This window comes from Pelodiscus sinensis, chromosome 30 (assembly GCF_049634645.1).
Source record: "Pelodiscus sinensis isolate JC-2024 chromosome 30, ASM4963464v1, whole genome shotgun sequence".
Lineage (NCBI taxonomy): Eukaryota > Metazoa > Chordata > Testudines > Trionychidae > Pelodiscus > Pelodiscus sinensis.
Genome location: NC_134740.1, coordinates 1,975,237 through 2,042,856, shown reverse-complemented (window position 1 = coordinate 2,042,856; position 67,620 = coordinate 1,975,237). Strand labels below are relative to the sequence as shown.

The window sequence follows — 67,620 nt, the reverse complement described above, 5'->3', positions numbered from 1 at the left end:
AGGATTTTCAAACAAAGGAATTTGGGTTTTTCCCTCCTCTGTCTCTGAGCCTTGTTCCTCTGCAGCTACAGAGAGAGAAAGCCATGTCTCCCTCTCCAAGAAACAATTCTTCACTTTCTGTAAGTGGGGTAACGTTTAGATCAATCCGTTCGGTTTTCTTGTTTTATGGTTTGGGTTCTGCTGTCTGTGCACTGTTGAAAAAATATTTTGGCTTCCCTTTGTCACTAAGTTCTAGGCCCATGGAGTTTGCCCATGAGTGTATCTTGTTTCTTTTCTATCTAGTCATTATGCTTGCAATGGGAATATTGTGGTGATAATAAAAAATTTCTCTTTTCTTTTTATTAACCTGGAATTGGTTAATGGTTGTGTCCTGGTTTGTACTTTAGGGGTGAGATTTCGTAAGTGATCTCCCCCTAATTTCCTTTATTAATACTTGGGTGGTGGCTGTGGCGTTTTTATCCCCAAAATCTAGGGTTATTTTAGATTTGGGGGGGTGTTTTATACCAAAGCCTGGTAGATAACTCTTTGGGGTACGTTTGCTGGCCCCCACTTCTGCATTTATCATGCCCAAGTGGGGAGAGAGCCATGCCAAGCAGTTGGAAGCCGAGGAGAAGCAAAAGCAAGTGGAAGTGAAAATGAGGCAGGTAGAAGTTGAACTTGAGAAAGCAAAGCAGCTAAGTCCTCCAGCGATACTGACTAAGCACCCCGATGCCAAGAATGCTTCCTAGCCCAGGAAATACCCAATGTACCTGGGAGGAGATGATGCCGATGCTTCCTTAGAAACTTTAAAAGAGCCTCAGGGACACTGTCCCCCAAGGCCAGGACACGGCAGAGCTGAGATCACAGCTCCGTGGACCCCTCCTGGAAATGATAGGTGAAATGCCCAGGGAAACACGAATGACTATGAACTTTTTGAAATAAAGGGTGTAACATCGGCTACCTGAGTTTAACCCTTTAGTCACTGAGTGCTGGCCAGCCCTCCTCCTATCCATCACAGAACACATCTGAGTAACCCTGCCTTAGAATCTTATAACTTGCCATGCCACACATATTGTATCTGGACAATAATGATCAGCAGATTATGAGTTTTCCGGTGATCTTAGGCACACCGGCCTTAAAATATATCAGAATCCTCTCCAACGGGTGAAAATGGGGACAGCCTGTCCCAGATCCCTGGATACAACCCCCAGAGTTGCCAAGCCTGAGTCCTTCCTAACGTCCCAGTGGGCCCTGATCCCAGCCGTACTCACCAGACCGAGCCCCAGGGGGCAGGAGAAAGGCGATGGGGAGCAGGAGCAAGATCTGGACCTGCATCTTCAGAGGCAGGGCAGGGACAGTGCATCTGCCTCAGGTGTGTGGGCTTTGTAGACTCAGTCTGGCGGAAATCGGGTGGCAGGAAACTTGAGTGTCTCCCACACACTTGTCTGCCTGCCTACTCAGGCCTCACAGTTTCCAACCACACAGGCTGGGGGGAAGGGCAGACCCTGCATCAGCCCAGCAGCTGGCATCTAGCACAGCTGGATGACTACTGCCTGGCTAGATCCCTGCACAGCTGGAAGGAGAAAACCCTAATGGGGCCGTGTCCAGCAGGATCCTGGGCTGCTCTGGGTGCTGCTGGCTCACAGCTGGGCACATCTGGGGCTACTAGTAACCAGATCCAAACCTCACTCATCTCCCTGCTGGTGTCTCTTTCAAAGAGCAGCGGGCTTATTTCAAATTTGGCAAACCTCATTCCACGAGGAATAATGCCAATTTCAAATTGCTATTTTGAATTAAGAGCAGAATAGATGCTTATTTTGAAATAGGGAGCCTCCAACCCTTCCCAGGGTGCCCTGCTGGCCGCTGTGGCCACATGGTAACTTCTGACCTGATGCCCTCCTACACCCAGTTCCGGCTGGCCTTAAATGCAACTCAGCGTCCAATCAGTGTGGGCATGCTATTTCAAAATAGCCAAGTGCTATTTCAAAATGCATTGTGTGTGTAGATGCATTATTTCGAAATATCTTATTTTGAACTAACTATTTCAAAATTAGATATTTCGAAATAACGCTGTAGTGTAGACGTACCGTGAGAATTATTCGCCAGCCAGTTATGCACCTACCTTACAGTAACCCCATCTAGGTTGTATTTCCCTAGTTTATTGATAAGAAGATCTTGCGAATAGTAATAGAGATGTCGCCGTGTTAGTCTAGTCTAGCTGAAACAAAAAACAGGATTATGTAGCACTTGTTAGTCTTTTTTTTGTTTCAAGATCATACAAGACAGTGTCAAATGCCTCACTAAAGTCTAGGTATACCACATCTACCACTTCTCCCTCATCCACAGAACGCTTTATCGTACCAAAATCACCAGGGTTTGGCCCATGTCTCTCGCCACAAGAGAAGTAAACCAGCTGTTTCCACAGAGAGGAGGCTTCTAAGGGCCTGGATGGTGATTTCCCAGGAAACCACCAACGGCTGGCTTTGAATCTGGCTCCTAACTCCCATAGGCTTCCTGCCTTGAGGCTGATGGGCCGGGCACTTCCTGAGAGGAGTGATGAGTGTGTGTGTGTGGGCTGATTCTGTCTGGGGGGTTGTGACCCATTGCAAAGCCGGCCCTACAAGTTTGCCTCTCCAAAAGAGCGAAGGGGTACTGCTCCATTCTGCGCTGTGCTTCCCGGCGAGGCTGAGGGATACAGACGCGTCGTCGTCTCCTGGATCCAGGGGATCAAGGTGGTGACTCTTGTGTACACTGGAGGGTGGGTCTCATTTTGGAATCTGAAAGAGGTGATGCCACACAGGCACAACCAATTTTTTTTTTTGCTTCTTTTTAAAGGCAGCCACATGCTAAGAAAGCCACCGGGACTGGAGTTTTACTCCAAGTGAGGAAGTCGATCCATTGGTATGTAACATTGCTATGGAAATGCCTTAACTGTGCCAACGAAAAAACCAGGGAGACGTTTTTCTAACGTTGTCCAATCTGGGCACACAGCCAAGGCAGAGATAAGAGCCGTCTGCTCCTTCCTGTTCTACGCCACAGACCAGGGCTTTCAGTTTTGTTTAGCTGCAGAGGAAGCGGAGGGAGGGGGGTGAGATGGGGTGCCGACCAGCTTGGTTGGCATCCAAACGGCTCCACTGTGGTTTCCTGTATGTTTGGACCCAGGGAAGAGGCGCAGGCCCTGGGCAGCAATTCTGGGCCCCAGGGCTTAATGGTCAGTGGGAGTGTAGATGGACGGGGGTGGAATCCCCAACAGCTGGGTCCAGGGAAAACGGTTTCTTCCCAGAATCCTGCAGTTTGGGATTCCGTGGGACACTTTCTCCTGCAAACTTTTACCAGCCCTGCCCCCTGGCTTCCACCCAATTGTCTCCTTCCCCCCTTCGGGGCCAGCTCCATAACTGCTTCAGAATTAGTTCCCCAGACGCCACCCAGCTCCTCTCCCAAACCACAGGAGTTTCTCCCCCTCAGCATTTGGGAGGGTGGGGCAGAATAAACAGCAGGTTCTGTAGCTGGGTCCGGACCCTGACGGGCAATGTCTCAGCACTGAGGAAGTCCCTCTCCCCCCACCAGGGATAACTGGGAACCACCCAGGATCCGCTGAACATTTCTTTTAAAAAAGGCATTTCCAGACAACCAGCCGGGAAACTAGGCCTGGACACAAAGGTCCGTGAGTCTGCAAAGTCTGTAACTCAGGGCCCAGTGGGCAGAGCTGCCGACAGGGAGGTAAAACTAGAACCTGCACCATTGATTCCCACCTCTCCCCAAATCCACCATGGGAACAGCCGTGTCCTGCACACAAAGCTGTCCCTAGCAGAGTGCAGAACCCGGGACAATTCTTCTCCACTCCACATCCAGCCCCTGCTCCAAGCCCCATTCCCCAAGGGATGCTGTTGGAGAATGGAGATGTGGAGTGAACTGAGGCCGGTGAGTGAGGGTCCAAGTTGAAACCCAACAGCCACAAGCATTGCTCTGGGCTCCTCGGTGTCACAAGAGGGCGCTGTGATCTGGTTAATTGAGCCGTAGCACAATGCGCATGTACCTCAGCGTTCACAGAAAAAAGATACAGGACTATGCAGCACTTTAAAGACTAACAAGATGGTTTATTAGGTGATGAGCTTTCGTGGGCCAGACCCACTTCCTCAGATCAAATAGTGGAAGAAAATAGTCACAACCATATATACCAAAGGATACAATTAAAAAAAATGATGAACACATATGACAAGAACAAATCACATTTCAGAACAGAAGGGGCATGCGGGGGGGGAGGGGGGTATATATGGTTGTGACAATTTTCTTCCACTATTTGATCTGAGGAAGTGGGTCTGGCCCACGAAAGCTCATCACCTAATAAACCGTCTTGTTAGTCTTTAAAGTGCTACATAGTCCTGTATTTTGCTTCAGCTACACCAGACTAACACGGCTACATCTCTATCACTATTCTACAGAAAAAAGGAGACTTCCACAGTATGTTCAACATTCCTCTCACAGGTTTTATTGCACGCAATTCAGGAGCAGTTTTAAAAGCACTAGATTAGATAGATAGATAGATAGATAGATAGATAGATAGATAGATGGGGTGGAGATAGATAGATAGATAGATAGATAGATAGATAGATAGATAGATAGATAGATAGATAGATAGATAGATAGATAGATAGATAGATAGATAGATAGATAGATAGATAGAGGGGGTGTGTGGGGATAGATAGATAGATAGATAGATAGATAGATAGATAGATAGATAGATAGATAGATAGATAGATAGATAGAGGGTGTGTGTGGGGATAGATAGATAGATAGATAGATAGATAGATAGATAGATAGATAGATAGATAGATAGATAGATAGATAGATAGATAGATAGATAGAGGGGGTGTGTGGGGATAGATAGATAGATAGATAGATAGATAGATAGATAGATAGATAGATAGATAGATAGAGTACTAACAATTAAAATGGCATTAAAAGACATTAAAAGCAATATTTGAATGGAATAATTGACAATTTACCTCTAACCCTTAACTGAATTTAGCAGCCTAATTCTTAATTCAGTTTAACACACACACACACATTCATACATTCATCCCACTCACCTTCCAGGGCTGGCCAGGCCCAAGGTAACATTGGTTAATTTGGTGAAGTCCAACGTGCACATCACCCCAATATGAAGAATCGATGGACTCCAACTCGTTGGGCAAACTGGTGAGGTATATAACCCCGCGGGGGAGGGGAAATCAGCACATGTGGAGTGATATCCATTGGTTACACAAAGTCCGGGTCTGGGTGGGGTGATGTCCGTAGGTTGCATCCCCCCTCCCTCCTTCTGCTGGGCTACGTCTACACTGGCATGATTTTCCGGAAAAGCGTCCTTGGCCAATGTAGATGCGTTTTTCCGGAAAAAAGCCACGATCGTCATTTTCGCAATCGGGGCTTTTTTGCGGAAAAGACTACTGTGCTCTCTACACTGGCCCCTTTCCGGAACAGTTTTCCAGAAAAAGGACTTTTGCCCGAGCAGGAGCAGCATAGTTTTTCCAGAAAAGCAGCTGATTTCTTACAGTAGAGCGTCGTTGCTTTTCTGGAAATTCAAGGGGCCAGTGTAGACACAGCCCTTGTGATTGATACGAGGAGGGCTGGCCAACACTTGGTGATGAAAGGGTTCATCTTGTTATTTGGATAAACTTCTCAGTGTGAAATCCATGTGCTTCCCTCTCCTATTCACTGCATCTAAGCTGCACACAGAGATACTCTTTCCTTCTGTGTTTTAATCTGGTCTCTCTCAGTTGCTCTTTTACCAAGTGTATCTTTTTGTTTTGTTCATAAACACACCCTTTTTAAGGCCATGATTGGGTGCTTGTGTCCTAGCTGGTCCCAGGAGGTCTGTGTGAGCCTGTCTAAGGCAGAGAGGTGAGCTACAGAGATTGCCCGTTGTTTTCTCTTTGTATTCCCAACTCTTTTGTGGAAAAAGCTTGGGGCAAGTATTGCCTTCTTCCAACTATTGCCTTCCGCAGTTCAAGAAGAAAGAGTGGGGTTGGTTTTTTTTACTTGCTGGTGGCAGCAATCTCGCAAGGCCAGGGGATCTGTGACATTGCAGAGATTTAAGCAGACGCCTACAGAGACAAGGGATTGTAAGTTCTCTTTTGGCCACCACCTTCTGCACTCAGAGGGTACGTCTAGACTACAGGGTTTTGTCAACAGAAGTTTTGAGGATCAGAACTGATGTTTGATCTGCAGCAGATCAGCACACTCATCCTGGAGTTCCCCTCCTGCTGGGCTGGCCGCCTCTGGGACCGGGTGTGTTTCGTATGGGTGGTGGATACTCCAAGGGGCCAGCGCGTGGGGAAGGCCCACAGAGGGCAGGGCCAGGGGAGATTCCAGCAGGGACATGCAGGTGGATGTTACAGGGAGGATCTCCCATAAGCTGGCCCTCACCCGGCTCACACCAGGAAGAGCAACAACCCAGCGATTCCCTAACCAAGGGCCGGCCCTGTACCCGGATCTTATGTCACCTTCCTCAGTGCTGATGGGTTGGGTGCGATCAGACCAGAAGAGTGGCTGGGGGAGGGGACTGCAGCTTGCCGGGGAGAGGAAACTGAGTCTGGGCTGTGGGGCATTCAGCCCCTTTGCCAAACAGGCCTGACGTCCGAGCCTCTCCAACGCACAGGAGCAAGGCAGAGCAGGGCTAGGCAGTGGTCCTTGGTGGAGCTCAGGCTGTGGTCGACTCATTTCATTCTGGATCCAACCGATGAAAGCGGAGACTCTCATGTATGTGCCAGGGATCTTCCCAGGTAGGGACCCCCGGGAGGCGATGCCCTGGACTATTCCATCACACATCAGAGGGCCACCGGAGTCGCCCTGAAGAACAAACCAGACCACAGATGGAAAACGGCTCAGTGACACCCTGATACCACCCAGCCCCTCTTTAGCCCTCCCAAGCCCAGTCCAGCCTGATCACCGACCCACTTCCTCGGAGCGGCAGTGCACCAAGAGCTTCAAGCCAGGGGCAGATTTACCGGTACAATATCTCCGCACTTCTGGGGATGCTCCGCACACAGCATGGTCGCCCGATCGTAGTAATCGTATTTCAAGCACTTGTCATCCTCCACCACCTCCACGTCCACCTCCTGCAGCACGTTGGCAGGAGATGAATTGTCTTGAGTGACGATGCGGCCCCAGCCAGCCACACTGCACACCATCCCGACCTCTGCCCATTCACCGGTCTGAGGCAGGGTGATGGTTTTCACAAATCTATTCAGCTTTGCACGCTTCTCCAGCTGTCACATGCGAAGGATAAACATGAATATCAGGGTTGCACTAAAAGGAAGAGGGATGAACATCATCCCTAGGAAAATCTCCCAAAGACATTTGCTTCTAGATGGGAGAAAGAACACACTGGGGAGGGGGAAGGGGGGAGGTGGTACCTGCAGCAGTGTGAGGTCATGGGGGGTGGGGGATGGGATGGGGGCGGTACCTGCAGCAGTGTGAGGTCACTGGGGGTGGGGGATGGGATGGGGGTGGTACCTGCAGCAGTGTGAGGTCACTGGGGGTGGGGGATGGGATGGGGGTGGTACCTGCAGCAGTGTGAGGTCACTGGGGGTGGGGGATGGGATGGGGGTGGTACCTGCAGCAGTGTGAGGTCACTGGGAGTGGGGGATGGGATGGGGGTGGTACCTGCAGCAGTGTGAGGTCACTGGGGGTGGGGGATGGGATGGGGGTGGTACCTGCAGCAGTGTGAGGTCACTGGGGGTGGGGGATGGGATGGGGGTAGTACCTGCAGCAGCATGATGTCATTTTTAAAGGTCTTCCTATCGTACTGCGGGTGGGGGATCTGCCGGCGCACGCGGATGCGTTGTTGACTCTTTTCCTGTTTCGTGACGTTGTGAGCTCCAAGGATGACGGTGATCTCGCTGTAAAGGCCAAGAGCTACGCATGGGCCGTTGGGGGCAGGATGGGACGTGCGGTGGGGGATGAGCACACGAGGTCCCCACTCTTGCACAGCGACATGGGGGGCACAGGGCAGCCTGGGGTTCTCAGGGTGAGTTCTCAAACTCAACCTCTGACTTTATGGAAGATCTGTGCCTCTTGGGGGCTGTGTGAGCTGTGGTCTGGGCAGGGCCTGGGTCTGGCTGGCTCAGGAGGGGGGAGGGGGCACCAGGAGTGTTTCTCTTCGGGGGGCAGCAGAAGCACAAAGCCCCTGCCCAGTGGGGTTGGGATCCCAACTTCTCTCAGCACCAGCCCCTTGTGCTGCTGCCCTGAGCTTCTCTCCCCGCTGGCCCCATGGCCCCTGGGTCTCAGTCCCCCTGTGACCCTGTCTCACTCCCAGCTGGATCCACACATGGGTCCATGCCCAGCCCCCCAGCCCACCGCACTGCAGAGCTGCCCTGGGGCTGTGACCCCTCCTTGCTGCATGCTGGGCATTGGACCAGACCCCAGCTGGGCTCCCTGGCAACATCACCATGCATGTACCCAATGCTGGGGCTGGGCTGTGGGTTTAGAAGCCCCTAGAGACTCACTGACACCCGCAGAGCAGATCAGACCCCTGGGCTCTGCACTCCCAGCCTGGCCACCCCATGCCCTCCCCTGCCCCCCATGCTGGCACCAGAGCTCCCAGATCCCCCTCACACACTGACCCCATCCGTCCCCACATCCCAGCCCAAGGCACTTACTCTCCCTGGCAGTGAGCAGCCGTCAGCACAAAGTTCTCTGCCACCAGGAACCCACTGGCGTTGTAATTCTTGCCTTCATGTCGTTTTATCAGATTGGCCATGTAGGGTCGGGAGTGGGGCCGGGCTTCACATCTCCTAGTGATCCCATATTCAGGGGGAGACCAGGTTCATACACAAGCCCCTTCCCTACGGGACCTCCACAGCTTCATCTCACCCTCCCTCGCCCACCAAGATTCTCTCCCATAACTGGGGGATCCCTTGGCCTGGATCCCAGCGCCTTGCTCCTCTGTGCCCCACACCTGGCCCCCCATGGGACTGAGGACTGAAGCTACAGCTGTGATCTTGCAGGGGGGGGAAGTGATGTCAAAAGCTAAACATTGTCCTGATCCGTGGCCAACCTCCACACCATCCCCTAGCTGCGTCCTGGGAACCAGCCATCATTCCAGCCGAAACCTCTGACTCTGGGGAGGAGCCGGGATTTGCAGCCAGCCCAGAGAGCTCCCCTCTCTACCAGTTCGAACTAGGGTGGCTCTTTTCCCCATGGGACCCCATCCCTGCATACTCACCCGCTCCGGTGGTTATCAGCATCAGGACCAAGATCAGCATCAGCATTAGCATCGGGATCTAGGGAAATAAGCAGGCCTTGTGTCTCAAACCTGGGGGTTTATAGCGCCAGCAGCAAGCTCTCCGGTTGTGGGCCAATCGGACCTAGCAGAGACCCTCAGAAACCTCTTCATCAGGCTGCTGACAGGTGGGGGGCAGGGTTTAGACAGAAGAAAACCTGGGAGCGCAAAGGCCCCCCTCCTAGCACCCAGACCCACCCCAATGAGACCAGAGGTACCTTTTCTGATGGTCTTTGGTGCCACTGGGTCCTTCTTTGCTGGGCTCTGCTGCTGTGTCTCTGCTGTCCCTCCTCCCTGACTCTCCTCCGGACAGCGGGCTGCCTCTCCATTGGGGTGCCTCCTCTTTGCTAGGCATGTCCGGAGAGTCAGGACAATCGATCAGCAGCACGGCCAGGAAATGTTTAAAAAGGACCTGGCTGAATCTCCCCCCAAAATGCCCCTAACACCACAACCCACAGAGGTGCCAGCAGGACAGAGGTGTGGTCGGCTGGATGGTGGGGTCACTAACAGTCCATTGACCCAGACCTGCCAGCACCCAGGAAGGAGTTGAGGGCTCTGGCTGGGGGTGCAAACTGGGAAGGAGGAATTTGGGGTGTAGCAAGGTGCACTAGGCTGGGATTGAGGGGTTCAGAAGGTAGGAAGAAAAATGAAGGCAGGAGGCCTGCTGTTTGTGGAGGGGGGAACTAGGTGCTAAATAGGGCGAGGCTGGGGATTAGGAATTTGGAGTGTAGGACACGTATCAGGACTGGGACCCAGGGGATCAGAAGGCAGAAGGGGAACCAGGGTTGCGGCAGAAGGTTAGGGCTGAGGATGGGATCCGGGTGTGGGCACCTGACAGGTTGTACCTCAGTCCCCCTCTAGCTCCACCCCTGCAGCTCCCTTTGGTCGTGGTTCCCAGCCAATGGGAGCAGTTCCCCTGGCTGCTCTGACATGTACAAGCCACTTGTTTTGGTTGAAACTGGAGACCTGCTCACTCTGGAGGGGAGGGTGGAGATCGAGTCCCAGTAGGGCCCCCCTCAGCTCATGGGTGCTCCCCTGGCCTGTATGGATTCATCTTCTGCTGCCTGCTGAGCCCTAAGGGGGGGAGGTGGAGGCCAGGATGAGGGATCCTGTCTGCCCCCTCCCCTAAGACACCTCATCATTAACCAACAACCCAAATGTCCACTCCCAGCTCTCCCGCTGCATGGTTGGCTACTGCCTGGCTGGTGGAGCGGGGGGCTGGGAGACAATATCTCCTTGGAGGAAAGAGCCCTATGGGCTAGGCACTCTGGGATGGGGCAACCTCACCTGAGCAAGAGCCCGGCACACCTGGCACCAGGCGCATCTTCACCTCCAGCATCTTATTGGTGGAGAACGCGGGCACTGGCTTGGCTCAGGTCCCCCCTTCCTAACCAGGTTGTGACTTACAGCACTGAGGAGGAGGTTTGGGGTTCCTGGTGCCAGACCACGAATCTCAGGGCAGACACTCCCCCAGAGGGTGGGGAACCGGAGCCGCCCAGCTGGTGGAGCCATAGGCGGTGCAGATACCAGACATGAAAAGGGAGCATCACTCACCTGGCTTCCTCATCAGGTACCAGCTCAATGCCTTGACTCCCAGGTCAGTGAAGCAGCCCACTGCTATCACCGTGGTAACAGCCTGGCCCGTGGGTTGGGAATCTGGAAATACCCCAAGACAGACTGAGCTATGGACCTGCCCCCGCAAAACTTTGTGTCTCTCCCTGACCAAGGGACTATTCCTCCTTTGCACCCCCCACATGCTCCCTGGGCTAGCGTCCCCCTCCCTCGCCTGTCTGCTCCATCCAGTAACTCATGTGGCTGTCCCACAACTCTACCCCCTACTCTTTGCCCCCCCAACCTGCTCTCTGCTTCCTCCCCCTCTAAGCCAAGCAAAACCCCTCACCACTTCCCGTTCCCCCAAATGGTAGATGGTCCACTGGGGCAGCGGCACCCTATTCCCAGCAGCACCTGGTAATTGGGGCTCCCCTGTGCCCCAACCCACTCCAGCCACCCAGTCTCCTGCTTGGGAGCAAGTTGAGGGTGTGTGGAGCTCACCCAGATCTCCATCTGAGTCCCAGAGGCACCCAGCAGAGAGGGGCCAGCCCCTGTGCCCTGACCCCTCTCCCTGGCAGGAGTTCTGGGGACTCCAGGCAGAAGGGAAGGTGAGGTGACCCCACTTGCTCCAGCCCAGGGTCCTCACCACACTGCAATCCACCTACACCTCCCTCTAGTGCCACTCTGTCCACCCGTCCTAGTGCCCCCCGACACTCCCTCTCTGCATTTCCAGACTCTCATCCCCCCACCCCTTGTGTCCTCTCTTTTCCCATGAGTAGGTGCCCCATTCATGGCCTCTCCCCACTGCTGCCCCGGCCCTCCCGCAGTACTCACCCCTGGTCACCCTCAGGTGGTTCTCCCCAGGCTGCTGTGTCTCACCACACACAAAGTTCAGTAAAGGAAAATCCCTTCTTCCGTGGGGCACAATCAGGCCATTAAAGTTTCAATAAACTCTTGCTCCTTGTTCCCAGCTGTCTCTGTTACAAGATGAGTTCCCTTTAAGGGAGGTTTTCAGCGCACCCAGCAGAAAAGCCCCAACCACTTATTCCACAGCTGTGATGTTTGGGAGGGACTAGACGGAGACACAGGACTTTGTACCGGGTGGGAACGGGAGACATAGCGATGGTCGGTCTAAACGACACCCCTTTTCTGAGAAAGGGATGTAGACTAGGCATATCGATACTGAAAATGAAGCTGGGATTGATATGTGCCACGCTTCATTTGCATAATGGCGGCTGCCGCTTTTTTCTAAAACGGGGCTTTTTTGTGAAGAAACGGACGACAAAGTTAATGCTTTGTGTAACTTCTTAATTTTAACTGTATGAGTAATAGAAGAGCAGGGAGGGAGTTTTTGGATCTTTAGCCATGCTGGGCATACAGCCAAGGCCATGATAAATGCTGGATTTTCTAACTATCTTACAGCCACTTAACAGGAGTGAGTTTCAGTTTTGATTTAGCATAAAGGAAGGTAGCTGTAACTTTCCTCATCTTCCTTATTGTGTGAAAGGATCATGGAAATCAGACATAGACATTAGATTAGTCTAATCTAAAAAAAGACTTTGATATAATCTAAGGACCAGGCTGAAATCATGCTTGTTAAAACCAGGTGACATGGAGCTGGGAGTTTGTGAGTCAAAATGGTACGCTGGAGGTTGGACCTAATTTGTGGACGAAATAGGAAGTTTTGCTATAAATAAAAGTTGGCTCCTTCTATCCTATGTTGCCAGCCAAGAAAGGGATTTTGTGAGAAAATGCTAAAGAAGAAATCCAGGGGAGGGTGTTCAAACAGCTGCTGTCAAGTTCACTGTCCAATACCGGAATTGACCGAGTTGTTATCAGTATGTTAGGCGTTAGGTACGTTGGACAAGGTCAACTCCTGAGGTGACTGTGGGTAAAACCGGGACTCAGCACCGGCCTGTAGGGACCTCCAGGGGGAGAGAGTTTCTGAGGGCAGGTGGCTCTTCACCCTCATGGGCTAAGGCAGGATGAGACCCAACAGCCAGAAGCTAAAATCAGCAACAGCCCATCTGGGACTAAGTTGAAGAGATGGAACATGGAGCCAGGGAACTAGGTGACCGGGGGCCATGGTGGAGGCAGGAGTCACTGGGGGGTTGTGACTTTGTGGTGTCCAGGAAGACAGGGTCAGACTGGCCCCTCTCAGGGGGCTTCTGACATAAGAACTTCAGCGCAGCCAGACTGGGTCAGACCAGTGGTCCACCCAGCCCAGTGTCCTGTCTGCCGACAGTTGCCAATGCCAGGTGCCCCAGACGGGGTGAACAGAACAGGGAATCCTCCCGAAATGCCTGGGTGCTCTCTTTCGAAAAGGCGGCTTGCTTTTTCGAAAGTACTGGTTGTCATGTAGATGCTCTTTCGAGAGAGGCTTGCAGTCTGGATGCAGCCTCCTAGAGTGGAGGAGTTTTGCCTCCCAGCTCTAACTATTAGACCCCACTTCCCTACTTGCCCTGGAACAGAGCCCAGAGATCTTGGATCCCAACCCTTTTCCCTCACTCTGATCATTAAGTGTCTCCCAGCCATCCTCCCTTCCTGCTGTAGAAGTAGGAGTAGGATGTTATATTTCAGGTTTAATAATGTTGTACGGTATGACTTAATTTCATCCTGCCAGGCACCCTTTCTTGTGACCCTCTGGGGTATTGGTAGAAAACCATCTGATGCTAAGGCAGGGAAAGACCATTGTGCCCTTTAGTTCAATATACATTTCTTTGTTTTAAGGTTTCGTAAGTGAGACGCGGGATGTTGTATTCTGTCTATGTTAATGAGATGAGAGGGATGTCAAAGGCCTGGGCCACAGTGTGAACAGTTTTGATTACAAGAGGTAGTAAGGTTTAATTGACAATGCTTTTCTACTGCTCAGTATAAAGCACTGCTGTTTGCATACCGTTGAAGCTCGCTGTAAAAGACTGGTTGTGTGAATGACCAATGTATGCATCAGAAAAAGATAAGATGTGACGGCCATTATTAAAACCAGATGGTCAAGAGAAGAGAGGTGAAGACATGTAACGAGATGCCAGAGAACCATGAAGGCACAGCCATGATTATGGAAGGGCAGGTTGATGACCTTAAGGTGGAGTTGGAACCCTTAAAGACAATTGATGAACTCAATCAAGGCCAGGATGACCCTCTCGGAGGTGTTGTGGAAGGTTAACATCAAAAGCTAACACCAACTGAGGAGTAACCAGTCACAAACTGACACAGCAAAATCCATCCACTTCAACAGAGAAAAAGGACGATGAGAAAAGGGGGCTTTGCCATGGGACTTTGGGTTCATCTTGCCACCAAATCCAGGAGCCTCAGCTCGTGACCGACAGAGCCCGGCTCCCCCTCTGTGATTGATCTGGAGGGGCCACTAGGTTGATGCAGGCTCTGGACTGGTAACTAGAACATCGACTGGCAGGACTGTGTGCATGGGGTGTGTATGTGCGGGTGATTGAAAAGCATCTGCAACAGTTGTATTCCCAGTCAATGCGGCGTCCTGCCTTCTCCCCTATAAAAGATCTCGCGTGCTTTGTATGGGCATAACGTGCTCCCTTCCCTATGGTGTCCACTGCCCCAGCTCCCTCCTGCATCTGTGGAGCTGCCTGACCACCCCCTTCCTGAGCCACACTGAGCGCGGGGGACCCACGATTCACCAGCTTGTGGGGTGCTAGTATTATCTCCTGCACCAGGACCCGGCACTCAGTCTCCACCCAGGAGTCCCAAAACCGGTACCAAGCTCTGATCTCGTTCCATAATGCCCTGTCTCTTGGGGTGAACCCATTGGGGGAAACCAGCCTGCCGCTGTCGCTGTCATAGGCCACGAGCAATAAATCATTCACCCTCAGCACCCTCAGCCGCTTGGGCAGCCCAGGAGGCGCCTCCGCTGAGATGAACTGGAAAGAAGAGAAATGGTGCAGCCCTGCAGGAGGGAGTGAGCCATGGGGAAGAGGACCCAGGAATCCGGGGCAGCAGCCACCCACGGCGACCAACTTTACCCAGCCCTGGAGCCGTGAGACTGGGGTGGGGAAGGGGACCCCGGTATCTGGCATGACAGGGGTCACTTACCCACCCAGGCGATGGAGCAGGGAGCCAGGAGCCAGAGAGACACCGGTACAGGGTCGACCCCAGCAGCCACTGCCCTAGAGAGGCTCTGCCCGGTGAGCTCTGGGGATTCCCACCCCGGGGATGAACTCTGAGTCACTACAGGAAACACTAGAGAGGAAACGCAAAGGTGCATGAGCTGAGCAAAGTTCACTAAAGGGCCGGGATGCTCGCTTTTCGTCGCCCTGCTCTCCATGTCACCAGAACCCTCCCTCCTCACCCCCAGTGCACTGAAGTTTGAGTCACGCCTCTTGCTACTTCCCAGCTGCCTCTGTTACAGCATCTTTATCTTAGGGGAGGGTTTCGGAGAGCCCAGCAAAACAGCCCCCAGCTGGGACCTTTAGTACGGACTAGAGGGAGACATGGGAGTTGGTGGAGGGTGGGAAGGGGCAGCACACAGACGGGCAGAGGACTCGTGGCTGGACAGCAGGGTGGGCAGGGAGCTGGCACTGGCCGTGTTTAACATCGGTAGTGTACTCACCGACAGGGGAATGTTCTGTCCTGATCTCAAGGCATCATGGGGTCCCCACGTGACATGCAGGGTGGAGGATGGATGACGTGCCCACTGGAGGAAAAAAATGTCCAACGTTTTCTGATCATTGCTGTCGTCGGTCTCAGATTTTCTATGGGGTTGCAAAGGGCTTGTGGTATCACAACGGATGTTTTTTGCTTCTTTTCAAAGGCAGCCACACGCTCCCCTAGGAAATCCACTGGGGCTGGAGTTTTGCTCCAAGTGAGTAAGTTGATGCATCGGTGTGTAACATTTCTATGGAAATGCCTTAAGTGTGTCAACAGAAAAAGGGGGGGAAGACGTTTTTCTAACGTTGTCCAATCTGGGCACACAGCCAAGGCTGAGAAGAATCGGCTACTCATTCCTCTTCTACGCCCCAGCCTGGGGCTTTCAGTTTTGTTCATCTACAGAAGAAGGAGGCAGGGATCGGGCTGAAGCGCACATGGCCTGGCTGCAAGCACATCTCCTGCAGCAGAGCTGAGAACAGTCACTTCTGGCTCACAGAGGGGAGCTGGGCTTCAGGCACCGTGTCCACTGACCATCTCTCTTTGTTCTCTACAGATGGACTAGTTGTGGGGGGGGGGCCGGGCTGCACCACCTGGGATGGTCTCCCGCACCCCACGTTTCCGCAGGCTCCCCTGTCCTATGGCCAAGTCCCAGGGTGTGTCTAGACTACAGGGTTTTGTTGACAAAAGTGGACTTTTGTCGTCAAAACTAGACCTGCGTCCACACTGCCTTTGAGTTATGTCGACATAACGTCGACAGAACTCAGCAGTTTTGTTGACGTATGTAAACCTCATTCTACAAGGAATAACGCCTTTTGTCGACAGAGTTCTGTTGATAGAAGGCATTATTGCATCTACACTGTCCTTTGTGTCCACACTGTTATGTTGACAAAGCAGCTTGCTTTGTTGACAGAACTGGATGTCGTCTAGACGCTCTTTGTCAACAGAAGCTTTGTTGACAGTATCTGTTGACAAAGCTTCTGTCAACAAAACCCTGTAGTCTAGACATACCCATACTGTTGACAAAAGGCGTCTAGATGACATCTCAGTCTACATAAGAGTGTGGACGCAAAGGACAGTGTAGATGCAATAATGCCTTCTATCGACAGAACTCTGTCAACAAAAGGCGTTATTCCTCGTAGAATGAGGTCAACAAAACTTCTGTCGACAACACTTCTGTCGTCTAGACATACCCTCAGAGACAGCACCTGGGGCTACTCTGAGCGCTACACCAAACTGTGCAGGGCTGGGTCTAGGAGGAGCTGTGGCCACGGTGGGAAAGCTGGTGGGACTTGCTTAGGTAGGGCCAACTCTCTGTGCAATAATCTACCCTACCTTGTGCAGAGTATTCTACCTCCTCTTCCCTCTCCCCCTCCTGCTTCTCCCTCTACAGCCTCCCCATCCCGCCGAGGCCCTTGCACCCATAGTGGTGGGATCCACAGAGCCCGGCACCCCTCCCAGCCCCAGCCCTGAGCCTCTTCTCCCCCTTCCTCTCCCTTCCAGCTCCTTCCTCCCCACTGCAAGGTTCTCAACACTGTCACTCTTCCATCCTTTCTCCTCCCCTCTCCTGGACTCCTTCCCTAGACTTGTCCCAGTTTCTTTGACCCCACAGTAAAACTGTAGAGTGTTTTCAGAACAAAACGTGCCCTTTCTTTTCATCAGCAAAGGGAGCAGTGGAAAGGATGTGAAAGGGGAGTGGCAGCAGTAAGGGGTCAAGCAGAGGTGCAGGGGAGTGTGTCACTGGTCCCCGGGGAGAAGCGCTCCCTCAGGGCCCCCTGGATGTGCCTGGCCCCCTGACATGCCTGCTGGATGACAGTTGTCTGCAGCTGCTCATAGGCCCTTCCTATGTGGTCAGCCTCCATCCCCCATCGAAGCAGGAAGGCCTGCCCCTTCCCTTCACACATGTGCAGGACCCAGGATGTAGCCATCACACACGGGAGGTTGTGCTGCCTGAGATTCAAGCAAGAGAGGAGGCATCTGAACCGCACCTCCAAGTGGCCAAAGGTGCCCTGAACAGCTGTGTGGGCCCATCTCAGCCTGGCATTGAACACCACTCGAGGGGGGTTGAGGTGGCTGGTGTAGGGCTTCATGAGCCACGGTTGTAGGAGGTTGTAGGTTGCTTCCTCCACCAGGCAGAAGGGTATGTCCACGGCCCCCACCCTGCTGGTGCAGTCAGGGAAGGAAGTCCCTGGGTGCAGCTTCTGGAACACGCAAGAGTAACGGATCACACCTGTGTCACACGCCTTCCCCGACCACCCTACTTAGATGTTCGTGAACTGGCCCCGGTGGTCAGTCACAGCCTGCAAGACCACCAAGAAGCATCCATTGTGAGACAGGGTAGATAGAGGTACAGGGAAGGATGCATGGACAGATGGGTGGGTGGGAATGGGAAGATTAGATCCGGTTGCAGCTAGAACTACTTCAAACCCGTCCCCAATTTTCCAGCCGTAGTGGCCTCGCGAGTCAGGACAAGCAACGGCACCAGTTGCTTCTCTCCTCTGAGTGACCTTTGTGCCCGTCCCAGCCCCGGTGAAACCTCCCACCTCGAGGGGTTCAGGTCCCACTCCCACCCCCAGATCCTCACTGTGCATGACATCACTGAACCCAGATGTCTTGTGTGAATGTGTCAGGACCCGAATCTTTTGCAACTTGACTTTATTACGAGCTAACTATGGAGCAGAGAACAGGGCTGGGGAACTGAGTGATATGCAGTAGGGCAGGGGAGCTGGGCAGCAGAAGATCAGAACTGATGTTTGATGGGCAGCAGATCAGCACACTCATCCCGGAGTTCCCCTCCTGCCGGGTTGGCCGCCTCTGGGACCGGGTGTGTTTGATAGGGGTGGTGGATGCTCCAGGGGGCCAGCGGGTGGGGAAGGCCCACAGAGGGCAGGGCCAGGGGTGTCTCCAGCAGGGATATGCAGGTGGATGTTACGGGAAGGATCTCCCATAAGCCGGCCCTCACACTGGGAAGAGCAACAACCCAGCCATTCCCTAGCCAAGGGGCTGCCCTGTACCTGGATCTTAAGTCTCCTGCCTCAGTGCTAATGGGTTCGGTGTGACAAGAATAGAAGAATAGCTGTGGGAGGGGACTGCAGCTTGCAAGAGCGGGGAAACTCAAGCTGGGCTGTGGGGCATTCAGCCCCTCTAACAAGCAGGCCTGATGTCTGGGAGTATCCAAGGCACAGGAGCGAGGCAGAGCCGGGCTGTGCAGTGACCCCTGGGAACGCTCAGGCTGCGGCCAACCCATTTGATTCCGGATCCAACCGATGAAGGCGGAGACTCTCATGTACGTGCCAGGGGTAATCCCATCTATTGATACCCGGGAGACGATGCCCTGGGCTTTTCCATCGCACACCAGGGGGCCGCCGGAGTCGCCCTGCAGAGCAAACCAGACCACAGATGGAAAACGGCTCAGGGAGTTGTTTCTCCACTTCTGACTGGCTCAGTGACACCCCGATGCCACCCAGTCCCTCCTTGGCCCCTCACAAGCCCAGCCCACTTGTCTCAGCCCAATCACTGACACACTCCCTCGGAGTGGTGATGCACTAAACACTTCAAGCCAGGGGCAGACTTACCTTTGCAGTATCTCCGCAGTTCTGTGGGTGCCTCGCACTCAGCATGGTCGCCGGGTCATAGTAATCATACTTCAAACAATTGTCATCCTCCAGCACCTCCACATCCACCTCCTGCAGCACGTTGGCCGCAGCAATAGTGCGACCCCAGCCAGCGACACTGCACGCTGTCCCGGGCTCCACCCCTTCACCGGGCTCAGGCAGGGGGATGGTTTTTACATGGTCATTCAGTTCGGCAGGCTTCTCCAGCTGTCACACGAGAAGGGTGAACATGAATCTCAGGGTTCCACTAAAGGGAAAAGGGATGAACATCACCCCCAGCAAAACCTACAAAAGACATTTCTTCTCAAGCATGTTGAAGGGATAAAGAACATGCGGGTCGGGGGGATGGGATGGGATGGGGGTGATACCTGCAGCAGTGAGGGGTCACTGGGGGTGGGGGATGGGATGGGGGTGGTACCTGCAGCAGTGAGGGGTCACTGGGGGTGGGGGATGGGATGGGGACGGTACCTGCAGCAGTGTGAGGTCACTGGGGGTGGGGGATGGGATGGGGGCGGTACCTGCAGCAGTGTGAGGTCACTGGGGGTGGGGGATGGGATGGGGGCGGTACCTGCAGCAGTGTGAGGTCACTGGGGGTGGGGGATGGGATGGGGGCGGTACCTGCAGCAGTGTGAGGTCACTGGGGGTGGGGGATGGGATGGGGGTGGTACCTGCAGCAGTGTGAGGTCACTGGGGGTGGGGGATGGGATGGGGGTGGTACCTGCAGCAGTGTGAGGTCACTGGGGGTGGGGGGATGGGATGGGGTGGTACCTCCAGCAGCATGATATCATTGTTTAAGGTATCCCTGTTGTACTGCGGGTGGGGAATCTTCCGACGCACGCAGATACGTTGTTGGCTCTTTTCCTGTTTTGTGACGTTGTGGGCTCCAAGGATCACCGTGATCTTGCTGTAAAAACCAAGAGCTACGCATGGGCCGTTGGGGGCAGGATTGGACGTGCGTTGGGGGATGAGCACACGAGGTTCCCACTTTTGCACAGCGACCTGGGGGGCACAGGGCAGCCTGGGGGTTCTCAGACCGAGATCTCAGACTCAACCTCTGACATGGAGGAAGATCCATGCCACTTGAGAGCCATGTGAGCTCCTGTCTGGGCAGGGCCTGGGTCTGGCTGGCTCAGGAGGGGGGAGGGGTGCCAGGAGTGTTTCTCTTCGGGGGGCAGCAGAAGCACAAAGCCCCTGCCCAGTGGGGTGGCATCCCAACTTCTCTCAGCACCAGCCCCTTGTGCTGCTGCCCTGAGCTTTTCTCCCCGTTGTCCCCATAGCCACTGGGTCTCAGTCCCCCTGCACTCTGTGTATCTCCTTGCCAGATCCACACAGATGGGTCCATGCCCAGGCCCCAGCCCAGCGTGCTGCAGAGCTGCCCTGGGGCTGTGTACCCTCCCTGCCCCATGCTGAGCAAGGGGCCAGACCCCAGCTGAGTTCACTGCCCACAGCCCTATTGATTTACCCAGCGCTGGGGCTGGGCCGTGAGTTGCACTGGCCCCTAGAGACTCGCTGAAACCCCGTGAGCATGTGAGACCCTTGGGCTCTGCTCCCCCAGCCTGGCCACCCCCTGCCCCATACACCAGCACTAGAGCTCCTGGCTCCCCCTCTCACGCTCATCCCACCCACCCCCAGGGCCCAGCCCAGAGGCACTTACCCTTCCTGGCAGTGAGCAGCCGTCAGCACAAAGTTCTCCGCCACCAGGAACCCGCTGCAGTAACGGTATTCTCCACGTTTTATTTCCAGATAGGCCATGTAGGGCCGGGAGTGGGGCCGGGCTTTACACCTCCTAGTGATCCCATATTCAGGGGGAGACCAGGTTCATACACAAGGTCCCATCCCTATGGGAGCTGCACAGCCTCACCTCATGCCCCCTAGCATGATGCTCTCCCTTCAGGATCCCTGGGCCTGGATCCCTGCCCCCTGCTTCACTCTGCCCCACACAGGGCCCCCTATTGGGCTGAGAATTGGATATACAGCTGTGATCTTGCAGGGGGCAGAAGTGAGAGCTAAACATTGTCCTGAATTCGTGGCCTTGGGTGTTCACCTCATGCCATACTAGGCCAGGAGGACTTTATCTCCAGCTCAGCGACAGCTTCTGTGCCTCTCCCCTGGCTCTGGAAATCTGCCACTTTCCCCTTTCTCCCTGGTGGTCATGGGAACAGGAAAAGCAAGGTGTGTCCTCATATGCGCGGGGGCTGCCCTCCCTCTCCAGAAACAGGGCTCCTCCATTGCAGGTTCCCTCACCCGCAACTCCGCACCATCCCCTAGCTGGGTCCGGGGAACCAGCCATCATCCCGGCAGAAGCCTCTCACAATGGGCAAGTGCCGGGATGTGCAGTCAGCCCGGAGAGCTCCCCTCTAAGATCCCCATGGGACCCCGTCCCTGCGTACTCACCGGCCCCGGCGCTTAGCAGCATCACGACCAGGACCAGCATCAGTATCTAGGGAAATCAGCACAAAGGGATTTATAGAGCCAGGAGCAAAATCTCTGGTGATGGGCCAATCAGACCTTGTAGGGACCCTCAGAAACCTCAGCATCAGGCTGCTGACAGGTGAGGGCCAGGATTTAGACACAGGAGAGCCTGGTTGGGCAAAGGCCCCCCTCACCACGCTTCCCCACCCAAATGGGAGCAGAGGTACCTTTTCTGAAGATCTTTGGTGCCGCTGGGTCCTTCTCTGCTGGGCTCTGCGGCTGTGTCTCTGCTGTCCCTCCTCCCCGACTCTCCTCCGGACAGGGGGGTGCGTCTCTACTGGGACGCCGCCTCTTCACTGGGCATGTCCGGAGAGTCAGGAGAACCGATCAGCAGCACGGCTGGGAAATGTTTATTAAGGGCCTGACCGAATCTCCTCTCAACACGCCCCTAAAACCACAACCCACCGAGGTGCCAGCAGGAGAGAGGTGTGGGTGGCTGGGTGGTGGGGTTAGTATCACTCCATTAATCCAGATCGGCCCAGCACCCGGGCAGGGGTTGAGGGCTGTGGTTGGGGGTGCAAACTGGGAAGGAGGAATTGGGGTGTAGCAAGGTGCTCTGGGCTGGGATTGAGGGGTTCAGAGGGTAGGAAGTGGGGGTGGGGTGGGGGGCCTCGTGTTTGTGGGAGGGATGGCTCTGACTGGGGTGAGGCTGGCCACATGTTTTGGTCGAACACCGGAGAACTGTTCACTCTCGAGGGAAGGGTGGAGATCAAGCCCCATTAGGGCTCCCCCCAGCCCATGGGTGCTCCCCTCAGCTTGCGTGGCTTCATTTCTTGTGCCTGCTGAACAATAAGGGTGGACTAGAAAAGGTCAGGTAGGGGGATCCTGTCTGCCCCCTCCCCTCTGACACCGCAGCATTAACCACCTGCCCAAATTTCCTCTCCTAGCTCCGCCGCTGCATGGCTGGCTACTGCCTGGCTGGAGGGAGTGGGGGGCCAGAAGACAATATCTCCTTGGAGGAAAGAGCCCCATGGGAAAGTCCCTCTGGGATGGGGCATCCTCACCTGAGCATGAGGGACCTGCCTGGAGCCCAGCACACCTGGTGCCAGGAGCATCTTCAGCGCCAGCATCCTATTGGTGGAGAACGCGGGCGCAGGCTTGGTTCAGTTCCCCCCTTCCTAACCCAGTCGTGTCTCAGAGCAGTGAGCAGGGGATGGGGAACTGGTTTGGGGTTCCTGGTGGGCGGCCACAAAGCCCAGGGCAGACATTCCCCCAGAGGGTGGGGAACAGGAGCCGCCCAGCTGGTGGAGCCATAGGCGGTGCAGATACCAGACACAAGAAGGGGGCATCACTCACCTGCCTTCCTCATCAGGTACCAGCCCAGGGACCCGACTCCCAAGGCAGCGATGAGGCCCACTGCTATCACTGTGGTAACAGCCTGGCTCTGGGCTGGGAATCTGGAAATGCCCCAAGACAGACTGAGCTATGGAGCCCCCCGAAACTTTGTGTCCCGTCTGCCTGCTCCCTGGGGTAGCATCGCCCTTCCCCCACCAGTCTGCTCCATCCAGTAACCCATGTGGCCGTCTTGCAACACTGCCCCCTCCTCTCTGCCCCCCCAGCCTGCTCTCTGTTTCCTCCCTCTCTGAGCAAAGCAAAGCCCCTTGCCACGTCCCCCTCCCACAAGGGTGGATTTTCCATTTGGCCACCGGCACTAATCCCCAGCAGCACTTGGCAATTGGGGCTCCCCTGTTCCCCAAACCACTCCAGCCACCCCTGCTCATGGTTGGGACCAGGGCGTGTGGGGGGCTCATCCAGATCTCCTCTGAGAACCAGAGGCACCCAGCAAAGAGGGGCCGGCCCCTGTGCTCTGACCCCACTCCCTGGCAGAATTTCTGGGGACTCCAGGCAGAAAGAAAGTGGAGGGGACCCCACTTGCTCCAGCCCAGGGTCCCACTGCACTGCAAACCACTTCTGCCTCCTCCTAGTGCCACTCTCTGTCCTCCCATCCTGGTGCCCCCCAAAACTCCCTCCCTGCATTTCCAGCCTCTTATCTCCCCACCCCTTGTGTCTATGCTCTTCCCATGAGTAGGTTCCCCCATTCCCAGCCTCACCCCACTGCTCCCCATGCCCCCCAGTACTCACCCCAGGTCACGCTCAGGGGGGTGCTCCCCAGGCTGCCGTGTCTCACCACACACAAAGCTCAGTAAAGGAAAATCCCTTCTTCCGTGGGGCAGGAACAGCCCAGTAAAGTTTTAATAAACTCCTGCTCCTTGTTCCCAGCTGTCTCTGTTCTAACGTGAGTTCCCCTTAGGGGAGGGTTTCCGTGAACCCAGCAGAACAGCCCCAGCCACTTATTCCACAGCTGTGATGTTTGAGAGGGACTAGCTGGAGAGACAGGACTTTGTACCAGGCGGGAATAGGAGACACAGCGACAGTCTGTCTAAACGACACCCCTTTTCCGAGAAAGGGATGTGGTCTAGGCTCATCGAAACTGAAAATGAAGCTGGCATCTGAATACAAATACCAGGTTAACGGACAGTGCTATGCACAAGGAGGTGTGTCCCATGAGCTTGGACGCTGAATGGGGCTGGGCTTCGGGCACCGTGTCCCCTGGGACGACTGACCGTCTCTCTGTGTTCTGTATAGATGGACCAGCTGTCGGAGGGAGGGGGACTGCACCACCTGGGATGGCCTGCCGCACCCCACATTTCCTAGGGCCCCCGCGTCCCATGGCCAAGTCCCAGCGACAGCACCTGGGGGTACTCTGAGTGCTGCACCAAACCCTGCAGGTATGGGCCAGGAGGAGCTCCGGCTGCGGTGGGAGAGCTGGGGGGAGCTGCTAGTGCAGGGCCCCTCCCTGTGCACTGATCTCCCCTCCCTTGTGCAGAGCGTGCTGCCTCCTCCCCCTCCAAACTCTGCTCCCTCTCCAGCTGTCGCTCCTCCTCCCACTCCCTCTCCCCCTCCCGCTTCTCCCTCCCCACCCTCCGCATCCTGCCGAGGCTTCCACAGCCATGGTGGTGGGATCCACAGAGTCCAGCGCCCCTCCCAGACCCAACCCTGAGCCTCTCCTCCCCCTTCCTCTCCCTTCCAGCTCCTTCCTCCCTCCCTCAAGGTTCTCAGCACCCTCCTTCTTCCACCCTCTCTCCTCCCTTCTCCCAGCCTCGCCTCAGTTTTGTTGACCCCAGAGTAAAAATGCAGAAGGTTTTCAGAAGAAAAGTGCCCTTTCTTTTTTCATCAAGAAAAGAGGGCGGGGGGAAGGGAGGCATAAGGGCTGGGTCGGCAGTGAGGGGTGAAGCTGGAGCCCCCAGAGGACGGGGAGAGAATCACTGGTACCCCGGGGAGAAGCTCTCCCTCAGGGCCTCCTGGATGCATATAGCACCTGCTTATAGGCCCTGCCTTTGTGCTCAGCCTCTACCCTGGCAGGAAGGCCTCCCCGTTCCCTTCACACATGTTGTGCAATACCCAGCACGTAGCCATCACACACGGGAGGTTGTGCTCCCTGAAGTCCAGGCAGGTGAGGAGGCATCTGAACTGCGCCTTTAAGCGTCCAAAGGTGCGTTCAACAACTATGTGTGTCCGGCTCAGCCTGGCATTGAACACTGCTCAAGAGGGGATGAGGTGGCCGGTGTAGGACTTCATGAGCCATAGCTGTAGGGGATGGGCCGCTTCTTCAACCCGGCAGATGGGCATGTTCACGGACCCCAACCTGCTGGTGCCATCAGGGAAGAAAGTCCCCAGGTGCAGCTTCTGGAACATGCATGAGTTACAGATCACACCTGTGTCACACACCTTCCCCAACCATCCTACTGAGATGTTCATGAACTGGCCCTGGTGGTCAGTCACGGCCTGCAAGACCACCAAGAAGCATTCCTTGTGAGATAGGGTAGATAGAGGTTTAGGGATGGAAGGCTGCATGGACGGACGGGTGGGTGGGAATTGGAAGATTAGATCTGGCTGCAGCTAGAACTTCTTCAAACCCCTCCCCATTTTTCCAGACGCAGAGGCCTCAGGACTAAGGACAAGTCACGGCACAATTTCCTTTTCTCCTCTGAGTAACTTCCGTGCCCCTTCCAGCCAATGGGGAAACCTCCCACTTCGAGGGGTTCAGGTCCCACCTACACCCACAGATCCTCACTGTGGATAACATCACTGAACCCAGGAGTCTTAGCACCCACCCAAGAGCATTAACCACCAGCCCAGCCTCCCTGTCCGCTCCTGGCATGGGCAGGTCCAGCCGCTGCTCTGGTGGGCAAAGTTGGATGCATCAATGTCTGGATCTTTTGCAACTTGCCTTTATTACTGGCTGGCTGTGGAGTAAGTAGCAGAGCAAGGGAGCTGAGCGAAATGCAGCCGGGCAGGGGACTGGGGCAGTAGAGGATCAGGGCTGATGTTTGATCGGCAGCAGATCAGAACAGATGTCCCAGAGTTCTCTCCAGCTGGACTGGCTGCGTCCCGGACCGGGTGTGTTTGGAGTGAGTGGTGGATGCTCCAGGGGCCAGCATGGAGGGAAGGCCAAGAGAGGGCAGGGCCGGGGGCGGTTCCAGCGGGGATGTGCAGGTGGACATTACGGGAAGGATCTCACACAATCCGTAACTCGCCCGGCTCACACCGGGGAGAGCAGCAACCTGCCGGGTCCACACCAGGGTTTGGCTCCTCACGAACATGGTCCAGCTGCTCCCTAGCCAAGGGGCAGAACCGAGCCCTGAACCTGGATCTTTAGTCTCCTGATGCGTTGGGCACGACCAGAACAGAAGAGTGGCTGGGGGAGGGGACTGCAGCTTGCAAGGGGGAGGAAACTCAGGCTGGGATGTGGGGCATTGAGCTCCATTGCCGATGAAGCCTGACACCTGGCACTCTCCAAGGCACAGGAGCGAGGCAGAGCCGGGCTGTGCAGTGACCCCTGGGGGGACTCAGGGCTGAAGCTGACTCATTTCATCCTGGATCCAACTGATAAAAGCGGAGACTCTGGTGTACATGCCAGGGATGATCCCACTTATTGATAGCCGGGAGACGATGCCCTGGGCTTTTCCATCGCACACCAGGGGGCCGCCGGAGTCGCCCTGCAGAACAAACCAGGACATGGATGGAAAATGGCTCAGTGAGTCGTTTCCCCGCTGCAGACAGGATCCAGGACACCACGATTCCCCCCAGCCCCTCCTTGGCCCCCTCACAAGCCCAGCCTGCTTGTCTCAGCCCGATCACTGACACACTGCCTCAGAGCGGAGATGCAACAAGACCTTCAAGCCAGGGGCAGACTTACCGGTACAATATCTCCGCATTTCTGTGGGTGCTCCGCACACAGCATGGTCGCCCGGTCGTAGTAATCGTACTTCAAGCACTTGCCATCCTCCACAACCTCCACGTCCACCTCCTGCAGCACGTTGGCAGCAGCAAAAGTGAGGCCCCAGCCGGCCACACTGCACGCTGTCCCGGGCTCCACCCTTTCACCGGTCTCAGGCAGGGGGATGGTTTTCACAAATCCATTGAGCTCTGCAGGCTTCTCCAGCTGTCGCACAGGAAGGGTGAACATCAATCTCAGGGTTGCACTGAAGGGAAAAGGGATGAATGTCTTCCCCAGCAAAACCCCCCAAAGACATTTGCTTCTAGATGGGATAAAGAACACACTATGGAAGAGGGAGGGTATCGGGGTGGTACCTGCAGCAGTGTGAGGTCACTGGGGGTGGGGGATGGGATGGGGGTGGTACCTGCAGCAGTGTGAGGTCACTGGGGGTGGGGGATGGGATGGGGGCAGTACCTGCAGCAGTGTGAGGTCACTGGGGGTGGGGGATGGGATGGGGTGGTACCTGCAGCAGTGTGAGGTCACTGGGGGTGGGGGATGGGATGGGGCGGTACCTGCATCAGTGTGAGGTCATTGGGGGTGGGGGATGGGGTGGGGTGGTACCTGCAGCAGTGTGAGGTCACTGGGGGTGGGGGATGGGATGGGGGCGGTACCTGCAGCAGTGTGAGATCACTGGGGGTGGGGGATGGGATGGGGTGGTACCTGCAGCAGTGTGAGGTCACTGGGGGTGGGGGATGGGATGGGATGGTACCTGCAGCAGTGTGAGGTCACTGGGGGTGGGGGATGGGCGCTGTACCTGAAGCAGTGTGAGGTCACTGGGGGTGGGGGATGGGATGGGGCCGTACCTGCATCAGTGTGAGGTTACTGGGGGTGGGGGATGGGATGGGGGTGGTACCTGCAGCAGTGTGAGGTCACTGGGGGTGGAGGATGGGATGGGGTGGTACCTGCAGCAGTGTGAGGTCACTGGGGGTGGGGGATGGGATGGGGTGGTACCTGCAGCAGTGTGAGGTCACTGGGGGTGGGGGATGGGATGGGGTGGTACCTGCAGCAGTGTGAGGTCACTGGGGGTGGGGGATGGGATGGGGGCGGTACCTGCAGCAGCATGATGTCATTTTTTAAGGTCTTCCTGTCGTACTGCGGGTGGGGGATCTGCCGGCGCACGCGGATGCGTTGTTGGCTCGGTTCCTTTCGACTGAAGTTGTGGGCTCCAAGGACGACCGTGATCTCGCTGTGAAGGCCAAGAGCTACGCATGGGCCGTTGGGGGCAGGATGGGACGTGCCGAGGGGGATGAGCACACGAGGTTCCCACTCTTGCACAGCGACGTGGGGGGCACAGGGCAGCCTGGGAACCTCAGGCCGAGATCTCAGACTCAACCTCTGACATGGAGGAAGATTTATGCCTCTTGGGGGCTGTGTGAGCTGCGGCCTGGGCAGGGCCTGGGTCTGGCTGGCTCAGGAGGGGGGAGGAGGCATGAGGAATTTTTCTCTTTGGGGGGCAGCAGAAGCACAAAGCCCCTGCCCAGTGCGGTTGGGATCCCAACTTCTCTCAGCACCAGCCCCTTGTGCTGCTGCCCTGAGCTTCCCTCCCCGCTGCCCCATGGCCCCTGGGTCTCAGTCCCCCTGCGTCTCTGGATCCAGCTGGGAGAGACACACACACGGGTCCATACCCAGCCCCCAGCCCAGTGCCCTGTAGAGCTGCTCTGGGGCTGTGACCCCTCCCTGCCCCACGCTGGGTAAGGGGCCAGACCGTAGCTTGGCTCCCTGCCTGCAGCCCCATTGATTAACCGTGTGCTGGGGCTGAGCCGTGGGTTGCAGAAGCCCCTAGAGACTCACCAACAACCCCAGAGTAAGTCAGACACCTGGGCTCTGCTCCCCCAGCCTGGCCACGCCCTTCCCCGACCCTCACACAAGCACTAAAACTCCCAGCAACATCTCTCCCGCTGATCCCACCTGCCCCATATCCCAGCCCAGAGGCACTTACTCGTCCTGGCAGTGAGCCGCCGTCAGCACAAAGTTCTCCGCCACCAGGAACCCGCCGCAGCGCGTGTAACTGGCTCCACATGGTCGTTCCAGACAGGCCATGTAGGGTCGGGAGTGGGGCCGCGCTTCACACCTCCTAGTGATCCCACATTCAGGGGGAGACCAGGTTCATATACAGGGTCCCATCTGTACAGGAGCTCCACCGCCTCATCTCACCACCCCCTCATCATGATGTTCCCCCAGGGGGATTCCTGGGCCTGGATCCCCACCCCCTGCTCCTCTCTGCCCCACACCAGGTCCCCCATGGGGCTTAGGACTGAATGTACAGCTTTGAGCTTGCAGCGGGGGAAGTGATGTCAAAAGCCCCCAGCGAGATCTAAACATTGTCCTGATTTTGTGGCCTTGTGTGTCCCCCTCATGCCACATTGGGCCAGGAGGACTTTATCTCCCGCTCAGCGAGGGCTTCTCTGCCCCTCCCCTGGCTCTGGAAATCTGCCCCTTTCCCCTTTCTCCCTGGTAGTCAGGGGAACAGGAAAAGCAAGCTGTGTCCCCATGCTCAGGGTGGCTGCCCACTGCCAGTCTCCTGAAACAGGGATCCTGCATTGCAAGTTCCCTCACCCCCACTTCCACACCATCCCGTAGTGGAGTCCTGGGAAACAGCCATCATCCCGGCAGAAGCCTCTGACTCTGGGGAGGAGCCGGGATTTGTAGCCAGCCCAGAGAGTTCCCCGCTTTCCGTGCATACTCACCAGCCCAAACGCTGGCGAGTCTCTGCATCAGGTCCAGGATCAGCATCAGTACCTAGGGAAATCAGCAGGCTTTGTGTCTGAGCCCTGGGGGATTGATAGAGCCAGCAGCAAGCTCTCCAGTTGTGGGCCAATCAGAGCTAGCAGGGACCCTCAGAAACCTCAGCATCAGGCTGACGACAGGTGGGGGGCAGGTTTTCGACACAGGAGAACCTGGGAGGGCAAAGGCCCACCTCCTAGCACCCAGCCCCACCCAAATGGGAGCAGAGGTAGCTTTTCTGAAGATATTTGGTGCCACTGGGTCCTTCTCTGCTGGGCTCTTCTGCTGTCCTTCCTCCCCAGCTCTCCACCACACAGGGAGCTGCGTATCCATCGGGATGCTAACTTCTCGCTGGGCATGATCAGAGAGTCAGGAGAACGGATCAGCAGCACGGCCGGGAAATGTTTAAAAAGGGCCTGGCTGAATCTCCCCAGAAAGCTCCTCTAAAACCACAATCCACCGAGGTGCCAGCAGGGCAGAGAGGTGTGGTCAGCTGGGTGGTGGGGTCACTAACAGTCCATTGACCCAGACCTGCCCAGCACCCAGGCAGGAGTGGAAGGCTCTGGCTGGGAGTGCCAACTGGGAATGTGGATTTTGGGGTGTAACAAGGTGCTATGGGCTGGGATCGAGGGGTTCAGAGGGTGGGAAGGGGACACATGGTGGGGGGCCTGGTGTTTGTGGGAGGGAAGGCTCTGACTAGGATGAAGCTGAGGATCAGGAGTTTAGGAGAGGAACCAGGACTGAAACGCAGGAGTTCAGAAGGCAGGAGGGGGATCAGAGCTGGGGCAGGAGGTTAGGGCCGAGGGTAGGACTCAGATTTGGGGGCTGGTAGGCTGCACCTCAGTTCCCCACTAGCTGCACCCCTGCAGCTCCCATTGGCCATGGTTCCCAGAATATGGGAGCGGCTTCCCCGGCTGCTCTAACATGTACGAGCCACGTGTTTTGGTTGAACACTGGTTACTCTGGAGGGGTGGGTGGAGACCAAGTCCCTGTAGGGCTCCCCCCAGCCCTGGGGGGCTCCCCTCAGCCTGCGTGGCTTCATCTTCTGGTGCCTGCTGAGCAATAAAGGTGGGCTAGGGCGGGTCAGGTAGAAGGATCCTGTCTGCCCCCTCCCCTCTGTCATCTCATCATTAGCCACCCGCTGAAATGTCCACTCCTAGCTCTCCTGCTGCATGGCTGGCTACAGGCTGGCTGGTGGAGTGGGGAGGGGAGAGACAATATCTCCTTGGAGGAAAGAGCCCCATGGGCAAGTCCCTCCGGGATGGGGCAACCTCACCTGAGCATGAGGGACCTGCCTGGGGCCCAGCACACCTGGTGCCAGGCGCATCTCCAGCACCAGCATCCTATTGGTGGAGAACGCGGGCGCAGGCTTGGCTCCATTCCCCCCTTTCTAACCAGGTCGTGTCTCAGAGCAGCAAGAAGGGGACGGAGAACTGGTTTTGGGTTCCTAGTGCCGGGCCACAAAGCCCAGGACAGACATTCCCCTAGAGGGTGGGGAACAGAAGCCGCCCAGCTGGTGGAGCCGTAGGTGGTGCAGATACCGGACTTGAGAAGGGGGCATCACTCACCTGGATTCCTTATCAGGTTCCAGCTCCTAGCCCAGGCTCCCAGGGCAGAGAGGTGGCTGCCAAATACATTCTCCATGGTAACTGTCTGGACCGTGGGCTGGGAATCTGGAAATGCCCCAAGACAGACTGAGCTATGGACCCCCCCCCCCGAAACTCTGTGTCCCTCCCTGCCCAAGACACAATCCCCCCCCCCCCCTCCTCCCGGCCTGCTGCCTGGGCTAGCATCACCCTCCCCCGCCGGTCTGCCCCATCCACTAACACATGTAGTTTTCCTGCAACTCTACCCCCTCTTCTCTGCCACCCCCCAACCTGCTCTCTGCTTCCTCCCCCTCTGAGCCAAGCAAAGCCCCTCGCCACCTCCCCCCTCTCCCGAGGGTGGATTGTCCAGCAACTATACCCAGCAGCACCTGGCAATTGGGGCTCCCCTGTGCCCAAACCCACTCCAGCCACCCAGGCTCCTGCTTAGGAGCAGGGTGGGAGTGTGGAGTACACACACAGAGCCCCGTCTGAGTCCCAGAGGCACCCAGCAGAGAGGGGCCATCCCTGTGCCTTGACCCCACCCCCTGGTAGAATTTCTGGGGACTCCAGGAAGAAGGAATGGGGGGGTACTTGCTCTGGCCCAGAGTCCCACTGCAGTGCAATCCACCTCGGCCTCCCCCTAGTGCCACTGTCTCTCCACCCATCCTGGTGCCCCCCAAAACTCCCTCCCTGCATTTCCAGCCTCTCATCCTCCCACCCCTTGTGTCCACGCTCTTCCCATGAGTAGGTGCTTCCATGCCCAGCCTCACCCCACTGCTCCCCGTGCCCCCCAGTACTCACCCCAGGTCACGCTCAGAGGGGTGCTCCCCAGGCTGCTGTGTCTCACCACACACAAAGCTCAGTAAAGGAAAATCCCTGCTTCAGCATGGTAGGATCAGCCCAAGAAAGATTCAATAAACTCCTGCTCCTTGTTCCCCTCTGGCTCTGTTCTAACGTGAATTCCCCTTCGGGAAGGGTTTCTGGGAGCCCATGAGAACAGCAGTGAGTTTCAGTTTTGCTTTGTGTAATTACTTACGTTTAACGGTATGCATAAGAAAAGAGCGGGGGGGGGGGGAGTTTTTGGATCTTTACCACTGCTGGGCATACAGACCAGCCGATGATAAACGCTGTTTTTTCTAAATATCTTACAGCCCCTTAACAGCAGTGAGTTTCAGTTTTCCTTTAGTATAAAGGAAATTAGTTGTAAACTGCTCGATTTTCTTATTATGGGAAAGATGCAAGGAAACCAGACATAGAGAGTAGATTAGTCTGATCTAAAAAAAGACTTTGATATAGTCTAAGGCCCAGGCTGAAATCATGCTGGTTAAAACCAGATGACATGGAGCTGGCAGTTAATGAGGCAAAACTGGTGCTTTGAACGTTCGACCTAATTTGTGGACCAAATAGTAAATTTTAATATAAATGAAACTTGGGTCCTTCTACCCAATGTTGCCATCCAAGAAAGGGATTTTGTGGGAAAATGCGAAAGAATCCAGGGGGGGTGTTCAGACAGATGCTTTCAAATTCACTGTCCAGTACCGGAATTGACCGAGTTGTTACTAGCATGTTAGGCATGATGTATGTTGGACAACTCCCGAGATGACTGTGGGCAAAACCGGGGCTCAGCACTGGCCTGTAGGGACCTCCAGGGGGAGGGAGTTTCTGAGGGCAGGTGTCTCTTCACCCTCATGGGCTAAGGCAGGACGAGACCCAACAGCCAGAAGCTAAACTTAGCAAAAGTCCATTTGGGACTAAGTTGAAGAGATGGAACACGGAGCCAGGGGACCAGGTGACCTGGGGCCGTGGTGGAGGCAGGAGTCACTGGGTGGGTTGTGACTTTGGGGTGTCCAAGGAGACAGGCTGAAAGGTCAGACGGGTCCCTCTCAGGGGGCTTCTGACACACGAAGGCCAGTTGCCCCAGAGGAAGTGAACAGAGCAGGAAATCATCATGTGATCCCTCTCCTGTCATCCATCTCCACACTCTGACAAACAGGCTAGGGACCCTATTCCTTACCCAGCCTGGCTAATAGCCATCAATGGCCTTCACCTCTGTGGCTGAGTCCCAGCGACAGCACCTGGGGGTACTCTGAGCACTGCACCAAACCATGCAGGACTGGGTCCAGGAGGAGCTCTGGCTATGGTGGGAGAGCTGGGGCAGCTGCTTGTGCAATGATCTCCCCTCCCTTGTGCAGAGCGTGCTGCCCTCTCCCCCTCCAGTATCTGCTCCCTCTCCAGCTGTTGTTCCTCCTCCCATTACCTCTCCCTCTCCTGCTTCTCCCTCCACCCCCTCCCCGTCCTGCCGAGGCCCCCGCACGCATGGTGGTGGGATCCACAGAGCCCGGCATCCCTCCCAGCCCCAACCCAGAGCCTCTCCTCCCCCTTCCTCTCCCTTCCAGCTCCTTCCTGCATGGTTCTCAACACCCTCGTTCTTCCACCCTCTCTACTCCCCTCTCTCGCGTTCTTTCCCCAGCCTCACCCCAGTTTCTTTAACCCTGTAGCAAAAATGTTTTCAGAACAAAAGTGCCTTTTCTTTTTTCTTCAGAAAAGGGGGGCAGGGGCAAGGGAGGCGTAAGGGGAGGGACGGCAGTGAGGGGTGAAGCAGAAGCCCCGAGAGGACATTGGAGAGTGTCACTGGTCCCCCGGGGAGAAGCTCTCCCTCAGGGCCTCCTGGATGCGCCTGGCCCCCTGATGGGCCTGCCCGATGGCCGTTGTGTGCAGCTGCTCATAGGCCCTGCCTTTGTGCTCAGACTCTACCCAAGCAGGAAGGCCTCCCCCTTCCATTCACACATGTTGTGCAGGACCCAGCACGTAGCCATCACACATGGGAGGTTGTGCTCCCTGAAGTCCAGGCAAGTGAGGAAGCCTCTGAACCGCACTGTCAGGCAGCCAAAGGTGCCCTCAACAACTATTTGGGGCTGGTTCAGCCTGGCATTCAATACCGCTTGAGAGGGGTTGAAGTGGCCGGTTAGGGCTTCACGAGCCATGGCTGTAGGGGATGGGCTGCTTCCTCCACCAGGCATTGGGCATGTCCATGGCCCCCACCTTGCTGGTGCAGTCAGGAGGAAAGTCCCTGGGTGCAGCTTCTGAAACACGTGCGAGTTACAGAACACACCTGTGTCACACACCTTCCCTGATCACCCCACTTAGATGTCCATGAACTGGCCCTGGTTTTCAGTCACAGCCTGCATGAACTCTGAGAAGCATCCCTTGTGGGATAGGGTAGATAGAGGTACAGGGATGGACGGATGCATGCCCGGATGGGTGGATGCGAATTGGAAGCTTAGATCTGATTACAGCTAGAATTGCTTCAAACCCCTCCCCAGTTTTCCAGATGTAGCGGCCTCAGGAGTCAGGACAAGTCATGGCACAAGTTGCTTTTCTCCTCTGCGTAACCATTGTTCCCATCCCAGCCCCAGGGAAACCTCCCGCCTCCTGGAGTTCAGGTGCCACCCGCACCCCCAGATCCTCACTGTGCATGACATCACTGAACCCAGACCACAAGATCCGTCCCCTCCTGTCCTGGGCAGGTCTAGATACTGCTCTGGAGGGGAAAGCTCTGGGTGGATACGTCAATACGCAAATCTTTTGCAACTTGACTATTACTGGCTAGCAATGGGGCAGGCAGAAGGGCAGGGGAGCTGAGCGAAATGCAGCGGGGTTGGCGACTGGGGCAGGGGAGGATCAGAACTGATGTTTGATTGGCAACAGATTAGTGCACCCATCCTGGAGTTCCCCTCCCGCTGGCCTGGCTGCGTCCAGGACCGGGTGTGTTTGGAGTGGGCGGTGGATACACCCCGGGGGAAAACTGGCAAGGTTTGGAGGCCAGGGTGGGTGAGCGGCTGCGGAGATGGACGGGACTGCTCCGGTGTCTCTCCCTTCGCGGGAGAGTGCTGGTGCTAAATCAGCTGGTCCTGTCCATGCTCTGGCACCGGCTCAACACCCTGCGCCCGGCCCCAGAGGTTCTAGCCAAGCTCCAGAGGGCAGCTCTGGAGTTCTTTTGGCCAGGACGGCACTGGGTCTCTGCAGGGGTCCTGTCCCTCCCCCTGGAGGAGGGGGGCCAGGGCCTGGTCTGCATGCGCAGCCAGGTCTGGACCTTCCGCCTCCAGGCCCTGCAGAGACTCCTCTTTAGTGCAGGTAGTCCAGCATGGGGCACTTTGGCGCGAGCCTTCCTCCGCCGCCTCCGAGGGCTCCGATACGACCGGCAGCTCTTTTTTATCCACCCGAGGGGTCTTCCGCGAGACCTCTCAGAGCTGCCGGAATTCTACCAGGAACTCCTCCAGACCTGGAAGCTGTTTTCGGCGACCAGGTCCGTTGTGGCCTCCGAGGGAGCAGACCTCCTCGCGGAGCCCCTGCTCCACAATCCAGCCCCATTCCCAGCCTCACCCCAGTGCTCCCCGTGCTCCCCAGTACTCACCCCAGGTCACCCTCTGGGGGGTGCTCCCCAGGCTGCTGTGTCTCACCACACACAAAGTTCAGTAAAGGAAAATCCCTTCTTCCGTGGGGCAGGATTAGCCCAATAAAGATTCAATAAACTCCTGCTCCTTGTTCCCCACGTTAGAACACAGACAGAGAATTCCCCTTCGTGGATGGTTTCTGGGATCTCAGCAGAACAGCCGTGAGCTTCAGTTTTGCTTTGTGTAGCTCCTTAAGTTTAACGGTATGAATAATAGAAGGGAGGGAGTTTTTGGATCTTTACCCCTGCTGGGCATACAGCCAAGGGAATGAAAAAAGCTGGTTTGTTCCTAAATATCTTACAGCCACTTAACAGGAGTGAGTTTCAGTTTTGGTTTAGAGTAAAGGAATTTAGTTGGAAGCTCCTCGTCTTTCTTATCATGTGAAAGATGCAAGGAACCCGACACAGACATTAGATTAGTCTGATCTAAAAAAAACCTTTGATATAACCTAAGGACCCAGCTGAAATCACACTTGTTAAAACCAGGTGACACGGAGCTGGGAGTTAATGAATGAAACCTGGTGTGCTGGACTTTCAACCTAATTTGTGAACAAAATAGTAAGTTTTGCTAGACATAAAAGTTGGCTCCTTCTCCCCAGTGTTGAGGGCTGAAAAAGGGATTATGTGAGAAACAGAACCAGAAGTCATCCACTTATCTCTCCCCTGTCATCCATCTGCAGCCTCAGATAAACAGAGTCCAGGGACCCCATTCCTTACCCATCCTGGCTAATAGCCATCAACGAACGTAACCTCCATGAATTGATCTAGTTCTCTTTTAAGCCTGTATTAGTCATAGCCTTCACACCCTCCTCAGTCACATGCAACTTCCAGAAGGGGGGGTTCCACAGAGGCTGGAGAGAGGCTGTTCTCAGTGGGGGCGGATGGCAGAAAAAAGAGCAATGGGCTCAGGTTATACTGGGAGATCTAGGTTGGATATCAGGAAAAACTATTTCACCAGGCAGATGGGGAAGCGCTGGACTGGGTTCCCTAGGGAAGTGATGAAATCCCTTGAGGTTTTCAAGTCCCAGCTTGACTTTGATGACTCCTGACGTCTCTGCCACCTCTATGATTCTATGTAGGATCAGCCCCGGGGATGGATCTGCAATTGCTCACCATGGCTGTTGTTCAGGTCACTGTCAGATGGCCTGGCTGGCACTGGACACAGGGCTGTGTGGATTGGGTGCTGACCGCCCCCTCCAGGAACTAACCGTGAAAACGGCCCAGCGAGCACAGAGCAGGAGGTGGGTTTAAAGTGACCCGACAGGCCAGGAATGGTGAGGATCTGCCATAAACATCACTTAGTCGACTGACATGAGAGACAGCCGCACGCCGCCGGGTCTGATGGGCTCGTGTCCAGTAGCCTCTGGGACATGATCCAGCAGTTTCCCTAGCAATGAGGCAGCCAAAGGATTGGAATTTCCCAACGGAAGCTAGGGTGCAACCCAGCTCCTAACTCCCCTAGGTTCTCTGCCTTGACACTCATGGGTCAGGACAGAGGTGGGCAATCATTTTTGATTGGAAGCCACTTTAGAAATGTTTAGACATTTTTGAAGTTGCCCTGGGCTGCTCTGGAAGAGGTGGGGCCTCAGGGGGAAGGGGCGGAGTCAGGACCTGTCTATAATTCCCTCCTCACAGACGTTGATTGGTCTGGGGATGGGGAGCATCTTTGCCCCCCGCCCTTCCCAGAGAGAACCACCAGCTGTTCTGAACAGCTGATGGGTCCCTCTAGGTGCCAGTGCCTCTGGTGATGGGAGGAGACTTTGTGCTCTCCCCACCTGCCTCCCCCAGGTTCCCACAACCCAGCCTGTTATTTCTCCAAATGATCGCAGACAGGAAGCAGTCATGGTATTCCCCATTCCTTGTGACAGTGTATTTTAGGGTGGCTTCACTCAGTGCTGAGCAGGGCAAGGCAGACAGAGATCCAGCTGAGGCTCTTGTGATCTTTTGCCAGCCCTGGAGCAGGAGCAAGCTGGGGACATGGGATTTGGCAGGGTGGGAACAGTGAGGGGGGTTTGGGGTGCAGAGTCTGAACTTGGCTGGCGCTACCTGGCGCTGTAACCTCGTGAATCCCAGTATGGTCTCTTGCTGCTCCCATTGGTTGCAATGCCAGCCAATGGGAGCAGCAGGGGAAGTCCATCATAGCACAGGGAGCAGGGGGATTAGCTCGAGCCGCAGGCCACTGGTAGTCCAGGGACCACCCCATGAGAACCACTCATCTGGAGATGTAGCTCACTGGGCACAGAGTAGATCGATGGGGATAGCGGGAAATAGATGGCTTGATGGGGATGTGAAAAGGCGTCTCCCCCAGCCGGGGAGCAGCTGGTCTGGATTTTGCAGATTGGGTAAATCGCTCAGTCCTAGATTGTAACTTCATTTTTATTCTGGCTGGTTACAAAGCAGGAAATGAAATGCAGCAGGCTGGGAGCAGCTAGGCAGGAGCGGTTCGGATGCAGGAATTGCTCTAGAACAGCCCAGTGAGCACAGTGGTGGCAGGTTTAATGTGGCCCAGCAGGGCCGGGGATGGCGAGGATCAGCCAGAAATCTCATCAACCGGCTGAGATGGGGGAGAGCCCTGATCCGGCGGGTCTACTCTAGGGCCAGGCTGGTGAGCAGTCCCCCAGGGGCCATGGACCGGCTGTGTTCCTGTGAAAAGGCAAGCAAAGAATTGGGATTTCCCAACAGGAACTGGGCTCCTAAACCCCCTCGGCTCCTGCCTGGATGCTCATAGGCTGAGGGCTGCCTGAGTGGACCAATGACGGGGGGAGATCGGTCAGCTTAGGGGAGTGGACTCAGCCCCCTGGAATGCTGCCCCACATCCGGGCACTTCCAAAGCAAACAAGCGGCGCAGCTCCAGCCTAGGCAGGAATTCACAGCCGGGGTCTGTCCCGCAGCCTCCTCATTGTGTCGTTTATCCAGGGGAGGAAGGCGGAGATTTTCGTGTGGACGCCGGGAGCTTTGCAAGGCCCCCAGGAGACGATGCCCTGGGCTGTGTCATCACACACCAGGGGCCCCCCGGAGTCGCCCTGTGAAACAGAACAAGCCACAGATGAAAAATAGCCCCAGGAGTCAGTCCCCGCTGATACCCGGCCCCGTGACACCCCTGATGTCTTCCCTGGCTCTGCTTACACCTCGAGTCCCAGGCTCAGCAACTCACCCCGTTCCCGGTCAAGCTGGTTCCTGCAGCTCCCCAAAAGAAGAGTAGACGTGTTCCCCTTCACCTCTCCAGCACCGGGCACGGCCTGGTCACCACTCGACCTGCCACCCACCAACACCTCACTCATCACACAGATTCATGAAGACACCCAGAAGCAGGCAGGGGACTTACCTGGGCAGAGTCCCTGCAGTAGGAGGGGTTCCCCACACACATCATGGTCTTGGGGTTGTAGTGACCATAGAGCCAAACAGGTTTCCTCGGACATGCGGCATCCGGCATCACCTGCACCTCCACCTCCTGGAGCGTGTCTGGGTATAAGGAACTCTCTGTGCTGGTGAAGCCCCAGCCAGCGATGCTGCACACGGTGTAAGGCTTCACTTTCTCTTTCACATTCGGCAGCTTCACTATCTCAACCCAGCTGTTCAGCTCCGCATTGGACTTCAGCTGAGAGAGCACAAGGAAGATTGGAATGTCAGGGTACGTCTACACTACAGCGCTAGTTCGAACTAACTTAGTTCGAATTAGTTAATTCGAACTAAGCTAGTTCGAACTAACGCGTCTAGAACTAAAAACTAGTTCGAACTAGCGTTTTGCTAGTTCGAACTAGCAAGTCCACATTGAGTGGACTCTGAACAGGGCTTAAGGATGGCCGGAAGCAGTGGCGGCAGGGCATAAAAGGAGGACTTAGAGCATGGAGATGCTGTCTCAGGCTAGCCGAGGGCTGCGCTTAAAGGGTCCCGACCCCCACCCCGGACACACAGTTCTAAGGGGTGCCCCGCTTGCAAAGAAGTTCTGGCTTGGAGTGCCCTGAGTGCCCACACTGAGCACATCACACCACTCGGCCATCAGCCTAGCTGCACTTGCCGTAGGCTGCCATCTGGGGAGAGGGAGTAATTGGGGGGCTGCAGGAGAACTTCCACCCCCAGAAGCCCGCAGAGCCAGCCCAGTCCTCCCCATCGGGGGCTCGTACCCCATTCCTCCCTCACCTCCTTCCACTTACCCTTCCTTAGCCCCCTTCTTATTGATGTACAAAATAAAGATAATGTTTCTTCCAACATTGACTCTGTCTTTATTGAACAAAAACTGGGGGAGACTGGGAAAAGGAGGTGGGAGAGGGGAAGAGAAAGGCTGGGAGAGGGGAGGGCAACTAACATGATCAGGGGTTGGGAACAGGTCCCAGATGAAGAGAGGCTACAGAGACTGGGACTGTTCAGCTGAGAAAAGAGGAGACGGAGGGGGGACAGGATAGAGGTCTCTAAAAGCAGGGGTTGGGTGGAGAGGGTGCATTCAGAAAAGTTCTTCCTGAGTTCCCATAAAGAAGGACTAGAGGACACCAAAGGAAAGGAATGGGTAGCAGGCTTGAAACTAGTAAGAGAAAGTTGTTCTTCTTCCCAAAGCAAATAGTTAACCTGTGGAACTCCTTGCTGCAGGAGGCTGTGAAGGCTACAACTAGAACAGAGTTGAAAGGGAAGTGAGATCAAGTCATGGAGGTTGGGTCCATGGAGTCCTATTAGCCAGAGGGTAGGAGTGGTGTCCCTGCCCAAAGTTTGTGGAAGGCTGGAGAGGGATGGCACGAGACAAATGGCTTGGTCATTGTCTTCGGTCCATCCCCTCCAGGGTCCCTAGGGTTGGCCGCTGTTGGCAGACAGGCTACTGGGCTAGATGGACCTTTCGTCTGACCCAGTACGGCCATTGTAAGCTCAGGACTCAGGGTCGGGGGTCTCTGTGGACCCCCTTGATTTTCATGCACACCTGGTCCTGGGTGGCCAGGCTGGCAGCTCTCCTGCCCTAGACGGCCACTTTCCTGTGCCTAGTGCGGAGATCGTGGACGAGGTCCACGATGTCTGCACTAGCCCAGGAAGGTGCCCGCCTCTTGCGGTCCAGGGCAAGCTCCCGGGAGCCGCCAGCCTGGTCCCGGCAAGAGAGGGTGGGCTGGGGGGCATCGGGTGGGTGGATCTGTGCCGTGCCAGGTGCAGGGTCTGCTAGCTGGGTGCTGGCAGGCTTGCACCTGGCACGGGCACCGTAGCCAGCCCGTGCCCCTTTAAGGGGTCCGGGGCCGGGAGGGGGGCATAGAGTTTCCCTGGTGTTGGCCAGAGTGGCCACCAGGGAAACCTGGGGAGGGCTAGCCTCCCACTAGTTCGAACTAAAGGGCTACACAGCCCTTAGTTCGAACTAGCTAGTTCGAACTAGGCGTTAGTCCTCGCAAAATGAGGTTTACCTAGTTCGAACTAAGCGCTCCGCTAGTTCGATTCAAATTCGAACTAGCGGAGCGCTAGTGTAGCACCTATTAAAGTTAGTTCGAACTAACGTCCGTTAGTTCGAACTAACTTTGTAGTGTAGACATACCCTCAGAGTCAGACGGGCCACGGGCATGCAATAAGATCAATGGTTGCAGCAGTGTGAGGTCACTGGGGGTGGGGGATGGGATGGGGTGGTACCTGCAGCAGTGTGAGGTCACTGGGGATGGGGGATGGGATGGGGCAGTACCTGCAGCAGTGTGAGGTCACTGGGGGTGGGGGATGGGATGGGGGCGGTACCTGCAGCAGTGTGAGGTCACTGGGGGCGGGGGATGGGATGGGGCGGTACCTGCAGCAGTGTGAGGTCACTGGGGGTGGGGGATGTGATGGGGCGGTACCTGCAGCAGTGTGAGGTCACTGGGGGTGGGGGAGGGGATGGGGGCGGTACCTGCAGCAGTGTGAGGTCACTGGGGGCGGGGGATGGGATGGGGGCGGTACCTGCAGCAGTGTGAGGTCACTGGGGGTGGCGGATGGGATGGGGGCGGTACCTGCAGCAGTGTGAGGTCACTGGGGGTGGGGGATGGGATGGGGGTGGTACCTGCAGCAGTGTGAGGTCACTGGGGGTGGGGGATGGGATGGGGGTGGTACCTGCAGCAGTGTGAGGTCACTGAGGGTGGGGGATGGGATGGGGGCGGTACCTGCAGCAGTGTGAGGTCACTGGGGGTGGGGGATGGGATGGGGGTGGTACCTGCAGCAGTGTGAGGTCACTGGGGGTGGCGGATGGGATGGGGGCGGTACCTGCAGCAGTGTGAGGTCACTGGGGGTGGGGGATGGGATGGGGGCGGTACCTGCAGCAGTGTGAGGTCACTGGGGGTGGGGGCTGGGAGTGGTACCTGGAGCAACATGATGTCATTGTGTAGGTTAGCCTTGTTGTAATTTTCATGGGGTGTCTGGAGCTGCACAGTGATTTCTTGTCTTGTGTCCTCTGGCTGGTGGACGTTGTGGGCTCCCAGGTACACAGTGACCTCTCTGTAAAAGTCGACGGTAACACGTGGAGTATTTGGGTCAGCGTGTTTTTCCTGCAGGTGGTGCCAGCCCGTAGCCAGTACCCTGCCCAGTCATGTCAGGTCCTTGAAACTCACCAACGCCCCTTGAGCAGGTCAGACCCCTGGGCTCTGCTCCCACAGCCTGGCCACCCCCGACCCTTCTCTGAGCCCCTCACCGGCACCAGAGCTCCTGGCTTCTCTATAACCACCCACGCGCACATCCCAGCCCAGAGGCACTTACTCTCCCTGGCAGTGAGCGGCCGTCAGCACAAAATCCTCCGCCACCAGGAACCCGCCGCAGATTTTCTCATTTGCCCCTCGTATATACAGATAGGCCATGTAGGGCCTGGAGTGGGGCTGGGCTTCCCGTCCCCCGATGATCTCACCTGGGGGGACATCAGCTCCATTCGAAGGATCCCAGCACCTCCTTGGACAGGGACTGAGCTCCCCATTTCAAAGGGGGACTCGCACAGTCTCATCCCACCCCCTTGATGCCTGATCCCTGCCCCCTGCTCTGCCCCACACTGGGCCCCCTAAGAAGCTGGAGGGTCCATCTAGAGTTCTGAAGTGGCTGGGTGGGGAATCGGTGCCCAACGCAGCAGTTGTGGGGCAGCAATTGCCATCGTGTTCACTGCTCTGTGGGCCAACGTCATCCCAGGCTGGTCCAGCCCGTCCCCGGCAGGGCACAGAGGTGGCTTCTATGGCTGCTTCTCCACCCGCCGGCAGGGACCAGGCCGGGCTGCTCCTCGCCCGACTCACCGAAATACCGGTGCCAGGGGAAGTGGCTTTGACTGAATGAATCCGACCCCAGGGTGCCCTTTCTTTTCTCAAAGATGCCTGCATTTCTGTCCTCTGCACCTGCTTCTTCCCCTCCTCCGCTGGGAAATAATTAAGGGATAATTTTCAGGGTTTGGTGGCTGAAAAACAATAGTTTTGGGGCTAAAAAACTATTTTCCTCGGGAAAACGACCAACCCTCTGGGATCTGCTTGGGAGCAGGTGCCAGGCGGGCGGGCGGGAGTGTTGGAAAATCTCCCCTTTAAGGAATGGCAGCGATTGGCTTCACTGCGGGAGCTAGACCCAGGTCCGGGATCGCATTGTGCTCGTCACCGCCCAGACCCTCAACCCCTTCCCCGAGCAGTGTCCAATTCAAAGAGACGCCGAATCGTTTTCATTCTTAAAAGGGGAATTGGAGGCCCCGGGGGCATGTTCCTAAGGGGTTAGGTACCTGATTTCTGTCAGCAATACAAGGAAATAAGAGCCCCACAGACAAGTTTAATTTCCCTCCGGGATCCTGGGCTGAGCTGGGAAAGGATCCCAAGTTTCTTAGGTCCGAGCCCTTCCCCTGAGCTCCCTGCTCTTGCCCCTCTCCACCAGCTGCTCCTTTCGTCTCTCCATCCACCCTGCCTGGGCCCATTGCAGGGTGCACGGCTTGACAGTGGGTCCCACAGAAGCCCACTGGGGGCTGATCTTCCCACCCCCACAGGCAAAGAGCCCCAGAGATACTGAGGGGAGGCTGCAGGGGTCCCAATAACCCCTCGGCCCCAGGAGGGTCTGGGGAAGACCCTCACCCCACAGCTCCCCACCCTGCATGGGCCCCTCTCCACACACCCCCAGCGCCCTTCCCCCACTCACCAGCCCAGCCCCCAGGGGGTAGGAGGAAGACCCAGGGTAGCAGCCCCACCACCAAGCGCTGCATCGTCAGAGCCATCCCGGGCCAGGCACGGAGCCGCTCCCTCCGGCCTGAGGCTTTTATGGACCAGGTGGGGCAGAACAGGGGCAGGGCCAGCCAATCACAGGGGCTCATGTACACTCTTGCCCGGGAACACCCACTGGAGACGGGCCACGGGGGCTGGGATGGAGACACCCATTGGGCAATTCTCACATCACGGCTGCGCCCACCTAGCGGGAGGTTTCCTCTCTGCTCCGGTCCCTGGCCTGGCGCCATGGCCAACAGGGCCCCTGCCCATCCATCTGCCTGAGGATGTGGCTAACACGGCCCCTCCCCAACCACCAGTCTCAGAAACACTCCAGGGCCGTTCTCCAGCGACATCCCTCAGACCCAAGATTTTGGTGGGGAGGTCCAGGAGGGACAATTCCTGCCCCTCTGCTCACTCCAGAGGCCAGACCCACTTGCTGGCAATAGGAGACACGGGGCCTTTTCCCTCTAGGGCAGAGGGAGCAAAGTTCGGCCCACGGGCCATATCAGACCCTTCTGTAGCACCCCGGATCTCCCACCTGGGGCTGGCCCCCAGTCCCTCCCCATCTGTCCCTTCTACACAGCGGTGTGACTAACACGGCCAGTCGGGGGCACTGGGTGGCACAGGGCAGGGAGGGCCAGTATCACCCCACCACACCCCCTGAACCTTCCTACCCTCATCCGAGTAACCTCCCTCTTACAGCCCCTCCCCAACTGTGCCCCAGAGACACTTTCTCCCCCACGGCAGAAACATCCCCATTCGTGCCGCCATACCATGTCCAGGCCCAGATGCGACCCTCGGGCCAAAACCTTTGCCCACCCCTGCCCAAGGGCATCTCTGTGAGACTGTCCCTGCTCCTGGTTTTGCTCTTCACCACCCTATTTCCATGGGCTGTGCACAGCCTGGCTCAGCATCAGCACTGAGTGAGAAACCACACCCTGCCCCTCTGTAAAATTGTGGTGAGTGCTTGTCATCTCCCCATTACCAGCCTCCCACTTCAGACCAGGCATATGTGACCCCCTCCACACACACACAGATGTCCACGGGAGACACTTCTGCTGCCCTCATATAATTCATCAGCCTTCAGTGGGGCTCTGCCCTATCCCCTGTCGAGGTGGTCCCTGGCCAGTGGGGGAGGTGTCATCTCCACCCAGAGCTGGGAGCATCCCTGGTCCACACATGTCTGCGTGGGAGGAACCAGCCAACCCCCTTGCTGCCTCAGGGTCAGGCCAGTGACCCCTACTGGAGCAATGAGCAGAGTCCAAGTGATGGGTGGATCCAGAACTGGAAGGGTGGGGGAATGGATCTCGAATAGAAACAGGGGCCCTAGAGCTATCTAGAATGCACGTACAGGGATTTGCACCGACCTCAAGGTGAGCTACAAGTGTCCATGTGGGCCTGGATCGATCACAACTGGAACGGCCTCCACTCCGTGGCCTGGGACCTAGTTCCCCTCTTGCGAAGTGGAGCCTCCGCAGCCCCAGCCTAACTCCCATGACCCCCCCACCCTCCATCCTGGGGGCTCCCTGTGCCTGGATGCTGGTTCCCACTCTGTTCTGCCCCACACGGGCCCTCCATGGGACTGGAGGGGGAACCAAAAGCTCTGATTTCTCTGATGCAGGAACTGGTTCCAGATGCACCAGCAGTGGGTCAGTCACCGCACAGACTTGCTGCAATGGCGTTGGTGGCCAAGGTCGAACCCGAGCTGCTTCCGGGGGGTGGGAAATGGGACTCGGGGTCTTCCCATCTGGGTGTAGCTTGGAGCCACTGTCACTGACCCAGGGGATCATTTTCTTCTTTTCTCCGGTTCTTCCTTCCCTGCTCAGCGGCTGACACCGAGGTTATCGGCGCTTGGTGAGACAGACCCCCCACATCCTCTGTCACAGACATCACCACTGAACAGGGCAGGGACACGTTTTCATCTCTGCCTGGGGAGATCTTTCCCACCACCTCCCTGCAAACTTTTGAGCTGAATTTGCCTTCTCTCGAGATCCCTCCCTTGCCTTTGTGCATCCGGTGTTGTGAAAGCCAGGGGGTAGAAAGACGGGGGATGATTGTCTGACGGCTCTGCTCCCCCTTTTGTAACTGTTTCTGTTCTTTGCGAGTCACCTCCTGCTGGGGTTTAGGAGACAAAAGGCAGGAGGGAACCCCAAGCTCTTAGTTCATCATGAGGGACATTTTTCACCCAGGTCCTACTTCCTGCCTCAGAATGGCCAATTTAACCAGGTGAAGGGCCATTTTATTTCATTGACACCTGGCTGAGGCATGGGCTAGTCTTTTGCCTCTGGGGAACCCGTTTGTGGTGGCTCCACACACTTGAACCATGTCTGAGAAAAAACCCTGCAGTATAATCTCATCACTTTACCTGCCACCGATATTTATCAGAACAATAATGGTCAGGAAATTATGAGTTTTCAGATGATCCTTCACAAGGCACATTTGGACTAAAATTTATCATAACTAATGAACAAAAGAGATCAACATGTCACAAGCCCTAAGGTAGCACCCACAGAACTCAATCCTTGAAAAACCCCACGCTCCCCAAAGTCCCAGGGTTCCCCCAAAACCAACTGTACTCACCAGCCCAAGTCCCAAAGGGCAGGAGAAAGGCCATGGGGAGCAGAAACAAAAAGTGAACCTGCATGTCTGCAGTCAGTGCAGGGACGGTGCATCTGCCACAGACCTATAGGGTTTATAGACTAAGTTTCGGGGGAGGGATTCAAGGGGGCAGGAAACCTCAATGTCACCTGCAGACTCATCGAAATGCAGTTTCCAACCACAGCTGACCACACAGGCTGGGGAAAAAACAGGCCACACGTCAGCCCAGTAGCTTGGTCCCTGCACAGCCGGCTGGATGGTGCACCATGGGATGGAGAAGACCCCGGTGGGGCCCTGTCTAGGAGGGTCCAGGGCTGATCCAGGTGCTGACTCACGGCACCAGAGGTTGTACTCAGCTGTCCCTATCCCCGCTCAGCTCCCTGCCAGTGTCTCTGCCGGGGGGACTGGGAGGGGCAGTGTCTGATCTCGGTGGAGGGTGGGTACGGGGCTTTTTGATCTCTCTCAGGGTGGGGCCAGATCTCGGCTGGCAGCTGCTGGGCAGAACAGGCATCAGCCCCCATCCCAGCAACCGCAGGGGGAGGTTTTCTGAGAACCCCCTAGGGAGTCTGTGACCACATGCAGGGGATGTGGCTGTTTCTGTGACAACCTACACCTGGGAGCTGCCACTGTGCAGAGGGGAGATGACACAGCAGGGAGACAAATGTAGACCCAGGGCTACATCTCCACTTCAGGCTTCTTGCACAAGTACTTTTTGCACAAGAGTGCATCCACACTGCCGTGTGCATTTGCACAAGAGAGTGTCCATACTGCATGGATGCTCTTGTGCAAGTAACCTCTGTTGTCCATCCACACGGATCTTTCTGTGCAAGAGCTCTTAGACAGAGAACTAACTCTTGCGAAAAAGCCCTCTCTTCTGACAATCGACTGTTCCTCTGGCGCAAATCACGTTTGTAGGGTGGACACTCGGAGAGTTTTTGTGCAAAAGCTGCAGCGTAGATGTCTGAGAGTCCCAGCCTGCAGGTCTCCTCCATGTCGCCCCCTCTCTAACCACTAGACCACACCAGAGGTGGAAGTAACGAAGTAGAAATACCTGGGTACATGACTCAGGGACATCTGTTTGGCATTTGCACTTGACTCCAGTCACTTGTGAGGGTGATACTTCCACTTTGACTCGAGAAGCTTTTTTTAGAGGATCTTGGACTTTACTTTACTCCCATCTCCGGACGCTCTGAGTGACTCGTGACTTTCTGCACCCCACTAATAGTGGGGCAAGCCCGCACTCTGATTGGGTAAAGCAGAGCTCATAGGAGGGTTTGCCTGCTGCTCCCATTGGCCATATTTTGGCCAATGGGAGCAGCAGGGAGTGGCAGGGTGTGAGGAGCTAACTAAGTGACCCCCTCCTTCCTCATGGCCAGACCCCATCCCACTATATTCCCCCCGTGCCCTCTCTCCTGCCCAACTCTCCCAGCCCCAGTCTGTTCCTGCCCCTTCCCACCCCACCCTACCTCCCACCAGACCCCCATCCCAATCCCCCTTCCTAGAAACCGTCTCCTGCACACTGGACCCCTCATTTTGGCCTCACCCCAGAGCCTGCGGGGGGCTCACAAAATCTGCTAGCCCTGGGACCCCAAATGAGTAAATCTGCCCAGAAGCTTGGTCTCCCCTGTCTCCTTTTTCCCTCCTCCCCAACTTGGTGCTCGTCACATCAGTGAGAGTTTTGTGGGAGGGTTTTGTGGAGGTTGACCCTCACTTGTGTGGCCCGTGACCCATTTTTCTGTAGATCAGTGGCCCTCGACCCAAAGGATAATTCAGGTGCCCTATAATACTTTGGGTAGCTAATCCTAGATATCCATAGGATGCTGCTTTCTCCTTTGGGATATTGAAGTACAGTTTCTCAACTTTTTTTTTTTATAAAGTACCCCTTTTTTCAAAAAATAATAATACATAAGTCCCCCCCCCCCCCCACTGCCTACAGTTTTCAGACACACAAATGTGATGAAATGTTGGGGTGTAAAAAGCACCAAAACACTGAAGAGCTGTAAAACCTAAAACAAAAATTCATTTTCTCCAAATTTCCTTTGTGTTTATGTACCTACTCCCTGACGTATTTTGAGTACCCCTGAGGGGATTCGTACCACTGGTTGAGAAACACTGTGTACGTCTCCTGCACACTGGGATACTTTTGTACTTTTCCAGAAGGATCCTTGGACTTTTACTTACTTACATTGATTTCAAAGTCTCAGGACTTTTATTCAAGTAACTTTTTGGGGGGTGTTTTTTCTTATAATTGGACCTCACTCCCTTCCCAGGGCTGGGGGGAAAGGCCAGGAGTCCTGGCTCTCAGCCTCCCTGCTCTAACCATTAGTCCCCACTCCCTTCCCAGAACTGAGGAGAGAGCCCAGGAATTCTGGCTCCCAGCCACCATCCTGCTTTAACCACTAGGAACCGCTCCTGCTGCCCTTCCAGCGCTAGGAATAATTTGTGCCAAATGGCGAGATACTCCCTGTGCTTCTTGAGCCCCTCCGGTCTCAGCTCCGACAAGCTCACCGCACCCAAGGCCCCGCTGCCCTGGGGTTCAGCCCTGCCGGATGGGGGTGGGAGGGCTCCATTGGAAGCTGAGATCTCCTTAAGCCACATGCTCCTTGTGAGATGCGAGTGCAGGAGCTGGTTCAGGGAGAACGTCTCTACAGCGTCTCTACCTGGAATTACCACCCAAGAAATCTCTCGGCTCGAGGCCGGCCCATTCCCGGAGGGGAATCTCTCCGCGCTCCCTGGCCAGCTGCGGGTGGAAGAGGAGGTGGGTCCCTGGCAGGTCCCGGCCGCTGGCTAAGAACTGACAAACTCATCACTTGAGACCAGGCTGCTCAGCTGGGTGTGAGTTTCCCTCCCGCTAGGGCCGGACGCACCAACCCCATTTCCTGGCCAGATGCTGAGGTGTCTGGAGATCATCCCCTGTGCTCACCTCCCACGCCGGGTCCCTGTGCCCGGCTGGGCGGGGACGGGTGCATTTGGCTTTCTGCCCTGTGCCGGGATGGCTCAGAGTGGGGGACACCCCCCCCCGATTCCCAGTGTGACTGTCAAACGGCACCAGATACACTTTGTCTGCAGCCTCTTCCAGCTCTGCCAGGGCTCAAGCTGGTTGTACCATGTGGGGGAGGCCATGGCAGGGGCCAGGCCTGCAAACTACAGAGGCATGTCGACACCCACCCAGCACCGCTCCTTCCCCGCCCCCCCCCCCGAGGGGGCCAGGAGCAGAGACAGCCCATGGGGAAGCCTCTGGTCACACCTGCACGACGGGGGGTGGGGACTTGATGTTTGCACGCCAGGCCCGGCAGGGAATGTGGCTAACACAGCTCAGCCCTGCAACCTGCAAGGTGCTAAAAACAACCCCCAGCTCTTCTGCAGGCTGTCATCCAGAGCCACCAGCTTCCGCAGGGTCCCCTTTGCACCTTAGCACACTGCTCTCATTTGCAATGGGGTGGCCCCATGGCTGAGAGCCCCCCATGGTGCCGGGCACTACCCTGACCCACAATCTGCCCCCCAAATGGCATCCAGTTCTAACAGACATGGACAGAATCTTCCTTCTCAACGTGCAGATGGGGAAACTGAGGCACAGAGTGACTGTTCCTCAACCTGCTTCAGGGGCTGGCCTCCTCAGCTCCCATTGGGTCCCCATGCAACTCCCCAACCCAGGTATTCCCCCACGAGATCCACAGGAAACCCAGGCTGAGCTGGGGAAAGGTCCCAGATTTCTTGGGTCCCAGCTCTGTGCCTTAGCCCCATGGCCACCCTCACCATGCGGGGTCCCACAGGAGCATGTGGGGGCTGGGTTGCCCCCCTTCAGGCTGCCCTGAGATCCCCAGCCCCCTCCCTGTCACTGGAGGTGCCTTGCCCCTGGAGGGATTCACATGGATGGGACAGGAAGCATCAATGGTCCATCCCTTCCTCCTTCCCACCTCTGCCACGGGCCAGTCCTGGACTCTCCCACCCATCTCCCTAGTGACCCTGGAGATCATTTGATCACCCCCTACTGCAGAGACCTGCAGGATAGAGCTAGTGGGGGGGGGGGGTGTCCAGCACCGGTAGGGAGGGGAGATGGGTCTAGAAATGAATGGTGTCATTCTAGAGGGGTCTAGAATGGAAGGCCATGCATCTAGAACAGGTCCACATGATATCTCCAGAAGTGGACTTATCTTGACGGGAATTGTTTGATGCTGAGGAATCCTAAATCAGCTGGCATGGATCCAGTAACATAGCTGTGCCTCTGTTCTGTCCAGTCATGGACCGTGAACAGTTCGAGAATGGCTCTCAATGGCCAACGGTGGGTCTTCATGGGGATGGATGGAAGGTTCCCATCCCTCATCAGTCAGACTGGGCGAGTCCAAGAGCAGTGCCCAGGAGTTGCCATGGGATAGCGTAGGCAGGACAGAGTCAATCAAGAGGCTAAGGGAGAGGCTATATCATGGACACCAGTGGGTTCCCTAGGGAGGGGGTGGAATCTCCATCCCTAGAGGTGTGTAAGTCCCGGCTTGACCAAGTCCTGGCTGGGATGCTTGAGTTGGGTTGGTCCTGCCTTGGGCAGGGGGCTGGACTCGGTGACTCCCGAGGTCTGTGACCACCCTGGGGTTCAACGGGTCCGTGGAAATCAGGGCATCCGCATGTGAAAATGTTCCATGGCTGGTTGAGAAAGGTGCCCGTGTGGAGGGAAGGAGACGTTCACATTCCTAGGAGGCATGTGCCAAAGGCTGTGCCAAATGAGGTGTTGAATGACGGGTGGGGGGGTACCACAGGGGACTGCAGAGGAGCTCAGACCTTTAGCTCCGGAAGTCTCCCCCGCCGTCCCAGTTCAATCTCTGGTGTAGCGGCGAAGCCGAGAGCCGTCCCACTGCAGCCCCCGGAGTCACAACACAATACAACTGTCCTACCCGACAAAGTCCCGTCCCCTTCCTTTGCGGGCGGCCTCATGGGAGATCTCTGGAGTCACACGGCTCCGCGGCTCCTCCAGCTTCTCCATGTGCTGGACTGTGGGGGCCACGGGGCCCATGGGGCTCCAACAGCTTCTTTAGCTGGCAACAGGGTGGGGAATGGGGCAGGGGGTCTGTACCCGTGTCACGGCTCACAGGTGGTGCCTGCACTTGGCCCCTCGGCTCCAGGGTGGAAGCCCCCTGTCCCGTGCAGCAGCCCCTACTCGGGGAGCCCCTCCTCCCCAGCGGCAGTGAAACAGCCCTTTCTCAGGGGGTCCACTCCAGTGCGACGACCCTCTCTTGGGGGGCCCGCTCTCACCTTGGGGAGTCTGCCCCTTCGCCTCCGGGACGGTGCCTCTCAGGGCCTCCAACTGTCTGCCTCTGCCGTGAGCCCCCTTGGGGGGGTACCCTCCCTCTGGATCCCCGGGGCCTCCCCTCCTGAAGGAATAGTGCCCCCCTGTTCTCAAGACCAGAGCGACTCCCAGGGAGCACCAAGCAGGAGGGTCTATTGAGCTTTGAACAGCAAAGGATCCATCAGGCCCGTTGGCCTGGGCCTCAGCCTACACGTCAGCCTCCCCTGCCGCCACCTGAGTCCTGCCTGCTCTGCTCTCAGTCCCCCCAAAACAGCCCCCGTCTCCCAGCAGAGCCTCCAATACCCCCAGCAACAGCCTCTCCCCCATCCATTGTCTTCTCCCCAGGTACAAGGGTTGCCTGGGCCCCTCTTCTCTGCCTCCCTCCCCGTCCAATGTTCTCCCCTAGCTGGGACCAGCTGGGCCAATCGCTGGGGTCCCCCTCTGCAGCCCCTTGTCTGTCATCTGAGCAGGGTCGGGGTCACCAGGGTCCCAGACAGCCTGGCTCCAACTCGGGGCTGTTCTGACACAACGAACTCCCCCCCTTTGTCACATTAAACCAGTCACGTCCAGGCACTGAGCGCCGCTCTGTATGCAACATCCCCCTTGAACTCCCAAAGCGCCCCACTTCCTGACAACCTGCAAGGTGGAACCAAGAGGAGGAATGAAACCGAGCTGTAGGCGCCCTGCTCAACAGTGGGGAGACATTGGGACAGCTCCGGCGTGGCTGCCCAGGTGCCCAGAGTGAGGGAACGCTGACGGCCGCATGGCCAGTGATGGGAAGCGGCGGATCGAAGGTTTGTGGCTAGACTGGCCCCACTTTGGCCCTGGTGCTGAAACACGGGAGGGTGGAGACCTAAGGGCTGTTTTTCTCCTTGGTGTTCCCCTTGGGTCTCTGTCCCTCTGGCCCTCGGGGGTTAATTCCCCACTGGAACCCGCCGGAGCCTCATTCGGTGTGAAACCTCCCAACTCAGGTGTCTTTGTCCCAGCCTAGGGCATGAACTACAAATCCAGCCTTTCCCCGGAGGGGTGAGATCCTGCCCCACTTCCCCACCCCAGCCCTGGCACAAGCAGCAGCGGCTCTGAATTTCGTGGGTCGGGTGGAGCACTCAGTCCAAAAGACAATTTTTTGTCACTTCATTTTTATTCTGTGCGGCCTACGAAGCAGGGCGTGAAACGCAGCAGGGCTGGGGTCGGGGATGGATTTTAATTGCTCAGCTTGGCCGTGGCGCTGATTCCTGCCAGCTGGCCTGGCCGGCGCTAGGGGGTGTGGGACGGGCGCTGGGCCCCCGGGAACGAACCGTGAACAGAGAGCTGGTGGCAGGATCCAAGTGTCCCAGCAGGGCAGGGGAGGGTGAGGATCTGTCATAAACATCACCCGCCCGGCTGACACGGGGCAGACCCCAAACCGCCAGCTCTGCCCCAGGGCTGGGCTCATGGCCAGTATCCGACTGGACATGGTCCTGGGATGAAACAGCCGAAGGGTTGGGAGACGGGCTTGCAGTGAGTTCCTAACTCCCCTGGGTTCCTGCCTAGATGCTCATGGGTTTGGGAACTGCCGGAGTGAAGCAAAAACTGTGGGAAGGGGGCCTCTGCTATGGGGGGCAAACTCACTCCCATCTATATTCGGAGCCCTCCCAAGCACAGAAGCCTGGGCAGCGATTCACAGCCCGGCTCCAGCCTGCAGCCTCCTCATGGTGTCGTTTATCCAGGGGAGGAAGGCAGAGATTTTCGTGTAGACGCCGGGGGCTTTAGTCGGCCCCCAGGAGACGATGCCCTGGGCTGTCCCTCCGCACACCAGGGGGCCCCCGGAGTCGCCCTGCGAAAGAGAACAAGCCACAGATGGAAAACAGCTCGGGGAGTCGTTCCTTGCTGATCCACGGCCCAGTGGCACCCGCCTCGCCCATGGCCCACTGGACTCACTATCCCACCCCCCTCTGTGCAGATGCTCTCTGTCTTCCTCCAACACATCTGTCCCCAGTGACGTGTACAGCGCCTGGTGAAGCAGGGCCTGATGGGCGCTCGCTGCTCCTAGCGCTGACCAGCGCCAACAGCTTTGTCAATCAGGGGTGTTGAGGAGAGATGGGGAGGTACCTTTGCAGAGTCATAAAACCGGGTTGGGTCCCCCACACACATCATGGTGGCGGGGTCGTAGCCACGATACAGCCAGTCCGGATTCCTCGGACACGCGGCGTCCGGCATCACCACCACGTCCACTTCCCGGAGCGTGTCTGGTAACAACGCACCCCCTGGCCTAAGATTGCCCCAGCCGGCGACGGTGCACAGGGTCCCTGGCTGAACCCTCTGGTCGGCAGAGGGCAGGTCGATGATAGCCACCGCACGGTTTGTAACCGCGTTCCCCTCCAGCTGGGAGGGAAAGAGCAATGTCACGCAAACTCCGGATGCCCAGCAGTCACACGGAAACACCAACGCACCTTGGAAACCCACAACTACAGCCTCACTTGGGGACACGGATGGGATGGTACCTGCAGCAGTGTGAGGTCACTGGGGGTGGGGAATGGGATGGGGTGGTACCTGCAGCAGTGTGAGGTCACTGGGGTGGGGGATGGGATGGGGTGGTACCTGCAGCAGTGTGAGGTCACTGGGGGTGGGGGATGGGATGGGGTGGTACCTGCAGCAGTGTGAGGTCACTGGGGGTGGGGGATGGGATGGGGGCGGTACCTGCAGCAGTGTGAGGTCACTGGGGGTGGGGGATGGGATGGGGGCGGTACCTGCAGCAGTGTGAGGTCACTGGGGGTGGGGGATGGGATGGGGGCGGTACCTGCAGCAGTGTGAGGTCACTGGGGGTGGGGGATGGGATGGGGGCGGTACCTGCAGCAGTGTGAGGTCACTGGGGGTGGGGGATGGGATGGGGGCGGTACCTGCAGCAGTGTGAGGTCACTGGGGGTGGGGGATGGGATGGGAGCGGTACCTGCAGCAGTGTGAGGTCACTGGGGGTGGGGGATGGGATGGGGGGCGGTACCTGCAGCAGTATGAGGTCACTGAGGGCGGGGGATGGGATGGGGGTGGTACCTGCAGCAGTGTGAGGTCACTGGGGGTGGGGGATGGGATGGGGGGCGGTACCTGCAGCAGTGTGAGGTCACTGAGGGCGGGGGATGGGATGGGGGTGGTACCTGCAGCAGTGTGAGGTCACTGGGGGTGGGGGATGGGATGGGGGCGGTACCTCTAGCAACATGATATCGTTTTTTAAAGTCCTATTATCGTATTCCTCATGTGCGAGCTGCTGTACCACCGGGATCACTTGCTGGCTCGGTTCCCGACGTTTGATGTTGTGGGCTCCCAGGGTGACCGTGATGTTACTGTAAAAGCCGACACACAGGGCATTAGGGGCAGGGTCTGTCTGGGCTGGGGTAGGAAGGTACTTGCTCTGGGCCAAGGGCAGGAAGGCCCATGCAGTGGGGGATGAGCAGGAGGGTCCATGCTGGGGGGGATGGGCAGACGGTCCATAGCGTGGGGGATGGGCAAGAGGGTCCATGCTAGGGGGGATGGGCAGGAGGGTCCATAGCGTGGGGGATGGGCAGGAGGGTCCATGCTAGGGGGGGTGGATGTGTTAGTGACTCTCTTGTGGTCAATGACTCAGCCCCACTCCTAGGCTCCCCCATGGCCGGCTGCCTCTGTGCCCCCAAGAGCCTTCTCCCCTGTTGTGCTCCCCTTCCCTGCGTCTCTACCCCCTGCCCCTCAGAGACCCCCACAGCCTGATCCCAGCATTTTCCCATGCCCTGCCCTCAAGCCCAGTGACCTGCAGAGCTGCCCTGGTCTGGGACCCCTCTCTGCCCCACACTGGGGAAGGGGCCAGACCCCAACTGGGCTCACTCTCCGCAGCCCCTTTGATTTACCCCGCACTAGGGCTGGGCCGTGGGTCGCAGAGGCACCGAGAGACTCGCCGACACCCCCTGGGCAGGCCAGACCCCTGGGATCTGCTCCCCCAGCCTGGCCACCCCCTGCCTCCTCCCTGCCCCCCACACCAGCACCAGAGCTCCCGGCTGCCCCTCCTCCACTGACCCCACCCGCCCCCACGTCCCCGCCCAGAAGCACTTACTTCCCCCGGCAGTGAGCAGCCGTCAGCACGACGTTGTCCGCCACCAGGAACCCGCCGCAGAGAGTCGTCCTGTTTTTACGTTGGACACGCAGAAAGGCCATGTAGGGCCTGGAGTGGGGCTTGGATTCCCATCCCCCGACGATCTCACCTGGGGAGAGAACAGGTTCATGCCAAGGGCCCCCCGCACATCCCTGGCTTGGCACTGGGGGAACCCTGTCCCTCCTCAGCTCAGGACTCAATTCAGGTGGGTGAAAAAGCTCGCCAGGCGGTGGAAAGGCACCGAGGAGGACAGCCACAGGGACCAGTAAGGAGAAACCAGGCAGGGACAGCTGAAAATCTCTGACCATCAGAGAGATGTTGGACGTTGCGATGGCCAACCTGCTCGCTTGGCTTTAACCCCGGCAATCCCCCATTGAGAGGCGCCCCTATGGAGGGACCCAGCACTGGTTCTGTGGGGTTCATGGGCCCCTGGGAACAGGTCAGAGCTAGGGGCCAGGTTCCAGTCGATATCAGGGCAGCCACGGCGGGAGATGACCCAGCTGAGCTACAGATGTGCTCCGAAATCTGGCTACTTAAAGCCAGACAAGTGGGTTCATGGCTCCCACTGGAGTCTTTCCGGAGACGACTCGGGAATATTCGTTTGTCGTCTGTATCCCAGAGGCCATTTTCAAAATCCATTCCTGATAGTTGCATATGGGGCACAGACCCCAAGACCCTCCCCTGAAGAGCTTCCATTTCCAATGATCGCACTGACAAAGGGAGTCCTGGCTCCTCGCACCCTGCCTGCTCTAACCACTAGACCCCACTTCCCAGGTGGGGAGAGACCCCTGGAGGCCTGGTTCGGAACCTCGAATTAAAAGCCCCCCGATCCTCTTTCCTACTCTCAGTCTCTCAGGGGCTTTAGCGCCGTACCTGCACCAGCACCGAGGATCTCTCACCCCCACCTCCGAACCGCCCCTAGCTGGGTCCTAGGAACCAGCCATCGTCCTGGCAGAAGCATCTGACTCTGGGGAGGAGCTGGGATTTGCAACCAGCCCAGAGAGTTCCCCACAATCCCTGATCCCCGCCCCCCACTCACCAGCCCCAGCACCGGGGGGCAGGAGAAAGGCCACAGGCAGCAGGATCAGGAGCAGCAGCATCACCGTCTGGAGAAAGTGACACGGCTTGAACCTCAGCCCCGGGGGTTTATAGAGCCAGCGGCAAACGGCCGTTCCCGTGCACTCGGCTCACGCGGGGAGGTGACACAATGCAGGGCCCACAGAAACCTCAGGGTCACGTTGGTGACACACGGTGGGGGGGACAGAGGATGGAGGGGGTGGCCAAAAAACAGCCTCTTTCTAGAGGAAGGAGCCCAGGGTAAACCTCCTCTTCCCACCTCCCATTCCCTGGGGCCTGCCTGGATCCTGCACCCCTGGCATCTGCTTCATTTGAAGCTCTCCCATCTCCTAGAATCCCAGAATCCCAGGCCTGGCGGAGACCTCAGGAGGCATCGAGTCCAGCCCCCTGCCCAAGGCAGGACCAACCCAACTCAACCATCCCAGCCAGGGCTTGGTCAAGCTGGGACTGAAACACCCCTAGGGATGGAGATTCCACCCCCTCCCTAGGGGACCCATCCCAGTGCTTCCCCACCCTTTTCATGCAGCCTTTTCGAGCTTATGGATCCCTTTTCAATGTATTACACTTTCACCCCCCTTGCTGTGGAAGAAAGACAAGAAAAGAAAAACAAGAAAAAAGAGAGAGGAAGAGAAAAAAGAAGAAACAGAGAGAGAATAAAGAAGGAAAAAAGAGAGAAGGAAAAAGAAAAAGAAAGAAAAGAAAAAGAGAGGGAAGTGAAAAAAGGAAAAAGAGAAGAAGGAGAGAGTGTCAAGAGAGAAAGAAAGAGAAAAAAGGGAGAGAAACAAGAAAAGGAGAGAGAAAGAGAAGAGAGACACAGAAAGGAAAAGGGGGGGGAGAAAATAGAAAAAAACTAAAAAGAGAGAGGGGAAAAGAAAAAACAAAAAAGAAAAAGAGAGGAGAAAATGAGAAAAAGAGCGAGAAAAAGAAAGGATCGGGCCTGCCAGGGTGGGCCTGATCTTTATTTTTAAACTTTCCACGGACCCCCTGCAGTACACCAAGGGTCCATAGACCACAGACTGGGAACCCCTGTCCTAGGGAATTCGGTTTTCCTAGGATCCAACATTTCAAGCATTTCTCTCACCCCTTCATTGTCATTTCTCCACATCTCTTGTGGCCCTGGATCAACAGTCCAACTAAAATCAAGGTGGCTCATGTCGCCTAGGGTATGTGTAGACTACATGCCTCTGCCGACGAAGCATGTAAATTAGACTACCCGACATAGTCAATGAAGTGGGATTTAAATACGCCCGCCTTCATTAGAATAAAAATGGCCGCCGCGCTGTGTCGGCTCAGCTGATCGTTGGCACAGCGCGCACGTCAAGACACGGCTCGGTCGACAGGCGAAGCCTTTGTTGAACCCTCCTGTAAACCTCCTCCTTACAGCACAAGTTAGCAGATTAAAAACCAACACGCTGCTTTCAATTGTCCGCAGTGCGTGCTAGTTTTTGAAAAGCTGGCACACACGGGTAAACTCCCCTCAAAACTCCAGCCATCTGAAGAATTGGGCTGTGCCCACAAAAGTTAATGGTCCCAGCTGCATGTTTTGTTAGTCTATAAAGTGCTACCAGACCAGGTTTTGTTTTTTAAGTTTCTCCTGCACAGACTAACTCGGCTACCCCCGAAGCTTCCCCTCAATTCTGATAGTTGTCAGATACTACTGGGTTGTTCTTGTGCTCCGGTAAAAACACTGGCTTTTAAAAGGGCAGGTTAGTGTATCTTAAACATGTTAATGTCGCTAAACATCTACAAAATGTTGCTATGAAAGAGATTTGATTGTCTCACAGCTCTTCAGTGCTCGGTTTTACGGCTTGCTCCGGCTGTGTTTTTTCAGATAATGAGGGTGTGTGTTTATCTTAGAGGAAGTGTCTGTTATAAAATAAGAAGTTTTCCCTTTAATTTTTGTAACTAGCTAATTTTTAGAAGCTGCTTTTGTAAAGTCATCCAGTGTAAAACCTGCTCATATGGGTTCTTTTGCACTTTTATTGTCGATGGCGGGGAAAGGACTTTGAGATTTTACAATGTTTACAGCCAACGTCATTTTATGGCTTGTTATCTTACTGAGACATTGTGTGTTTAGACCATGGGATTGGCAGACTTTATCTTAGAAGAGGTGCCTCTGCTTGTAAAAGTTATAATCTCTTTACAAAAGTTTTCCTTTGGACAAAACTTAAAAACTGAGCCAGTGGCTGTGGCGGAAGTAGAATATTTCTGGGGGGATGCTGTATTTTGATATTCGCGTCAACCAAAGAATGAAGAAACAAGCTTAGCGTTAAAACAGTTAGAAGGGTTACTTATCTACTTCCTTCACACAGGGGTCTTCTAGGAACAGGACGTGTTACTGCCTAATTTCTCCCCTGTGTTGTAAAACAACTCTCTAAAGGTTGTTTTAATATAACGTATAGCCGGCAATATTACAATTTCTTCACAATTGACGTATCTGTAAGCAGGGGTCGATCGTACTAAATTGTCTAAATTAAAATTTGCAGATGATACTAAACAGCTCAAGATAGTTGAGACCAAAGCAGACTGGGAAGAGCTTCGAAAAGATCTCGCCAAACTAAGTGATTGGGCAACAAAATGACAAATGAAATTGAATGTTATAAATGTAAAGTAATGCATGTTGGAAAAAATAATCCCAGCTACACATACGATATAAAGAGGATTAATTTAGCCACAACTACTCAAGAGAGAGATCTTGGAGTCATTATGGATAGTTCTCTGAAAACATCCACTTAGGCTATGTCTAGACTGCAAGCCTCTTTCGAAAGAGCGCGTCTAGACTGCACGCGGAATTTCGAAAAAGCAAGCCGCTTTTTCGAAAGAAAGCACCCAGTGAGTCTGGATGCTCTCTTTCTAAAAAGCCTGTTTGCTGTCAAGAACGCCTTCTTTCGAAAGAGCACTTTCGAAAGAAGGCGTTCTTCCTCGTGGAATTAGGTTTACCACCGTCGAAAGAAAAGTCGCATTCTTTCGATTTAATTTGCAAATGGGTGTGGATCTTCTTTCATTTTGAATAGAACATTTGGATGAAATGTTGGTCAGTAAGATTTGGAAGCCCTCTGAACTGGATCCAGTCTGCAGGTTGGTACTTGCTCACCTCTTGGCTAGTGCATGTTTAGGTCACCCAACTTCTACAATAGTGTTTCTTAAACTTTTTAAGACCATGCGAACTAGCGGTTTGTATGTGTAGCCCCTATTAAAGTTAATTCGAACTAACGGCCACCCTCACCATGTGGTGTCCCAAAGGAGCATGTGGGGGATGGGTTACCTCCCTCCCCCCACTCTGTCCTGAGATCCCCAGCCCCACCGCTTCCCTATCGCTGGAGGTGCCTTTTCCCTGGGGGGGATTCACAGGCATGGAAGAGGAAGATCAATGGTCCAGCCTTTCCTCCATCCTATCTCTGCCAGGGGCCCATCCTGGACTCTCCCAGCCATCCCCGTGATGGACTTGGAGCCTGCTTCATAACCACTAAGGCAGCTACTTGCAGGGTAGACCTCACGGCGGGAGGGGGGGAGAGGTGCTGCACCAGGTAGGGTGGGGAGAAGGGTCTAGAACCAAATGGTACTGTTCTAGAGGGGTCGAGAATGGATGGATCTGGATGTACATCACTCTAGCAACGATCTACATAGGATCTGTAGCTTCCAGTCGATCTAGACTGGAATTGCTTGATCAGCAGGAATCCTAACTTGACCTACATGTCTCCAGCAATGCATTTGCTCCTCTACGTTGCTGAAGCGTGGACCTTGAAGAGTTCAGGGATAGCTCTAGATGGACAATTGTAGATATTCCATGGCAATGGATGGATCCCATCTATGATCAGGTCAGACCAGCCGATTGTCAGATAACATTACAAGGCTGGTTTATAGACTGTGTTGAGGGAAGAGAGAGATGTGGACAACTGGAAGGCATTTGCCAAAGTGCAACATGGCCTACAGATTGATGACACTTATTTTACCAAGACAATGATCATCAGCAAATTATGAGTTTTGGGTTGTGCCTTCCCAAGACACGCTTATGCATGAAATATATCGTAGTCCTTTTCTAGGGGTGAATATTGTGGCTACAGATATTCACAGGCCCTAGGTAACACCCACTCAGTAACAATTGCTGAGACTCCCCTATTCACCCCAAAGCCCCAGAAGCTGTACTCCAAACCCCAAAGCTATATTCATGAGCCTAAGACCTAGGGGCAAGCGGAAGGCCATGGGGAGCAGAGACATATCTGCACCTGTGTGTTCCAAGTCAGTGCAAGGACGGTGCATCTGCAATTGAAGGAGAGAGAAAACCTTGGGATCGCCCAAACACTCCTCCAAATACAGGACATGGACATCTGTGTTTCCTATCACAGCCAGCCACCCAGGCACAGGGGGAGGGCAAGTCATGTGTCAGACGGATAGCTCAAAATCCCAAAAGCTGGATGGTTACTGCATGACTGAATCTCCGCACAGCTGGATGGACAATGCACTGCTGGCTGGAGAAGACCCTGCAGGGAGAGGACTCTCACGATCTAAGGCTGGACATAGATACATAGACAGACAGATAGATGGGATGGACTTGGGACTGGTAATCACTCACTTGGCTTTTCACATTTGAGTTCCCTTCACATATTTGTGCCCCGGGCACAGAGGGGGTTAAGACCGGGGCACTTGCGTCCCCACCTCCACACTGGGCTTGGAACCCCTGAGCCCAGCTGGGTCCAGCCATGACCCACCAGCCCAGTCTGACCGCATCCGAGCGGAGCCCGTCCATCCCCGGCGGGTACCGATGCTGCTCTGGATTTCACCGCTCGGGTTGCTCACTCGGTACCCGAATCACCTTTTTGGTACCATTTTTATTCACAACTGGGGATGTGGGAAGCAAGTGGTCAGCGCTGGGGACTGACCTGCAAACAGTTGAATGCAGAATTCCCAGAGTTCCCTTCCCAGAGCTGGGCTCCGTGCCTGGATGCTCAGGGCTTCGGTGCTACCTGAGCAGAGAGCCTTGGCTGAGGGAGGGGACCCAGCCATCCCTAGAAAAGCAGGTCTGAAATGTGGGCCAAGCCAAGACACAGAAGTGATGCAATTTCTGACTGTTCGGTGCTTTCTGGTGGGGCTCAGGACTGCAGATTCTTCATCGTCTTCTGGATCCAGGGCATGAAGGCGGAGACTCTTGTGTACATGGCGGGCGGAGTCCCAGTTTTGGAACCCCCGGAGACGATGCCCTGGGCTTTTTTCCCACACACGAGGGGGCCCCCGGAGTCACCCTGCGAAATGGAAAAAAATAGACAAAGAACAGTGACACTGCAGCTCCCCTTTCGTTTGTACAGCCCCGAGCGCAGAGGGACCAACTCCCTGAGGCTTGACCTCCACCTCAGCAGCCTGACACCAACCACCAGTTTTGCAAGGGAGCCTGCAGGCGGGGGTAGGGAGCGGGATTTACTTTGGAAGAACTGCTGCCTTCGTCTGGGTCCCCCACACACATCATGGTGGTGGCGTCGTAGTAGCGATAGGGCCCATCCTGGTTCCTTGGACAACCGGCATCCTCCATCACCGCCACGTCGGCCTCCCACAGCGTGTCTGACATCTGCTTCTTCTCTAGACTAGTCCGGCCCCAGCCAGCGACGCTGCACTTGGTCTTCGGACGCACTCGCTGCTTGGCCGGGGGCAGCTTGATGAAGTCCACATATTTATTGTGATGAGCTTCACCCTGCAGCTACACACAGCCAGGGACACAAGCACAAGGAAGAATACGAGGCTCACCAGGCCAATGAGGAAGAACCCACAGAAAATGCACAGCCATGAGTCCACTAGGGTTCAGTTGATGGGATGGGGGTGGTATGTGCAGCAGTGTGAGGTCACTGGGGGTGGAGAATGGGATGGGGTGGTACCTGCAGCAGTGTGAGGTCACTGGGGGATGGGATGGGATGGGGTGGTACCTACAGCAGTGTGAGGTCACTGGGGGTGGAGGATGGGAGGGGGGCGGTACCTGCAGCAGTGTGAGGTCACTGGGGGTGGGGGATGGGATGGGGCGGTACCTGCAGCAGTGGGAGGTCACTGGGGGTGGGGGATGGGATGGGGGCGGTACCTGCAGCAGTGTGAGGTCATTGGGGGTGGGGGATGGGATGGGGCGGTACCTGCAGCAGTGTGAGGTCACTGGGGGTGGGGGATGGGATGGGGCGGTACCTGCAGCAGTGTGAGGTCACTGGGGGTGGGGGATGGGATGGTGCAGTACCTGCAGTATCATGATGTCGTTATTTTTAGTTTTATCATCATACTGCGGGTGGGGGATCTGCCGTTGCACTTGGATCACTTGCTGGCTCGGTTCCCATTGGCTGATGTTATGGGCTCCCAGGACGACATTGATTTTTCTGTGAAAGCTGAGAGCAGCACGTGGGGCTTTAGGGTCCGGGGTCGGCTATGACTATTTCTGGCTCGTCAATTCTGACCTTTGGGGCTCTCAGGCCAGGTCTCAGATTCTTTCTGGTGTCTTTGAGCTCCCCCCCCCCCCAGCCAATTCCCCCCTCCCAGCTAGATCCATGCCCAGCCCCCAGCCTGGGGCTTTGACTCCTCCCTGCCCCAGAGTTTAGTCCCACTGATTTACCCAGCGCTGGGGCTGGGCTGTGGGTTGCAGAGGCCCCTAGAGACTCACCGACACCCCTTGAACAGGTCAGTCCCCTGGGCTCTGACCCTTCCCGGCCCCCCACGCCAGCACCAGGCATCTTTGTTCTCCATCTCCCACTAACCCCACCTGTCCCCACGTCCCAGCCCAGAGGCACTTACTCTCCCTGGCAGTGAGCGGCCGTCAGCACAATGTTTGGCTTCACCAGGAACCCAGCACACTTAGACCACTTCTGTCCATGTTGTATATACAAGTAGGCCATGTAGGGCCTGGAGTGGGGCTCGGCTTCCTGGCCCCCGATGATCTGTCCTGGGGGGGGGGATCAGATTCACACAAAGAAACCCCTCACCTCCCTGTGCATGGAGAGTGTTCGCACCCTGATGACTTCTCTTTCTCCATCAGCCCACAGCAGCTGGACTGTGCAAAGCCCGACCTCCCAAATGTCTGGGCCCATGGAAAATAATGGGTTTTACTAAAGGTGTATTGCTCAGAAAGCCTCGTCTGGCCCCTGCCCCATTGCCTGTGGCCAAAACCTTGTGTGCTGCTCTCATTGTGCAGATGGGGAAACCGAGGCCCACCCAGATGGTTTCTAATTCTGGATGCTCGACTCTTCTCACCACGGCATCAAAATCCCAACCTCGGGGAGTCAGCCCAACGTTCCCACTGGGAGGCGAGATCTGATCCCAAATCTCCTTTGTCCCAGCAAAGCACTTAACCTGCTCCCACGCAGAATGGGCCGGGGTTGGAGTCACAGGGTGGGGGGTCCCCAGGCCCTGCCCCCCATCTGCAGCCAGAGGTGAGTCTCCGCCGGCAGGTAGAAGAGAAGGTGTATTGGGTCACAGGGACACAGTGGAGCACAGGGTGGATGTTCACACAGGGACCAAGAACAGGCAGGACTATTCCTCTCGGGGAGAAGGGGGCTCAGGCCCTGAACCCCCCTTTCCGGCTCTAAGCCTCTTCTCTCGTCCTCACCCAGCCAAGACTGCCCCTTCCCCCAGGCTCTAGTCCCCAGGCTGGGGTCAGCCCCTTTCCCAGGCAGATGTTATCTCCTGTGCCCTCCGGTGTGAGGCTGAATCCACCTCTGCAGTGAGTCACCCCTCTTCTCCAGACAGTGCTGCCATGCCCAGGACAGAGGATCCACACACAACACACAAAGCAACACAACCTCTTCTATGTCACAGCAGGTTCCTCCCTACACTGGCGCCTGCCCGCCCGCCACACTGCCACAGACGGAGGCCACCCCGCTAGGCTTCGAGACCCCGAATTCTCCATGATTCCTGCCGACATCTCAGCCCCAGGCCTGTTGTCCCCCAGCTTGCTGGTCACGTTAGACCCAGCCAGACCTTTGCTGCCTCAAGCGCCTGCCTTTTGGGTTTTGTCCTGCCGTGGCCACTGAGGATTTCGAGCCCCCTGCTCTCAGAAACTCCCTCCCCATGGAGGGTCCTACAGACGGGGGCAAGTTCTCGCTTTGCCTCCAATCTCCTCAGGAGATCACTGGCCTGGGAGCTCTCCCAGCCAGACAAGGTCTCCTGGTCTTGGCTGTTTCTTTCCAATTTGCCACCATCCTGCCAGGCATGTGGACACCAGACCAGGCTGCAATGTCTACTTATGGTCCCACTGACACGGTGTCCAGAGATGGCCCCACCTTCCCTGGCTTATGTCCACTGATCTAGAGCCTCAGGAGCTCGTATCTGGTTGGCTTCCACCAGAACTTCCAAGTCCCAGAACAACGTGGCACCCAACCCCAACAATAACATTGGCTCGTCTCCTCCCTAGGAGCTGAACCCGCTGGTCTCCCAGGGATGGGAGGGGGAGGCCACATCTCCCCGGCACCGCCGACCATCTTGGCCTTAAGACCATCACCCTCCACCCCACTGCAAGCGAGTGTGAGCTCTGAGGAGAGCCTTGGAAGATCGAGGGAAGAACAGACCCGTCCCCCGTCGCCCTCAGTGATGGGCAAAGATCATGCTCTGCAGACCCACATGGTCACTGCTGGCTGCTGCACACACTTGAAACATGTCTGAGTAACACCCTGCTGTATAATCTTATCACTTTACCTGCTATTTTCTCGGGACACTAATGGGCAGCAAATTATGAGTTTTTGGGTGTACTTTTCGAGGCACACTTGGAATAAAATTTATCGTAATCCTGTATAAGTGGTGAATAAGGGGGTACAATCTGTCACAGGCCCTAAGGTAACACACACAGAACCGAGTCCCTGAGAACCTCTGTTCACTCCAAACTCCAGGTGCCCCACACCCAGCTGTACTCACCAGCCCAAGTCCCAGGGGGCAGGAGAACGGCCATGGGGAGCAGAAACAAGCAGTAAACCTGCATGTCTGCAGTCAGTGCAGAGACGGTGCCTCTGCCGCAGACCTGCAGAGTTTATAGGCTTAGCTCGGGGGAGGGATTCAAGGGGGCAGGAAACCTCAAGGTCACATGTACACTCTTCTAACTGCAGGGCTCAGGTGTCTGTTTCCAACCCCACGGGCTGGGGGGAAGGATAGAACATGAGTCAGCCCAGTAGCTGGGTCCGTGCACAGCCGGCCGGGTGATGCCCCATTGGATGGAGAAGACCCCGGTGGGGACGTGTCCAGCAGGGTCCGGGGTTACTCTGCGTGCAGGCTCCCAGCTGGGCACATCTAGGACTCGGACTCACCTGGCCATACCCTCACTGAGCTCCCTGCCCATGTATCTGTACTGGGGCTTGGAGGTGACAGGGACTGATCTCGGTTGGGAACGGGGCCCTCTGATCAGTCTTCGGGTGGGCCAGATGTGAGCCAGCTGGCACTGGGCAAAGCAGGTATCAGCGCTCATCACAGCAACTGCAGGGGGAGAGTTTCTGAGAAGCCCTGCAGGGAGGCTGTGACCATGTGACGGGGATGCGGCTGTTTCTGTGACATCCGGAACCTGAGAGCTGTGACCGTACAGAGGGAAATGACACAGCAGAGAGACACGTAGCCCCTGGGAGACCCGGCTTGCAGCTCCCCTGCATTTCACCACGCCCCGCTCTAACCGCTAGACCTCACTCCCTTCCCAGAGCTGGGGAGAGAGCCCCGGAGACCTGGCTCCCAGACAACTCAGGGCTGCCAGGAACACCCTCCGAACTGCTGCCCTCCTTGTACAGGGGACAGTTTGTGCCAAATGGTGATATACTCCCCTCCTTCCCAAGCCACTCCGGTCTCAGCCCCAAGAAAGTTACTGCACCCAAGGCCCAGCTGCCCTGGGGTTCCGCCCTGCCGGGTGGGGGTGGGGGGCTCCATTGGAAGCTGGGATTTCCTCCAGCTACGTGCTCCGTGTGCGACATGAGTGCGGGGGCTGGTTCAGGGAGAACATCTCTAACCTCATCTACAGCGTCTGTACCTGGAATTACCACCCAGGGGATCTCTCAACCCAGGGCCGGCCCGTTCCCGGAGGAGGGATTGATCTGTGCTCCCTGGCCAGCCAGGTATGGAAGCGGAGGTGGGTCCCTGACAGGCCCCGGACGCTGCTGTTAGCTTAGAACTGACAAACTCCTCACTTGAGACCAGGCTGCTCAGCTGGGTGCGAGTTTCCCTCACGCTGAGGCCAGCCTGATCAACCCCACTTCCCGGGCAGACCCTGAGGTGCCTGGAAGTCGCCCCTGTGCTCACCTCCCATGCTGGTACCCTGTGCTGAGCGGTGTGGGGACAGCTGCGTTTGGCTTTCTTACATGGGCCAGGTTGGCTCGGAACTGGGGACCCCCCCCCAGATTTCCAGCGTGACTGCACCATGTGCTACCAGATGCATTTTGTCTGCAACCTCTTCCAGCTATGCCTCAGTACAAGCCGGTTGTCAGAGCCTGGGGGAGGCCGTGACAGGGGCCAGGCCTGCAAACCACTGAGGCACGTTGACACCTGCCCGTGGGGAAGCCACTGGTGACACTTGCACCACAGGGGGGGGGGTGTTGCTGTTTGCATGCCAGGCCCAGCTGGGAATGTGGCTAACATGACTCAGCCCTGCAACGGGGGCTAGAAACACCCCCCAGCTCTTCTGCAGGCTGCTGGCCAAAGCCACCCACTTCCAGGCCAGGAGGGACCATGGGGACCTTCCAGCCTCATCCCCTGAGCTCCCCAAAACCAGATCCCGCTTCAATTTCTGCCTCTGCTGCGTCCCGAGATAGATGTTCCCACCCACATGGTCCCATTTCCACCTTAGCAGATTCCTCTCATTTGCAATGGGGCAGCCCCACAGCCGAGATCACCCTGTGATACCGGGCACTGCCCTCACCCACTAGCTGCCCTGCAAAAAGTGTCCAGTACAAACAAA

General features: G+C 56.2%; 6 protein-coding genes across 6 annotated transcripts in view; all 6 read right to left on the bottom strand.

Moving 5' to 3' along the window:
* LOC142821094 (granzyme B-like) overlaps positions 1-1,314 on the bottom strand; it is a 7,445-nt gene extending 6,131 nt beyond the window's left edge. Inside the window, exon 1 of the mRNA XM_075911885.1 lies at positions 1,251-1,314. Coding sequence (XP_075768000.1) covers positions 1,251-1,314 — 64 coding nt within the window. The remainder of the gene's footprint in view (positions 1-1,250) is intronic.
* A 16,767-nt stretch (positions 1,315-18,081) lies between these two features.
* Positions 18,082-23,823, bottom strand: LOC142821352 (uncharacterized). Its single transcript, XM_075912247.1, has 8 exons — positions 23,593-23,823; positions 22,807-22,907; positions 21,678-21,806; positions 21,433-21,478; positions 20,693-20,824; positions 19,807-19,942; positions 19,000-19,245; positions 18,082-18,800 (listed from the first exon to the last, which is right to left on the bottom strand). Exons 2-8 carry the CDS (start codon positions 22,817-22,819, stop codon positions 18,165-18,167), a joined length of 1,338 nt encoding a protein of 445 aa, XP_075768362.1. The 5' UTR covers positions 22,820-22,907; positions 23,593-23,823; the 3' UTR covers positions 18,082-18,164.
* Positions 23,824-25,745: 1,922 nt separating this feature from the next.
* LOC112547190 (mast cell protease 1A-like) lies at positions 25,746-32,068 on the bottom strand. The gene is made up of 7 exons (XM_075912236.1): positions 31,903-32,068; positions 31,084-31,188; positions 29,479-29,530; positions 28,731-28,865; positions 27,842-27,977; positions 26,711-26,956; positions 25,746-26,510 (listed from the first exon to the last, which is right to left on the bottom strand). The coding sequence occupies exons 2-7, from the start codon at positions 31,157-31,159 to the stop codon at positions 26,361-26,363; spliced, it is 795 nt and encodes a 264-aa protein (XP_075768351.1). The 5' UTR covers positions 31,160-31,188; positions 31,903-32,068; the 3' UTR covers positions 25,746-26,360.
* Positions 32,069-37,900: 5,832 nt separating this feature from the next.
* LOC102444467 (granzyme H-like) lies at positions 37,901-42,370 on the bottom strand. Its single transcript, XM_075912068.1, has 4 exons — positions 42,233-42,370; positions 41,839-41,974; positions 38,880-39,152; positions 37,901-38,577 (listed from the first exon to the last, which is right to left on the bottom strand). The coding sequence occupies exons 1-4, from the start codon at positions 42,328-42,330 to the stop codon at positions 38,422-38,424; spliced, it is 663 nt and encodes a 220-aa protein (XP_075768183.1). The 5' UTR covers positions 42,331-42,370; the 3' UTR covers positions 37,901-38,421.
* A 10,471-nt stretch (positions 42,371-52,841) lies between these two features.
* LOC102460362 (mast cell protease 1A-like) lies at positions 52,842-56,761 on the bottom strand. The gene is made up of 5 exons (XM_075912255.1): positions 56,701-56,761; positions 55,623-55,770; positions 54,747-54,882; positions 53,657-53,929; positions 52,842-53,381 (listed from the first exon to the last, which is right to left on the bottom strand). The coding sequence occupies exons 1-5, from the start codon at positions 56,759-56,761 to the stop codon at positions 53,226-53,228; spliced, it is 774 nt and encodes a 257-aa protein (XP_075768370.1). The 3' UTR covers positions 52,842-53,225.
* A 4,809-nt stretch (positions 56,762-61,570) lies between these two features.
* LOC106732481 (granzyme B-like) lies at positions 61,571-63,701 on the bottom strand. Its single transcript, XM_075912074.1, has 4 exons — positions 63,495-63,701; positions 62,947-63,091; positions 62,155-62,427; positions 61,571-61,978 (listed from the first exon to the last, which is right to left on the bottom strand). Exons 1-4 carry the CDS (start codon positions 63,593-63,595, stop codon positions 61,829-61,831), a joined length of 669 nt encoding a protein of 222 aa, XP_075768189.1. The 5' UTR covers positions 63,596-63,701; the 3' UTR covers positions 61,571-61,828.
* Positions 63,702-67,620: the final 3,919 nt, after the last annotated feature.

What these genes read in the sequence shown, in the direction of transcription:
- LOC142821352 (XM_075912247.1), bottom strand. An exon ending in GCTGCTCACTGCCAGGAAGG is followed by an intron (nt 19,943 to 20,692) that starts GTAAGTGCCTCT and finishes TGGTTTTTACAG; the next exon opens with CAAGATCACGGTGATCCTTG. An exon ending in ACTGCGGAGATACTGCAAAG is followed by an intron (nt 18,801 to 18,999) that starts GTAAGTCTGCCC and finishes TTTGCTCTGCAG; the next exon opens with GGCGACTCCGGCGGCCCCCT.
- LOC102444467 (XM_075912068.1), bottom strand. Translation starts at nt 42,330, where the DNA reads ATGGCCTATCTGTATATACGAGGGGCAAATGAGAAAATCTGCGGCGGG. An exon ending in GCCGCTCACTGCCAGGGAGA is followed by an intron (nt 41,975 to 42,232) that starts GTAAGTGCCTCT and finishes CGACTTTTACAG; the next exon opens with AGAGGTCACTGTGTACCTGG. An exon ending in ACTGCAGGGACTCTGCCCAG is followed by an intron (nt 38,578 to 38,879) that starts GTAAGTCCCCTG and finishes TCTGTTTCACAG; the next exon opens with GGCGACTCCGGGGGGCCCCT.
- LOC102460362 (XM_075912255.1), bottom strand. Translation starts at nt 56,761, where the DNA reads ATGCTGCTGCTCCTGATCCTGCTGCCTGTGGCCTTTCTCCTGCCCCCC. An exon ending in ACGATATCATGTTGCTAGAG is followed by an intron (nt 53,930 to 54,746) that starts GTACCGCCCCCA and finishes TTTCCCTCCCAG; the next exon opens with CTGGAGGGGAACGCGGTTAC. An exon ending in GGTTTTATGACTCTGCAAAG is followed by an intron (nt 53,382 to 53,656) that starts GTACCTCCCCAT and finishes TCTCTTTCGCAG; the next exon opens with GGCGACTCCGGGGGCCCCCT.
- LOC106732481 (XM_075912074.1), bottom strand. Translation starts at nt 63,595, where the DNA reads ATGGCCTACTTGTATATACAACATGGACAGAAGTGGTCTAAGTGTGCT. An exon ending in GCCGCTCACTGCCAGGGAGA is followed by an intron (nt 63,092 to 63,494) that starts GTAAGTGCCTCT and finishes TGCTGCTCTCAG; the next exon opens with CTTTCACAGAAAAATCAATG. An exon ending in AAGGCAGCAGTTCTTCCAAA is followed by an intron (nt 61,979 to 62,154) that starts GTAAATCCCGCT and finishes TCCATTTCGCAG; the next exon opens with GGTGACTCCGGGGGCCCCCT.
- LOC112547190 (XM_075912236.1), bottom strand. Translation starts at nt 31,159, where the DNA reads ATGGAGAATGTATTTGGCAGCCACCTCTCTGCCCTGGGAGCCTGGGCT. An exon ending in ATGACATCATGCTGCTGCAG is followed by an intron (nt 26,957 to 27,841) that starts GTACCGCCCCCA and finishes CCTGTGCGACAG; the next exon opens with CTGGAGAAGCCTGCAGAGCT. An exon ending in AATGCGGAGATATTGTACCG is followed by an intron (nt 26,511 to 26,710) that starts GTAAGTCTGCCC and finishes TTTGTTCTGCAG; the next exon opens with GGCGACTCCGGCGGCCCCCT.